The 72089-nt window shown below is 37.7% G+C and overlaps 1 protein-coding gene across 1 annotated transcript; it reads right to left on the minus strand.

Annotated features, from left to right (window-relative positions):
* Positions 1-19338: 19338 nt before the first annotated feature.
* UFM1 (ubiquitin fold modifier 1) lies at positions 19339-32748 on the minus strand. The gene is made up of 7 exons (XM_062582633.1): positions 32651-32748; positions 31523-31846; positions 31390-31446; positions 31044-31101; positions 24670-24709; positions 24230-24262; positions 19339-20608 (listed from the first exon to the last, which is right to left on the minus strand). The coding sequence occupies exons 1-7, from the start codon at positions 32746-32748 to the stop codon at positions 20541-20543; spliced, it is 678 nt and encodes a 225-aa protein (XP_062438617.1). The 3' UTR covers positions 19339-20540.
* Between the last annotated feature and the right edge of the window lie 39341 nt (positions 32749-72089).

Here is a 72089-nt window from a genome sequence, read left to right on the forward strand (position 1 = left end):
CCCTTCAGGAGTAAATAATGCAAGAACAACTATTTGTAACATCATAGACACTCTGACAGCTTGTTCCAAAAGATGTATTTTAGAGTTGAATAAAAGACAGTGGTTTTGTAATGTTTCTTGTCTTCTGATCTCAAAGTACTTTACAAAGCAAGCATAATTTCCATATTTTAAAATACCCACTTATTTTTCTCTTGCTCTTGTCCTTTGCTAATTTAACCAAAATGTTTTTCCAATTCTGATCTCCAGATCTCCCCTGATTCAGAGGTAATGAATGTATTTTCTTCTGAAGGCTAATGTTTGGGCAAATATTACAAGTGACTCTCAATATTTTTGACTAGACTCACATTAATATATATTTTCACAAAATTGTTCCAAAGAGACCTTCCTGCACTACAGTGCTTTCCCCAACTGCCACACAGCACTGCTTCCCCCATCCACAACACACTTACTGCTGTAGTTTCTACTCAATTTTCATGGCCTTACAGTTTTCCCTTTGTAATTCAGTTCTCAGGGCTGGATACAGAGCTATTCCACATCCACTAAAGACACAGAAAAATGCCTGGGGTTGCAGGGTAGGAAGAGGTGGGAGCTGGAGCAGCAGCCACAAAGAAAGGAGGAAGAAGAGGAGAGGAAGACAGAGGAGCTGTGAATAGTTGTGAATGAGATCACAGGACATACCTAGCCCACAGGCCTGTGCTATGGGTAGCTAATGCCCTTCTTTGTTTTTCAATAATTACAATATTAAGTGTACTCCTCACGGAATTTTATTCTTATTCTTTTGGTCTCCTTCAGGGAGATTCAATAGATCTGTCTTGTTTTTAATTTCTGTAGTAAAGCCTTGCAGTGACACTTCTATTATTTTAGTGATTTACTAATATTACATGTGAATATAAAGCACTCAGGTATCTCTTCTTCCTCCAGGTTTTTCAGTGATACATAATTTTACTTCTTGTCATTAAATTCTTTCAACACTACTTAAAATACTTCTCTTTCACTCGTCTCTCACATGCCCCCAAATACTACAAATATGAGCCGATAAAGAGAGAAGAGGTTTCAGCAACTTGCAGTGCTTAATGTAATCTGTAGAGGATCTTGCAATATTTTCAGCCCTTTCTGACCTGTCTGTTGCTTGACACAAAATGTTGAGCTGAGGCATGAGAGCAGCAAACACTTAATAGAAGAAACCCATGGACATAAAACACAGGATTTATAAGAACCTATAAAACCTTACATATAATCTTAGTTCAAAAATAACTTCCCTGTTTCAGGCAAATGCAAGGGAAAATACACGACTTTTAGTGTTATGCAGTACAGAGGTCAGTGTCTGTTTACAGGGCAGTTTCTTCTCTCCTTGTTTGCAGACATCTTCCCTTGTGTGCTGCTGTTCAAAACACGAAACGACCAATTGGCTCTGCCACCGAAGACCACAGGTGTTTCTTCCTAGCTAGTAGTTAAAAAATAAAAAATAAATAATAAAAAAAAGGGTAGATTTTTGGCTGAAGTACTTACTGCCCTGAGGACAGGTGCGCTGGGCAGAAGACGCAGGGTCAGGGTGGCAGCGCACCCCAAGCCGGAGGCGCCTTGAGCTGCCCTGGGCCGGTCATAGCCAGTTCCAGCCGGCTCCGGCCCGCCCTGAGCACTGGTGCGAGGCTGCAGCGCTGTGGGGGAGTGTGCGTCCCCCCAGCACATGTGTTGAAGGGAAGGTGGCAGCCATGCAGGGAGGAGAAATGGGGGAACCCTGAGGAGGGGCAGGGGAGACGCTTGGAAGGAGACATTGCTGGGGACACAGCTGGAGGGGCGTTCGTGGAAAGAGGTGCTCCACGCCAGGGGAGGTGCGCCTGCCCCTCCGAGGGGACTGTGGCCCTGGGCTGCCCACCTCGGAGCGGGGACACCCCTGAGGGTCTGTGGCCGGTGGACGAACACATGCCAGACTAGAGAAGAAGGTGTAAGAAGCAATGAGTGGCAGAAAGAAAACATCGTACACACCACCCCAACCTGCTGTGCTGCTTGTTGCCTCGCTGAAGGTGTTAGTGGGGGACTGAGTGTAACCTGCGGCCAAAACATAGGAAGCTGGAACGAGGGAGGGAGAAGGAGAGGTGTTTGACTGAAGTTGAGCCTGGGAAAGGGGGAGGAAGGCTGTCTCCCTGGCTGGTTAATTGTTTTCTTTTTTCCCTCAATACCTGATTCAGTAATAAAAAGTTTGTGTGAATTGGTAACAGATTATATTAGGTAAAATTTCCTGAGTTGAGACTGCTTTGCCCCTGAGAAGAGAATAGGTAATGAACATGAAGAATGCTCATGAAGCAGGAAAAAGAGAAAAAAAGCTGCATTGCAAAAATGTTATACTAAAAACTTGAAAATCTTTTTTTTAGCTTTCTTTTCTGAGGCAGCACAGAGTAGTATTGTCGAAAAGGCAGCAAGAACTAGTAAGGACTAGCAAGGACTGAATTCCTGACTCCAGCATAAATGAGTTCTTGCATCAACATTGTGTCAACTGTCATATCATACATTATAAACTCTGTATAATACTAGGTACTATAGTATCACATGGTATGGTTGTCTGGTATGCTCAGTAAAACAAAAACATAAATTTGATCTCAAACTTTTGAAATCATCTGAAAGGAGGGAAAATATAGTTACTTCATACTATAATATGTCTATTCTCAAACCTCTTATTAATTATAAGAACAAGTTTCATAATGAACAAGAAGAGGAAAGAGAACGTGCACCACTGATATGAGCTGTTCAGTGGACTTTAAATACAGGTGTTAAAATTGCAGGTAACATACTAAATGTCATCAGTGTTAGCCTGAGGATTGTCCAGGTTCAATACTAAATACACTAACACACTAAATACAAACTGTCTGTGGAGACAGATTAAAAAATCCAAAAGACTAAAAGCTTCCAACTATGAGTAAGATGAGAATAAACCCAAGACATTTCCCAAGGCTCAGACTTTTGCGAAGAGCAAGGAGTTGTTTGGGCAAAGTGTGGCTGGGAATTGTGGTTGTTGCTTTGAAGCATTAGACAGCTACTGAGAGAGTAAATTTTTCTCAATCTGTTGCAATGTCTAACCTTCTAAGAGGATTTACATTCCTTTTTCATTTTTCTTTGTAGAAATATATTAGGTGATGATGATGTTGCTCCTACAAATATCAGAGGAAAATAAGAAATGCAGGCATGTAGCTGAATTTTGTTTTGTGACTAGATAGCTTTCATTTCCAAAGACTATGGAAGCAGATATTAGAAGTCTGATGTTATTTCTCTAGTTTGTTGCTAAGCAGCCTGTGTGCAATAGAAAAAAAATCGATGTGAGAAATCATATTTAATTACAGTAATCAAGAAACATCCTCCATATCGGAAGGTAGTGCTCTTGACTGCAGTGTATCAAAATAGACTGCAGTGAATAGGAAGTTCTCTATTGTGTTACTGTTACATAAGCATTAACTACTAATGATTTTCCAGTTTCAACACAGAGAACACCAAAAGCAAAACCCAGAAATTACCCTTTATTTTCTCCCTAATCATACAATTAGATCATGATAGGAAATGTATAGTGGTGTGTATGACCAGCCCTATGTTTTAGGAATTACAGGCCTCATACTGGGTAAGTGTGAGAGGAGCTGTTTTGGGACTGGTGAGTTGGTGTTTGAGATCAAAATGTTTGTGTGTATGAAAGCCCCTGTACTCTTTCTTACCAAAATAAAATAAAATGAGCGATAAGCAGTAGAAGAGATTAGAAACACCTGTAGCAAGATCTAAACCAGACAAAATCTGTTAGACATTTATTCTCAAAGATGGGAAAAAACGTAGCTACAAACATCTAGTAAGAGTCTACACTTGTGTCATCTCCAGCACATGGTAACAATCTACACTGGTGTGTTCAGTCCTTTAACAATCCTGAGATTTTATCTAACTTTCAACCAACCAATTTAGCAATTTGAGTTTATCAGTTAAGACCTAACTGACCAGATAAGACATGGTCTTTCTGGTGGAAAGCAGATGGCCCTCCAAAAGTAAATTATGCTTTCTGAATTGTGATTTTCTTCTGAAAAAAGGGAAGAAGATAGTTAAAAGCTGCCCAATATAGAGACAAGGAAAATATAAAGTCATCAGAGGACATCTGAAAAAATCTGAAAAATCTGAAAATATCAAATGCATAAAACTTCTTAGCAGGCATAACATGCTTTAAGATCCTCTTCTAAGAGCTGCCTGTGGGAGATGCATACTAAGCTGTACTTACTCTAAGAGTACAACCAGTTTCCTTGATTTGGACAAGCCATGGCAGTGACAGCTGATCATCTGAGTATTGAGGCCTGTCTGCAGTATTCATTTAAGATTCTAGTCCTTCTTCCTTTCTCTGGTAATTTCTTTCAATCAGTGAAAAAAAAAATAAATGCAATTATATGACAAATCTGGCAAAGCAGTTGTATACTTGGAAGTTGCTTTTTCCAGCGAAATCAGCTGATCTAGCAGAAGATTTTATCACACCATATAAACTTGTTTTACTTATGACCTATATTCTACTGACTGAATGACTTGGTCCCTTCTGGCCTCAAGTACTATGACTTCCATAGTCATAGTAAATGGAAATTAAATGGAAGCATTCTTTATCCGCTTTTACTGCTTTGACACATTTCACAAATACACAGGTTACTGAAAAAAATAAAAACAATTATACATAATTGAAGAATACAAATCAAATGGTGGATCTTTTCAAAAGAGTAATGATTTGTACGTATTTTAGGTACTGAGTTATTCAACAATCTGACTGGCATAATAAATCTAGTTGTGTGTGGATTCATAATTAAATATTAGTACATTCTGCACTAAATAAATTCCTGCTAGGAAATAACAGAGTTATATTTACAATGAGAAAACTTAGAGCATTACATTTGGAAATACTGTATTGTTACATTAGAAATACCAAAAGTATATCGACTTAATGTCCTTACTGTTAATTAAATTACAAATCTGTAGCCTATCCTGAGAACTGAACCAAGTCGACAGAATTCTATAGCAGTATAAACTAATTAACATATGAAAACATTTTCAGTAACTAAAAAAATAATTGTAATATTTGACAGAATTTTAAATATGTAGAGTAGACTCAAGATAACGCAGATTTGGTCAGGGAGTGGTGAGAGCTGGCTGCTCCCTAAGGGAGGGGGAGCTGGAAGCGGTGGCGGCTCCAGATGGTGGCAGGGCAAGGCCTCACAACCTTGGCCCATCCCACTGTTTGCATCCCTGTGTGGGAGCAGGGCAGGCTGGGGGAAGCTGGGGACAGCCCCAGCTCTGGGCATTGGGCCCTCCCCTGAGGATGGGGACAGGAAAGGGCCAAGGCTAAGCCAGGTGGTTTCCTGTGGGTCAGGGTCGTCACGGAGCCAGTGGCAGAGCTGTGGTGGAGGGTGGAGGCTGTCGCTGCCAAGGCAGGGACTGATGGCCCTGGGTTGGGCTGAAGTGGAGTCCTGCACCTGCGCAGGTTGGGGAAGACCCCAAGTGAGGCTGGTCAGGCGCAACAGAGACCTACTAGTGCCCTCAGGGCCCTGACAGATTTAGTGATGCAAGCAAACTTAAATCACAAATGAAATTCCATTTAATGAAAGGATTGGTGATGAGTAGGGAGTAAAAGTTTGTGGGATAGGATCTGGACCTTAAAAACTATAATCCAGAAATATTAATTCCCCAAAGATTTCCCAGTCTTCTAACATTCAGGGTACAAACTTCCGCACATGCTACAGTGAAGTACAACCACTTCTGCAATGATTGGCAGCAGCATACTTACAGCATAAATACTGCACAGAAACATGGGACAAACAAAGCTGTACTGCAAAGAACTGCAACCCTCAAGCAAACTTTATTGAAGGTTTAAGAACCAGAAGGAGGTTTTAGGGTTCCATTCCTTAGAGTTTATTTTCAAAAATATTTTTTGTTTGGAAGCTTTAATCATCTTATTATATCTGCATTACATACCTACATAATTAGTAAAGATAGGACATTTCATTTGCATTAAGTTGCAATGAAAATATAACATTTGAGATTAATATAATAAGGTCAAATTATGAAATGCCAAAAGTGAGGCTGCTTACAAGACCTCTTTGTTTCTTCATGCATGTGTGTTATGAGGCAGTCTTTACATGAAGGAACACCATAGTCTTTTTTTGTTATTATTATTCTGTTTTATTTAGTGTCATTGAGTTGACTTTTTTTGTGTTTAAAAGCTTTTCAGCCTTCCTTGGGAAGCTCCCAGAATGAGGTCTAGAAAGATCTAGCTCAAAGCTCCAACTACTTGGGTTTGTCTCACCAGTTTGTTCCACAACTTTTCTCTCCCCTAGAGATTAGAAGCCTCCTTCTAAATCCCAACTTAAATTTATTCATGGAAATTTTGTAGCCATTTGTTTTTCTACCAATACTGTCTTTGAACTTTAACACCTCTTCTCCTCCCTGGTATTTTCACCTTTCACATAACGAGAAATTATATCCACTCTTAGCCTTCATTTTGCCAAAATGAACAAGCCCGGCTTTTGACATTTCATTTCATAAAACAAGTTATCTACTTCTCTTATCATTTTAATAAGTTCTCTTTACATCTGTGCCCATTCATCTTCTACAATTGCCAAAAATCACAACTGTATGTATGTGAGGTTTCTGCAGGGGCCTGTATGAGTTATTCCCTATATCTATGTAAGCTATTTTGCTTGCTACATTCCAGCTGACATTTCTTTTTTCATATGACGGTGCATGATCTTTTTTTACATGATAATTCATTTTGCTATGGACTGGTAAATGCTTGTCTTTGTAGTAGTTTATCTTTTCTACAGTGCATATATGGTACAGGAAACAGGATTTTGAAATCTTATCTTGGGTCCAGGTGCCCAGGCAGTTATTGTCATGCTCACATCTTTTATCAAACTGCGTCCTAAAACTCCCTTCTCCTCAATCCCAAGTGATTAAGCATGTCCCTTAAACTGCGTCTTTCACATGCAAATTAAGGCATTTAAAAATTAACATATTATTTCTTCAATCTGTACATCTTGTTGAATGCATAACAAACTTGCAAACAATTTTATCTAGGAGAAATGAGGCGTAAAAAAAAAATCTGTAACTCAGGCAAAAGGAGTGGGATTCAGTTTCCCTGAACTGTAAATATTTATACCTGAGCTAGTTGGTCAGGTCCACTTTGTTGACAGTGGAGAGGAATCATTCCTATGCCTCAGTTAGACACCATAAACCTTTGCCATTCTGGATCAAGTCCCATCACAAACAGAAGACTTGCTGTTTCCTTGTTTTCTCTATTTATATCTGGATTCCACTACACATCTGGGTCAGACTGATCTGGTTAGGGCAATTCCTCAGAAGGGAAGGATAATGGAGGGGTCTCATGGCCCACGTGAACACATCATTTAACATAATAATAAATATGGGAGAAAAAAAGTTTGATAGCATTGTTTATCCCCCAGACTATCACATAACAGACATACAGATAAGGCCTTGGCCACCTTGTTGCCCACAGAGGCTGCAGAGAGCTCTGTCCCGTTTTAAGAAAACTCCTTGCCACATTTAGCATTTCTGCCAGCAAAAGTCTATACTGAGCCCTGTGCTTTAAGCAGCTTCAGGAATTAACTTCTGTAAACAGGAATGTATTCTGGATTTGTAGATAGAAATCAAGTTTCCCAGCCAGCTGTAACTAATAATAACATACTGTATTAGAAAGTTTTGCCTGGTCCTTACATATACACATTTTGAAATCCAGCTTTACTAATTCTTGCTATGTCTATCTTGCTTAGAACTGTTATTTTATATAGTGCCAAAATGTACAATTTATGTTTTTAAGAGACAAATGAAGCAAGGGACATACACTGAGTTTGTAGCCATTTAAGGTATTAGCCTTCTCAGAAAGTTACAGTGTGAAGCATTCATTTAAGCTCTTACCTGCCCTCTGCTACTCAGAAAGCAGACTTAATAAATCAATAGGGTTTGATTAATGAAATTCTTTTGTTTGCTTTTTCTTAGGAACGTAATGAATGCACTTTCATCCTTTCCTGGAGTCAAAAAAAAAAAAAAAAAAATGTATAAATAAATCCTAGTATTTCCAAGGGAATAAAGTAGGTTCTTCCTCAGTTACTTTACATCTTACAATAACACGCCATACCTCAATACACATAAGTATATATACATTTTTTTTGTCATTTGAAGGATTTCATTCAGCAGAGTGACATGATTTTTTTTCTGTCATTTGATTTTAAGAAACAACTAAACTTTTAAAAAAAAGTGGTTTTCCATTCTATAAACTTTGGACTTCTTTTTGATGAAAAAAGTATGATCAAGAACAAGACAGCTCGTAAATCTTTTCTTAAAAATGTATGAGCCAACAGGAGGTGTTTATCAATGAAATAAAAACTGAATATTGCTGTAATCTTGTTGACTGATATACATATTGCAGTAGAAAATCAATTTATATTGGCAGCATAAATATACTGTTTTGTTTGGTTTTTCATCTCTGTATAAATCAAATCTATGCTTGATTTGTTGCAATCTCAGGTCCTCCTACTTTGTATTATTATTTACCTTCCATAATTACTTCTCTTGATATAACAAGTTCCTTGGGTTTCCATTACTGGCAATAGACGTTTTGCCAAAATAATCTAGCTCACATTTCTAACACAAAAATCTTTGGCTGCATTTCAGTTCAGTTCTTGAAGGAAAATATGCCAAGAAAGAGCTGAGGAAATCATACAGTGTTATCACATGCTTGGGATCAGAGAACCTTTATATCTCATTACTCTTGGGGAAGCACATATTTTTGGGGGGGTAGAGGAAGTTTTACACAGTTTGCAGACCTTTCTTTTGTTAACGGACCTGCATTAGGAATGTTTGAGATGAGAGGCATAGAGGTGGAAAAGAACCAGCTCTAAACTCTCCTTTCCTTCTCTGTCTTTCCTTAATTCATTGAAGCTGTCTTGTGAATGAGACAAGGTTGGGTCTTCTAAGTATCATAGATGGAAAGTAATTATAACTAAGCAGAAGACTTGCATATTAATTCACTCCCCTATAAGTTGGGGTACATTAGCACTTCTTAATGGCTAACAGTTTAATTGCTAGGGAGATTAGTGCAACAAATCAGTCACTCTCAGCTTGACTTAGTCAGCCACAAAGCTGAAAGTTAATACTGTCACAGTGCTTTCCACAGTGCACGGGTAACAGGAGGCTGCTTATTCAACAGACTGTGCAGTTATGCGGTCTGTTTTGTTTAACAATAGGAGACTGCTGCAAAGTGGCAGGATCAAATATAATAAACATCTAGCAATTTGTGCATGCTGGATGCAAAGCATGAGCTCTGAGAACACAAACCATGTATTAGCTCCCATAGTTTTGAAGAGAGGAGAGATTTGTGCTATGTTTGCTGTGGAATGGTGTCAGCATGCTGGATTCTGCTCCACTTATTTGAGAAAAGAGGCACTTTACTGAGCAAATTAGTAGATGGAGATACTCAGCAAGGGATAGGGCAGTATACAGTACAGGAGGGAGCAGAAGCTGGAATATCAGGAGTTCATGTACAGATGCTTTGAGATGCTGGTATGTCATCTATGTAGACTTAAGAGACATGCAAGCATTTGAAAGTTGAAGCCACTTAAATTGTCACCTTCTCTTTTTTCTAGATCAGCTTGTCTAACTGAGCTCATATTCAATATACAATCAGTCAAAAACCTTCATGAGAGCCTATCTCTCTGGAGGAGGGCAGTTCTGAGCACCTTCCATGTGAAACCCCTGAGGGTTTGAGAAGAGCTTTTTTTTTCTTTTATAACCTACATTAAGAAAAAATCCTATGTTACTTTCTTGAATAAGGAGTATTACTTAGCTGAACTAATTCTCCAGTAGGCATGCTTTTTATAATCTACTGCAGCAAGGTAGATTTTTAAATGCCTGAAACTTTCTGTTTCTCAGCCCCTGTTTATTGTGCTTCTTATCACTCTGCATGAGAACTGGTTATCAGCTGCTGTAGTTAGCAAGAAATAATAGTGTACAGTGGATTTGTAGGATAATAGGATTAAAGTATGGTTTAAAAAATACCCTAAAGATATGGACAGAAAAGAAGGCAACCAGACCAAAAAATTAAAAAGAAAGCCAAAACAAAACTAAAGAGGAAGAATGAGGGACTAAAGCAGTTTATGGCTTCCTCAAAGTCACTCAGTAGCCCAAAAGCATATTTGATAATTAAAGTGAGGTTTTCTTGAGTGTTAGTAATCTAGCCACTAGAGACAACTTCTTTCTCTCCCTCTCCACTGTCTACAGCACTTCTCATCTCTGTCATGGAAAGGCCTGATCTAAAGCTCACCCAACTCACAGAGTCTATCCTTTCACTTTTATGAGCAGTAAATTGGCTTTGCTGAATAGCTGAGTATATATACATTTTTTCTGAAAAAAGAAGGTATGCTGAATTGCAGATATGAAAAGAACCAGCACTTAGATGAACATTTGACCAGACCTCTGCTGTAAGATTAGCAGTGGCTAATCAATTACCTAAAACAATAAAATTCTGAAGAAAGCAAGCAGTACACCATTCTGGAATGGTATGGAAAGCTTTGATCTCTCACTTTCAGTTAAGCCATTTGCCAGATGCTCCAAAGGAAGCAATATTTTTTTCTCAGATTCCTTTTCCTGTATCACACAATGGCCTTTGCAACTCTGAATCTTTCAAGCAACACAGACATAATTCTCCTGAAGCAACATGGATAATATGAAAAAGCACCAAGTATTAAAGTAAAAGGACAAATTTAATGATTGAGTTGCCCAGACTGATGTATTATGTTTCCAGTACTGGAGCCCGTTTCTGCATGTCAGATTTTTTTTTCTTTTTTTTCTTTTTTTAGTGAATCTGTATTTGAAATACAAGAGACTTCTCCAGCTGTATACACTAACATTCCAGCACCTTCTTACACACCAAATTAGCCCTGGGGCAGGGGAACTGAAAAAAACAGCCATGGCATGAGCTAGACTGAGGATTAAGAAAGCAAATTCAGAACAACCCAGAAGAATGGACCACTTTAATTGTGCTAAATTAAATGACAGAAATGGAGGCTGTGGAAAGGAGTTGGCAAAAAGAAAACATAGAAAAATAGAATTCAAAGAGATGAGATGGAGCAAAGCTTGTGATAGGGGATCTGAATTGGATTCAATCAGAGGAAGAAGTAATTTTATAAAAAAGTAGATGTGCAGAGAATGTTGAAAAAAAAGAATGAAGTGTGAAGATGGCAGCATTAACTGAAGTGAAAGAAAGCCCCTCAGCAAAGAAAGATTAATATCTTTAAATATGTTGATGCAAGAAATTAATTGAATTGACAGAGCTACTTACAAGATTCCAAATGAATGTATTGCCTGAATACCTCTGACAAGAGTTTAATTAAAGCACAGTCTACATTTTTTCTTCAGCTTAGTTTTAAACAGCTTTTTAAGAAGCTGCATAGGTTTATGATAAATAATAGTGTGGCTAGCTGGGAAGCTAATAAAACCATGGAGAGAACAGGAAGCATCATCTCCTACACCTGCACTGGTCATTAAGTGCATTAAGGGAATTATTTGTTTTCCGTAAAAGCCTCCCTGAATAGAATTCTTTTTACCTGCTAGGTCCATTTAACCTAAGTTCATTGCCTAGGCTTCTCCTATACTCTAGAAATAGGTACCTACAGAACAGAGTTGGTCACATCACTTGTTCTCAGTATCTACTGGGAAGAGAAACAGAAGAAGCAGGTTTAATTTTCAGAAATTAAAACAGAGATTGGGAAAAACTTTCTAAATATAAGTGTAGTAAACACTAGAGCAGAAGACCTCTGGAGACTGCAGTATCTTTTTTACTGGTAATTTCAAAGAAGAAGATGTTCAGAGAAAAAAAGTAGTATAGATTTATTCTTGCCTTATTCTTTAAGTATTGCAGAATCAACAGTTAAGCTAGATCAATTTCTTTCAGCCCTTTAAAATTTTTAGACCTGGAAAAACTCTCCAGAAGAGCTGTGGATCTCTTTGGAAATTTCATGTGTGTCAATTGCAAATAACTCATGTAAGTCTGTTCACAACAAAAATAATTACGGAATTACTGTGTAAAAAAGTTACAATTCTTCATACTTATAGTCTTATACAAGCCATCAAATAAAATGGTACTAATGTTTTAGATAAATCAAAGTGAAGCAGAATCAGTGCATTTCAATTACAGTCTTCCCCATCCAGTTCATAAAAATATTTCGTTTTCTTTTATACTGAAATTAAAAGTTCACATTATTTAAGTACATAATCATACATATTACTGATATGATAACTATTTACTTGCCAGTTCATGGTCGTTGTTCTTTCCTCTTTAAGCAGAATTGAAGTTTCATTCCACTGTCACTTGATAATACAATTGCTTGTGTTAATTTAGCTGTTAGACTGGAACAGAAATTGTAATATAGTGCAGAAGATTTTGTATGCAGTAATTTTCCTCACTCCAGGAAATTATTAGTAAAACTAATATTTGAGCACTAAAAAGCAGGTATATGTTTTGCATTTGTCATTATCAAATGTCAAGTCATCTTCAGACAAAATGTTGTTGAGGGTTGTGAATGCTTTAAAATTATTTCCACTAACTAGATAAACCCTAAGTTAAAGCTTCTTGACAAACATCCTAGTTTTGTCATGAACACTGGAAGCTGTTACATCTTTTTCTTGTGGCCTAATTTGAGGTCATCAAGCAATGAAAATACATCACAGAGGAAATTTAATTAAACTTTGTTTTCAAGGTGATATCATAGTTCAAACTAAAAATAAAATTTACATTTAATGCATAATAAGAAAATAAATGAACAAGTGTTCTGCTTCAATAGCTGACACAGTATAAAGTAGTGAAGTTACTGTTTTGCTTCTCATTTCATTTCAGAGAGCTGAAAATAGCTGTTTTACCTTTAATAGCTTTAACTGTTTTTAGAGCAGAGTCCATGGGAGTTAACATGCCTTTTATTTTTTTCTTTCCCCAGCTTCAAGGGCTTCTCAATTTAAACTGCATTATTTTAACCATTCAGAGATGAGACAGTCTGTTCTACTTTGTTGATAAAAGATATCTATTATGGAAGAATCCCTTAAGCCACATAGATGAACATACCGAATAGTGAGAATTGAAAGAAGTGAGGAGTTTTTTAGAGGTGCCTGAAGCCCAGTCACCTCTCCAATCTGTGTTTGGAAGCAGGCCTAAAGAGTAACCACAGGGCAGTGGTCACCAATAAAAGTTTGGTGAGAACTGCTACAGGAAAAAAATGGGAAGCTGCTCACATCATGTCTAGTCTTATTTGTCCCTGTAGCACCCAGATGCTCTCATTTTAAGTTATACAGATTTTTTTTTTAATTCCTCATAAGCATTTATTGTGTCTGCAAAATTTTCTGGTATTATTAAGATCCTCCCGCATTTCGGGACAGAAGAAACTTCAAATTTGCAGGTTAATTCATAAAAGCGCGTCTGAATTTCTTTCCTCTGTAATCATTTGCAGACATTCAGATATAGCCTACAAACCTTCAGGGATCCCTGACCCTTAAGGTTGAAAATCAGTTAACTTGGATGATCTGTTTTTATGGCCATGTGGTTACAAATAAAAATGAAATCAGTAAAATTCAGACTAGCTGTTAAATGATAGATTCATGTGTTTGAGGTCAAATGGTACCAACTGTCCCTCAATCCCTGTCTAAAGCAGGTGTGTCTTGCAGACTGTTGGACTGGTTCAAAACAGAGCTAGGAAGTGAGAATAATCAGAACCTGAGCTCACATTCTGGCCTGCTCTTATTTTATGGTACAGATATATTTCTCATGAGCAGTATTCAGTCAAAAAGTGGAAATTAAATGAATCTGACATAATTAGACCATTTTGATTTCATCGTCACCCAGAATGGATAACGCTGACTATTGTGCAGTTGGCAAGACGTGCTGCGCACTTGTTCACGTACTAATAATCTTCTCCTCTGCATGGGTGGTGCTTATTGACATTGAGAGTTTGTACGATCTCTCACTATGCATGCTGGGGGTAAAGATGCCTAGTTACGGTTATTGTTAGTGAGTATTATTTGTGTCCTACTCAAGAGCTCATAGGAATGGAATAGAACCCTGTCAGCAGTTAATGGGTCTCTACCGCTAAATCGCTGCTGCTAACTAGAAATGTCAATATAAAGCTGAATTGAAACATGTTAATTTTTCAAGCAACATGGATCCTCTGACAGCATTTTATTACAGTAATGCTATTTACATTCCCTCCCCTGCCCAAGTGAGGAAAATGTCATTTAGAAAGTTTCTGCTATAAACATTGCTCCCTGCTGATTAGCTATATCCAACATTGCCTTTTTGTTTCTGACTTAAACATTAAAAATATAATTTACAAAATGTCTAATATTAACATCATAATGAAAATGCATGCTTTTGTATTGCCTTTTAACTATCAGTCTCCAAATTACTTAAGGAACTGTCACGGCTTCAGCAGAAATGTAGAGGAGAAAGATTTTCCATTACTCCTCTGCTTGGTCAAACTTTTACTGTCACTCCTGCTATAGCAGGAGGTCAAGGACTGTACTCCAGAATGCATAGGTATTTTAAGAATATGCAAGTGTGGGAAGGGTAAAAAGGGGTCAAGTAGGAAGAGCTGTGGCTGTGCCATGTCTCCACTGCCTGGGCAGACACCTAAGGCAAAGCAAAATGTAGCTCCTTCTCCACCAAGAAAAAGCTGAGAGGGAGCAAAGAAAGAATGAAGCAGGAACTAAGTTGGAAAGTGCAGCTGGACAGGTCTGATTCACATGCCTGCTCAAAGCTGGAGTAGCTTCAAAGTTACATCAGTTGCTCAGGGCCTTGTCCAAGCATGTTTTGAATATCACCAAAAATATAGACTCCATAGCCTCTCTTAGCAACCAGTTTCAGTGTCTGGACTTTCTCATGGTGAACAATTCTTCTCTTATAATTAATGAGAATTTCCCTTGCTGCAACCTGTGCCCAATGCTTTCACTATCCATCTCCAACTAACTTCTGTCTTCTTCTCCAGAACCATTCATGAGCTGTTTGAAGATAAATTTCCCCCTTTATCTGTTGCTTCAGGCTGAATAAAAACCAGCTCTCTCAGCACTTCCTCCTACATCACATGCCCCGTCCCTTAACCATCTCGTTCATCATCCACTGGACTTTCTCCAGTTTGTCAATGCTCTTGTACTATAAGCCCCCAAATCTCTGTAAACCACAAAGACCTTGCTCTTGTTGCCAACTTAGAAGCAGGGCCCTGAGTACACCCCCCCCACACACACACCTCCTGATACTTTGGTTGCCTAGGCTCATCTAGATTATTAAGATGAAGGTTCAATTTTCTACTCATCCTGAAGGTCAGCTTCCTACCTCCCATTTCCCAGGAGAATGATGAAAGCAGTAGGCTGCATGCTATCCTGAGCTGAGGGCACTCTGCATGCATACATAGGCAACTGTGAGGAAAGGTATAGTTAAAACAGAAAATGAGCAAATACAGAGCTCAGCATTTGAAGTGTGCGCTCTCTCTCTCTCTCTCTCTCGATTCATCCTGGAAAAGGTTTGTGTTCTTCTCCCTGCACCTATGATCTTTTCTTTGTTTTGGCTGCTGAACGTACAATACAGACACCATTCCTAGAACACAGAGAGGAACCCTCCTCTCCGTGGTAAGTATCCAAAGTATCAGGCTGCCAACCAGGACTTCTTCCTGAATGCCTTCCTTAATGTGCTTAAGGCAGACAGACAGCACAAAAATAATGTTCCCCCTCCTAAAGCAAAAAAATATACATTAAATTTCAAGCATGAATCTGATCTCATACATAAAATTGTCTAATTGTATAGAACCAGGCCCTCCTTCCCACTGCAACAGAAGCCTCCTCATTTCAGTAGGGTTACTCTTGTGATATGATTCTGTTATGCATATCAGAGCAGCAGGCCACGTTTCCTAGGTTATTTAATTTTGGAGCTCCCTAAAGAATTGCTGATTAAAGACTCACTAACTGATCAACAGAGTATGTCCAAAGGTTATCTCAGTAGATGGCACAGAGGGGAACCTTACTGTTCCAAAACTTACTGACCTGAAATGACCTCAGTTAGTTCAATACTGCCTAATTTTACTGAAGCTGTAGTAGCTGTAAGAACGTCTGCTTACTATATATATTCAGTGTAAGTTTGCATCATTTTAAAAAAACATAAGCCTTCACCCCCCTCCCTCCCCCCCTGTGACCCTACACCCCCCATGGATGTAACTGCAGTTGTCCCAGATAAAGTCCTGTGACAGTAACACTACTCTGCGCAGTCAGGAAGAACCATGCATTTAGGGCAAGAAGGCTGCATGGAATGCACGTTTGATAACAGTAAAGTTAATGTACATTTCTGACAGAGCTCCAAATTAGCTCTTTTGCCTCGTGTTATTCAATAAAAAGATAGATCTTCCTATCAGAAGATAGGACATTCTCTTAATTACTCCAAAGTGTTATGAACTACTTTAGAAAGCATTTCAAAATAATGCCTGATGCTTGCAAAATATCAGGAACATGCATGAATATTAATACCAAGCCATTTATAATCATCCACAAGATGCAGATGATGTGCTTCAGTTATGTATCTCCCTTGCATTTACTTTCTTTTAAGTAACACTGTAGCTTTTCAGTTAAAATTTGTGAGGCTTGTTACAGCAAATTGAACGGCCTGCATCTACTAAAAACTTGTGGCTTTTACTGAGACAGAGTGCAAGTCTGGATTTACAAGGTGACTATGTATCACAATAGGGTAAGAAAGGGGCCCCCTGCCCATTTTTTAGTTTTCATCAAACAGCGAGTCTTTATGGCATCTGAGACTTCTGAAGTTTGAGATGTTGCACCTTACAACAACAAAATGATACAAAACATCTAAGGGTCAGACAGTACTTACAGGCAGTATCTGGCATTTCTCATCAATGAAAGACACTGACAGTTCCCACCCACAGTCTCTTCATTTTCTTCATAGTAATAAACAGGAGCACAAATTGCACTTGGTCTTTGTATTAGTGGCTACATGAACACATTTCAAATTCTCTAATATGTGCTTTCCAAGAACGTTTAACCTCTTCAAGGAGATAACAGACTAATCCTATCCTCTGAAAAAAATACAGTAACAGAATCTTGGTTTCTTCTTCAGCACACGTATTCTTCTGTTTGCAAACAGAACTAATTTTAACCTGACAAAGCCTTTTGTAAAGAACAACAAGCTTTTCCCCCATTATCCAACCAAAACTGTTGAACTTAAATGTTAAAATGGGAAGCAGGGGGCGGGGGGAAGACTTCAACTAAATATGACAGCGAAAACACAGGTTTGTTTTCATGCAAACAAGTTTTCCATGTAATTTTACCTGGCATCCAGGCCAAACAAGTAGTTTGAGCAATGCTACAACATAAAATATTGAGAGGAGGGAAGAAGTGCTTGTTCCTTTTGTGAATACTACCCTCTGGCTATTTTTTTCATCAGTAGGAACAGTGGCTGAAATTCACTATTGAGTTGTAGTTAGGGGTACAGTATTTAAATCTGAACGCTATGTATTGCACATGAACTCAATTTTACTCAGCTGAAGCATGGAGCTCACCCAGTATTGCTGAAATCCAGTCTCCACAGCACCAAGATGACTGTAGGATTTAGTTTTTCTGCTGCCCTATTAAACCACTGTTTGACACTACCTGCACACTGCCCTACAAAGGGCTGCTGTGCCCCCAGCACCATCAGAATCCACTAACATTCTGCAGTCATACCGGCACAGTTCCTTCTCTTACTACAACTGCGATTTAATCGCTGGACCGGCAGAGGAAGGAGAGTTTTCACCATCAATCTAAACACAAAGAAAAAAATTTCTGAACTTTGAGGCCTGTTGTCAACAATTTTCAGTTATTAGTTAGCAACAAGAGAAGAAAACAGACCTTTAAACTCCAACATTGAATAAAGTTAGATTTTATGGCTTGGGAATACAAAGAAGGAATCAGACACTACTGACAGAAGTGCTGTCACTGCCTTTTCTAACTGTTCCGGTTCTTCCATATTACGTCATATCATTGTGCTTCCTTCCCAGAAAAATTTCTGTGATTTCTTCAAATTCTGTCAAATAATAGATTTGGCTGTCTTAGAACATTTTATAAATCAAAAGAATAATTACAGATCTTCTAAAGTTTTGGTGAGTTTTTTTTCACACCAATGGTATAGGACTCTGCAAAAATTCCTTTAATGGAAGAACTTTTTAAATATAAAAGAGCCATCAATTTGAAATGTAAAATATGGGAAAAAAACCCAAACCAAAAGAAACCCTTCAATTTGACTTCACATCTTCACCAAAGAATTGACAAAGCTGATCAGTGACAAAGCAAATCTTTCACTTAACATTAATCAGGTTCTAATCAGAGCCAAAGATAATATCAATTCCAGATAGAGTTGATTTCCATAGCATGACTTAAAATTTGGTTAGATGAAATTTGGGAGTAACAGCATTCTTTGGACAACTTACGAAGATTCCTAAGCCCTGGAAAGATTGGTCCTACACTTATATTCTTCCTGTACTACATGTCAAACACATACATAACAAAAAAAGCTTACCAGTACCAAAACAATTTACAAACATCTTACTAAGTACATTTTATCAGTGATACCAAGCTGCTTTACCGAACAGGAAAGATATGTTTCTCTCAATATGAGCTCTAAAATCTGAACCTGTAATGCACACAGAAAGTACTATAAAATTATTTATGGTTCCAAATAGGCAGTTCCTCTTCATTGTGTGTGTGTGTGTGTGTGTGTGTGTGTGTGTGCGTGTGTGTGTGTGTGTGTGTGTATACATGCATAAACTTACAACACAAAATATCAAATACTTTATGGTATCAGTGCTATTACCTAAGTGTAATAAATGTTAGTCATCATTTTAAATTATTTTACCTAGCCCTCTTCTATATAAACATCAAATTATCTCAGTTTCAAACTGTATTTAACCATGATAGTCTTTCTAAAACCATACTACTGCACCTTTAGACAAGAAACTTCCTATTCTAATATCAAGTGGTTCTTCAGGCATTCAGCCAACAATTTCAGACAATAATTAGAAGAAATTAATCTTGTTCTTTCTAATTATACTGTAGCATTAGATTAATAGAAACTATGAACTCTGCCCTTAAAAATCAGTGCCCTGTAGAATTCTGCATAATAAGAACCTTTTGGCTTGAAATGAATCTCACGTCGACTATCACATGTTGATTAAAAGGTCAAAGGACTGAGTTTAATTTATTGTCAAAAATCTAATTAAGCAATTGACAAAAGGAACAAACAGCTTCAGCTTTCTTTTTGTTCATATCATTTATTGAAGTAAAGGAAAATCCAGAATTTTACAATTAAGTTTTAGAACTGGAAAATGTTTATTCTCAAATACCACTTTCAGAGTCTTCTTCTATGTGCTTACTTTGTGCCAGCTCAAAAGGCATTTTGTACTTCTATTACATCTGCCACTATTATTTGAATATCTTTCTGGAGCATGATTATCGCACAGGACAATTATACTTGTAACAAACTCAGTAAGACAGAGAAAATGCAACAGAGTAAGATTTTGTCAAATATATTAAATTACAAAATAGTATTACTAGTTCAAGAAAAACAGTATTAATTTCTCTAATTAAAATACACCTTTGATCATTTACCTCAGGCAATTTATAAACATAGTGTATTACTTGAACACAAACATTTCAGTGAATTTTACATGGTTCCTTTGTAACACAGAGTAACAAAACAAGACTTTTACAAAGAAATAAAATTAGTTTACTGAAAAAGGAATGACATATTTGACCAATACTTATACACTCCCAAAATATGGTGCAACCCTTTTCAGCTTAGGACACTTCATTCAGGTAGATCATGTCTCAAATTTTCTGAAACTGTGTTTAATTTCACTAAGTGTCAAATGAAATTTTAACAATTACCTCTGCATTTTCCTTTATTTAAAATAATTTCAGCATCTTACAATTACTTTGAAACATCTGGCAGTTACTCATTTATTTCAGTAATAAACTCCTGAAATTTCTCTTCTATTTGAGCTAAATATTTGAACATGGGACAAACTGTTCTTCTGAATGTGGGAATATCATGGTTTAGAAAAAAAATGTTCAGCACTCAGTAAAGAGCAATTTCTTTGTAGCAAAATCATAAACATCTCTCCTTTCCACCGAGTAGGCTCAACAATACAGAATATTTTAAATCTCTTGATAGTAGTTGTGTGTCTGCCCTTCTGGTTTCAGTAACACTTTTGGAGAGGTCCATCTTTCATTCAAGAAGATAATATGGCACCAGTCCATTCTTATACTTGTCAAGAATGAGTGTATGATTTAATACATTTTAACAACGAACTGAAACCTTATCTGTATTTAAAGAAAGATCAAACCCTGGGGAGTCATTTTTGATTGCTTTAAAGGAGGTCATTTCAGTAGCTGAGTTCCAAAATAAATACAACCTGGCTGAATAGTAATGTCACTTATTCCATTAGCAGTTGTTAAGAACTCCCAACTCGATCTCTGGGGATAATCCGTAGATCTGAACCATGCTTTAGAAATACATTTCCTAAACAAATAAACAAAGAAAGTTTGTCACACCTAAGTTGGATAGGATACTATATATCAAATAAAAGCCCTTCAGAAAAAACATTACCTGAAAAGGCATACATGTTTAAAGGACAATAATATCATGAGGTCAGTGTTTAACATCTTTGTAGTAATTTCTCCAATATATCAGAAATTTATGTTCTCACAGAACTTCACCTTGTCACTTCTATATCACCAAAGAACTCTTCTTGAATTCTACGGAAAAAAGTAAGTAAGGAAAAGTACCAAACCCAACTGTAAGCAAAAATACCAGAGCCAAAATCTTATATTACAAGCTTGTAAGCTCTGGTCTTTCAAACTTTGCAGTTCTATAGCTGAATATACTTGATTTTGTTCACATGAGAATTTCAAGACCAAGAAATCAAGTTTTACCGCTCCATAATTAATTCATTCATGCATACACTCATTCTTAATTCTTTCTGTCGTTCAATTCTCATCCGCCTCTACCCTCAGAACCTCAACTGTACCTGCCTTTTAGAAAGGCTCTGCTATTGTTCAAAACATAACAGTCTTACTATGGCATGAAACATTTTTGGACTTCATTCATATTTGTCACGGTAGAGTCCTAATCGTGATAGACTTTTCAGGAAGACAAAGTATGGAAATTAGAAGTACCTAAAACCTAGAGCTCTAAAATATTTTGTGCATGTATCCAGGATTGTCATTAATGTGATGCCTTCCTTCATGTACAGTTACACTTTTTTAAATTAAATTCATACTGTTATTACATAAAGCATACTATACCGACTTCCAAAATATTAGGTTTTAATACTATCTACCTATCCTCATTCATCTTCATGCTGCCTTGAAAAAATAGAACAAACATATTTCTGTCCCAAACGATCCATTTTATGGATGCAGAGTGCATTCATAACAAAAGATTATGATATTTAACATTTGTTCGATTATTATATTGGAAAAAATTTCCCTTTTTTCGAACTTCACATTTCTGGCACATGGATCAGGACCAACATACTTACTCAACATAATGAGGATTACAAAATCCATTCAACGAGCATATCATCCTTTTTTTAGTGGCCTCCCAAGACCACATACTGAACAGGTAAATCCATCATAAAATCTGTCTCTGGCAAACCAGAGAATTAAGCTTACTAATCTAGATGAGAAGTATCTGCGTTACAACGTCCACTGTAAAATTCTAAAATTTAAAATAGGCCATAAATACATCTTATGCAGACAACAGTTCACCTCTCAATCCATTTCTATCGTTAATATCACAATGGTTTTATTAAAGTTATGGCATACCACTCCCTGAACTACTCAGGCTTTCAAATTGAAATCAATACAGGAATTAAGTGTTAAGCCTTGCTTTTTCAGCTTCCATTTTCCCTGTTTTGAAGAATCATGTAGGAAGAATGGAACTAAAGAATGAGGTACCACTTTTGCTCAGAAAGGTGGAAGAATAATGGAACAGCACAGAACTTCAACATCTGCAAGTTTTAAGATTTTATTCTTAGACTGTCTTATTTTGGGAACTTTAATTTTAAACACTTCTTGTGTATTTTAAAGTTTCACACCAAGTTTCTGGCATATCAATTAATATGGCTGAATATGATGTTGTATCTAAACATTACATTTACTTTACATTTACTTATAATCTGAGGATGGATATCTTCATCACTATAAGAAGTCCTGTGTTTGTTCCCTCTCCTCCACCCCAGTTTATGGACAACACCACACAGCAGTACCAGGGCAATGGTGCCTCCTACATTTAAAGGTTTATGTGTCTAATTTCCTCTTGCAACTAAGACTAAGATTGTGATGAAAATATTTTATACCTACATGCTTTGATTTACCTTCGACTACTACTGTTCTGTACAGTAGCGGACAACTTAACATTTATCAACACTTTGGAGAGCTAAAGCTAGTCAACTGGAGATGTGAATTCAATGAGTGTAGCTATGTAGAATAATGAACTGCTATTTGGATGCTTTCATTCAGGAGTAAAGTAGCTCTAGGTCCATATGCTTCAAAGGATTAAGCTGCAACTATCTTGGGCTCCATTATATAAAATAAGAATATACTTTTGGGAAAGAGAAGGAATTCCGTAAGTATGCTTTAACTTAAGCAAGCAACTGAATAACTGATTTGCCTAACAGTTCTTGAATAGTCATGTGAAGATGTGGCCTTACAGGTCAATCATGATCAAGTATCTAGCCTACATTATTATCATCTGTTTCGTTATTTTTTTTAATGCATTTGATCATGAGATCATGACAGGGATAGTATCACATAGGGAAACTGACTGGAGCAGTACACCTGTCAAATTGTAAAGCACGAGTCCTGAGGTGAGCTCCAGAAAGACCCTGTGGAGCAAAAGGGCAAAGACTTGCTTGATCTTGATTTACAGATGCTGCTGATGAAACCACAGATCTCAGAATTAGGTCACTACACTTAACTGGATCTTTTTACATCTTCAAGAAGTTCCAAAGGCTAGTGTCCAGCAACTGCTCTTCTTAAACATTCTACAGTTTATACCATTTATCTTACATTGCTAAACATGCTGATAATACATCACTTCCTGATTTTCTCTTTAGATCCCCCCCCCCCCCCCAAAAAAAAAGGAGAATGTCTGGATGTCTGGCAGGCACACAGGACACAAAGGAACGAGACCTGGCAGAGACTTCATGCAAACCACAGAGGAGAGGCAAGAAAGTCACCATTAACTGTTGGATCATATTTACAAGCAGGAATATTCACAGCTTTCACCAGATGACTGCGTTTGACAAACACTAAAGCCATTTTTATATAGTCTTAGTAGAAAGTTATGACCATTTTTTTTGCCAACAAGATATTCCATCCCACTATAACTCATGTCTCATCAAGTGGTTTGTGATTAGATTATCATAATAATTTCAAAATGAATTTAAAGTGTAACTTTTAAAAAACGAGTCTGTAAGTCTGGTCAACAGAAGACTGCTTCTGGACTACAAACTACTACTAGTATCATTCAAAATCTGTACTAGGTATCCACTCATTCCAGGAAACGATAGGAAAAGATTTTATATTTCTCTGTGACAGAAGCAACCTCTCATGGAGGGAACCAAATCATGCTAGGCCTCCACATGTAAGTCACTGACTCCTCATCTAGAAATTTCTTGCTGAGAAAGACAGCTACACACAACGAACACTCCTCTTTCTGAAAGTATCCCATACTTTCTGCACTAAAACTTAGTATTATTTTCTAAATCTATCTTTTCAGGACTGCTGAAGTACCAAATACTACGGGACTAGATATAGGAGAAAAAAAAGAATATGGCTAGTATTTCCTATTTTAGTAATATGTAATGCAGTATTGCTCTTTTAAAACTGCACTAAATAACTAAGCTCTGAAGATCACAAATGCCTTATTCTTTCAGAAACTGAAATAAACAAATGTTAACAATAATTGTATGGAATTAACATATTTATACACAACACTGACTGTATTTCCAATTACTGGGTAATATTTCTCCCATTTAAGAAACCAAAACTTCAAATATACAATCTGGACATCCATTCATTAATTTTAAAGAAAAATAATTGAGCTTTTTAATACTGGTCTCCATAAATAACTTACCTGCTGTTTGTGCAGGGTTTATTCCTATTCCATCTATAAAAGAATTACATTTTTTATTGGTGAGGGAAAGGGGAAAATAGAAAAAAAAAGGAAAAAACAAACATCAAGACAGTTTGTTATACTAAACTGACAGCTAAAAAATACAAGATGCTAAACAATCATCTATGTAATTACATTAGTCCTTAGAGCAGCTGTTTCCTATAATGAAAACCAGTCTCATTGAAGATACTGACAAGAAAGCTTCAGCATAGAAAACTCAAGTTATATGTTAGGACAAAAACACTTAAATTAATAATTAGTGATTTAATCCCTTGCAGAAGCAGTATAAATAATGTTGCAATAATATTAAGTTCAGTTTGCAGTCTGCAGTTTGTGAAAGAAAAGACGTTTCTGCTTTTATCAATATCTCTTAAGTGAAAATATAAAAATTATACTCTTACCATTTGTTATAATGGCACTTGTTGCTGCAGGAACTTTGAACTAAAGGAAATAAGAGTAGGACAAAATAACATAAGAGACATAATTAAAATTGAAAACATATGGGGATTATTCAAACTAATTATAATTTTAGCTGCTTTGGGTAAAAAAAATCCAATTATTTTTATTTGTTAGACAAAACATAAAATTAAGTATTCCCTGGGAACTGAAAATAACAAAAAAGAACTTCTGGGAAGTATACCTGTTATGTCACACACTGTGAACAAATTATACTTAGAAGACTAAGAATGCAGATGCCAAAATCTCCTGGAATAAAACTGAGCAACATAAAATCTTAAACCTGAAACACAAGTATATACTCATATGCATACAGAGTTCACACTTGAGTGCTCTTGACACATATATGTATTTATAAAAACAAAAGTTAATGCAAGAACATTACATGCTGGGGGGGAAAAACGTATCTGATGTAAAAACAGAATCTGCATCAAGAGATTATCTTTCATTACACAAAATAAATTCTGTGAGTACTTAATAGCATCTATTGCTATCACAAAGATCATCATAACAAGAACTTCCTATTGCCTTGACTGTGGACAGAGGGGAGTTAAACTAGAATTAGCCTGAGTTGATCTTGGATAATTCAAACAAATTCCTGGTTTTCTCCTTGGCTCTGTGTGGACCTCTCCAATTGCATCTTTCCGAGACAAATCCCAGCCAAAGTTATTGGGAAGAGTTCGCTCCAGGATCTGCTGGTGAGGCAGAGGAAGCACTAATAGGACTGCATCCCATTTGGCTCCCTCCTCAGGTTTCTGACACCAGCCTGGGCAGGTTTTGTGCCCTCAACTACCATCATGTGTCTTCATGCTATCCCTCTTCCCCATATATATCACATGCAGCAACTTTCACATTACAAGCCCTACTCAGATGGGGCTGCATTGCACACAAGTTTCAAATTATTTTGGAAGATCTGAACTGAGATGAGGAAGCCAAAACTCATTATGTCTTAGTACTAGAGGGAGCCAGACTGAGCCCGGAAAAAAAAAAAATACTGCCCTTTGTACCATAGATGGAACCAGTCAGAATAGAAGTGGAAAGCAGTGTGGGTACAAGTTAACCAATGATACTTGGTTTGAGGACCAGAGGTTGCTTCTTTGCCTCCTTTTACTTAGCACAATGAAAAAATCTCTAATGTAAGAGGCTGGTGTCTCAGCAAACAGCAAGTATCTGTGCATCCTGCTTTATGTTGCATAAGAAAAAGGAGTTAACTAAAAGAATTACTGAATGTTTCCCAGGAAGATGTGCAGAGTTCTTCCCTCTGCTAAGCACATCACTTATGCCATACTTTTCAATAACAGTCATTAACTGCTTTTCTTGTTTTCTGATTGTTCAGCTGAAGATTCTGAGATCTGACCTGCAGAAATGTTTTGCACTCACAATACTTAATGCTCATGGTAACTGTGCTTGAATATAGTACTTAATTCTTAGCATACTGGAAAACATTTTCTTTTCTAAAAGTCTCCAATCAGACATACAAAATTAGCATAAACCTTTCACTTAATCTTCCTTTGCTTTTTATCCATAGCAAGTAAATGGTGACACTCTGTCGTCTCACAGGGTAGCATGAAAACATTAATATTAGAAAAAAGATGATAATAAATTAGCTACCAGTGTCATTGTAGGCAGGGTCATGAAGAAATTTATTAAATTTGTTTTCACAGTAAGGTTTGAATAATGAACTTGATAAAATAGGGGCTCCATATATAACAGTAAAAAATAAAATTAAAAAATAGCATGCTATCTCATAATAACTAGTGCATACATACCATACGCTGAAGAAAGATAAAGCCTTCATTCTAAGATCACTAATTTTGGATTTCCTGACTTAGCAATCTTAGGAACAATCTTTTAATTTCTCCTGTTATGTAAGAAAATCTGTTAAATTCAAGGTTTGAACACTGAGGTATCATTAATGTCAATCACATTAAATTCTGTTTCCTGGAATGAGTTCATCTCCAGTTCAAAAAGTAAAGGACTAAAATACACATAAAAAGCCCCCAAACAAGCTAACAAACATCTAGTTACTTTTTAAAACAGGTTTTTAATGTAAATAGGTGATACTACCTATCTTCCATCTTATATTATCTGACAAGAAATATGACTGTAATTTCTAGAATGTTGAGTTCCTCTGCTCATTTCTTCTCCATCTCTTTTGTTATATGACAATGCATGAGAGGGATGGATCATTCAGAGCAGGACAGACATTTGAACATGAACATTTCCTCAGTAAGAGAACATATCTGATGCAGTCACACTACCTGCACATGAGAATTGTGTGCTAATCATCCAGGAAAATAATCAAATATTCAGTAGTTAAGACATTCTTATTGTTTCATATGATACTGTATTAGAAGAAGATGACACACTTATCTTAGTCCAAAATACTGGGCCAAACAGCAATAATGTTTACTAACACTCAGTTGTCTGCTACGTATTCATCACAGTGAGAAACGTCACAAGTATAATATACAAATGGAATCTACCACTGGAAATAAATACACATAATTAGGGTGCAATATAATTTACTAGTACATTCTTAACATTTTATTTTGCCTCAAATAGAGAATCCTCCTGTGCTTGCTAAGCATACATTTCCAGTGTTGAAAATACACAAGCTTTCTATAACAGGAAGTTAATGGATGCTCAAGTGGCAAAGAAATACCATATTCATCTTATAATCTCTGGCTTGCTCTGAAACCAGAATGGGTAACAGAGTAACAAATCTCAATCCCTTCCCCAAACTCACACATTTTTAAGATGCTCTTATGCTTGCTTTAAAAGGCTTACGAATCAGTAATTGAGACTACCACATAACTTACTTTCTGTAGTGCTAGGAAATATATTTGTCAATATCTACAATCAAATTATAAGGGAAGGAGGACAATATTATGCCGACAATTACACACTTAAAAAAATGATAAAAAATCTCCTACAGTAACAAATTCATTTTCTTTTGAAGCAATAAAAGCAGATAACTGCATTAAAATACATCATTTTAGCACCAGTCTATCAACAATAACATTAGAATTAAAAAAAATAGTTTTAAAAATACGTATATTTATGTATATTTATGAAGCAATAAGATTTAGCTTTATTTACTGGAAATTGATGACAATTTTAGTAATAAAAACCTCTCTTACACTAGAATTAGTATTGTGCAAATGTATACTCAGGGAATATGTACTAAACAACTCTAATAGGTAGATAAAAAGAAACAAAAACAATAGGTACCACATATCCTAAACAAAAACATTAACAATGCCACAACATACTGTGACAATTGTGAAATCTATAAATAGATGCAAGCTGAAAAGAATAGCATTTCCTATACCCTGTATTTCAATGTACATTTTTAAATACAGTCTATAAGACACACACGGAAAAGAAAGAACTCAAAGAAAGAGTTAAATATGCATTATACGAACTATCACAGTCAAGTATGTAAGTTGGGAACGGTTGAGACGGCTACAAACTTTAAAACTTCCTGAGAGCTTCCTATATCTAATCCAGTTTTCTTTCATTTCCAACTGTGCCAACTTTCAGTTGCGTACTTCCAACTTTCACGTTATGTGATAAGCTGGAGATGACAGAAAGATCTTTGTTAGGCTTTTCATGCATTTCCAAGCAAAGATTGAAGGAATACATACTGTTTTGCCAAATGAAAATATTTCAAAAAAATTTACTTAAAAAAGACCGTAACCATCCAAACCACTGTGACTGAGATATAAAATATAGTATGAACTTTCTACATCATAGCTATAGTTCTACTGTTTCAGAGAAATTTGATATTTGGACAAACTATAAGACTCTGAAAAAGAAGTCAGTAGAAATTTACTAAGGTTAAAGAGCCAAAAGCTCCCAAGATTAAATCCTACTTTGCTCTAAGAGCTCTAGATACGCAGAACACTGTTGCTGTGCTTTGCCTGAAGAACAATTAATCTTTGCCCTAAATCCAGACTACAGTTTGAATCTTTTCCTGTATGGTTTGTACAAGACATTGTGAAACTTATCTGGATCAAGATATGACAGGGTAGGTTAACGCCAAGCTATTCAGCTCAAGGAACATGGAACACATAAGAAAACAGAAATTTTCTCCTCCTTTTCAACACCAGATTCAGAGAAAATACAGGGCTTGATTTAAAAATTACATATAGTACATTCTTCTTAAGGAAGACTGAAGCTAAGGCTTTCTCCCCCTTCTATTTACAAAGCATTTTGCCCTGTCTTGTCTCAAAGAGGTAAAAAGCTTCAATAACACATCATCAATGACAACTAAAACCACCATTATAATCTTAAAAATAAAATAATTATTTATTAATTTTTATTTAGCACTAACACAAACTGATATAAAAGCCCAAATGCTCTAACACTGTTTTAGAGAGAGAGAGAGAAAGAGAGAGAGAAAAGCATTCTTCGCACTTTCTTAAAAAAAAAAAAAAACTTATTCTGTATGCATTTAAAGCAATTACACAAGTGAGCACTAACAACAGCAGGCTCTTTTCCATTCCATCACACATTCTCCATTTTTTATTTCAAGCATCCAAAAAACATCTACACTTGTTCTATTAAAATGGGCTGATCCACAGTCCTCTGAGGTCCCATGGCTGCACAAAATATTTATGTCAACTAAAGGAATATTTTGTTAAATGTGACTATTTTAATAATCTCTCTCTAAATCCACTTCACAGAGAACATAGTATTGACTGTAATGTTGCTGTTTTATAAGTAGGTGATGTTAACAGGTTTGACAGCAACTCTCCACCAGGAGAAGCATTTCCTCATCTCTGGTATCAGTCCCATCCTAGTCTTCCTTGTTCCCTCATATCACCCACTAACATCCAGTGTCTAAAATATGAATCCAGATTAGAAAAAAAATGTGTGAAGATTAACCCATCAGGAAAAAATGTCTGATTTTTAACTCACAATTTCTCCAAACTGGGTCTCTATGTGGCACCATACATTCTTATGCTGGGTATGTACAAAAGGATGACAAAATGGAAGAAAGCAAGTCACTTTTGGAGGGTATGACACCTTACAGCAGCTTAAGCTCCTTGCAGACTATGGTATTAAACTGAGTCCCACGCAGAGAATGAAGTAAATGCAACAGACTGATAAAAGGGAAAGATTTCAGAAAGGAATCTTTCATTAATGATCCAGTTTGAACAACATGATGTGCAATTCCATCCAATTCAACTCCCCATGTGGGAGATGACCAGTCTGTAACAGCAAATGCAAACCCCAATTGCACTGGAAACACACTTCAAAATTTACTGGACTCTTCAGTCCAAGTCTCCACATACAGGTTTTGGGGGCACAGCTTCATTAGTCCAGATCATTAAAAAAAAAAACCAAAAAGGGTCAAAACTCACAGTAAAAAAAAAAAAAAAAAAAACAACTAAACTAGCAAATGTCTTTTAAAGGTATATACTATTCCGTTCAAGAAAAGTTACAACAGACAACCAGTCCACAGCTTCCCCTCAACATAAGAGCTTTTGCTACATACTGCTATAAAACTAAAAGTATATGGAAACTCAAGACACCTTATCCATTATCTTTCCTAGTTAAAGACGTATTTTAAAAAAAGACTCTCAGTTAAAACTTTTTGCTAAGCAGATCATAAAAACAATTGTGGTTTTGAGCAATTTTACTATTTATCCCAGATAAACATCTCTTAACCTTTGCACATTTAACCTGAAACAAAGAGGATATGCCTCTTCAAGCATAATTTACAGGCAATTTATAGACCTAATTTTGGATTTCAGATTCCACATGAAAGACTAAAAACAGAGAAACTAAGAATACAGTATCGAAATCTTTTGATAAGTCTCATTTTGAGCCCAGCTCAAGGGCCTAATATCAATGCCTTCTATAATCAGAAACGATATGCTTTCTACAATCAGAGACTACTAGAACTGTATGTGAGAAGAATGTAAAAATTTTGAGTCACTTCTAGAAATATTCTGACTATCCTATAAAAGTTATTTAGAGGATTAAATGCTCAGTGTTTTACTTGTTTGTGATCACTATCAGATTTTTGTGCTGCTGGCATAAAACTGTTTAAGTTAACTACAAGGAAAAACTGAAAGTCTGTCTGTATCTGCTGTTAACATATACAAAATTGAGCAAGAACGACAGGATTTTGGATTCTGGAAGATTTGGCAGGTCCACACAAGTATCAGTAATACTCCTGGCCACACACATCTAACAACGGCAGAACTGTGTATTTTATGCTGAATTAGTCATTGTACTTTCCAAGTAAAAAGTCATTGTTTTCAGAAATCCTGAAAGAGTTAAAAAAAAAAAAATCTCTGCTTACTTCTTCTGCAGCAAACTTCAAGACAGCTGTGAAAGGTGTACTTTCAGGCACACTCAACCTGAAATGACAATTTAAGCAAATGCAGATCACACGACTTCCAAAATAAACTACAAACTACTTCAAACAACAACGTAACACCGTATTTCACTTCACACAGAGGAAGAAAAACGCCTTCTCCGCTCACGGGGAAGCACGGTGGAGATAACCGTAACAAGAGCGGCCACAGCCCACAGGGCTCGGGAGCTACCGCCTGTTTTCCCGAACACCCCGCAGCTGGCGCGGCCCGGCCCGGCCCGGCGCGGCCCAGGGGAGCGGGCTTCCCCGCGGCGCTGCCCGCCACACTCACACTTTGTAGGGCAGCCGCGGGTCCGAGGTGAGCGTCACTTTGAAGGTAACCTTCGACCTGGGGAAAGAGAGCACAGGGTGAGAGGCGCCGCGGGGCGGGGAAGGAGCAGGGCCGCCGCGGCCTCGTCACTCACATGATCCCTCCGGACCGGACCGCACCGGACCGGGCCTGGCCGAGCCGCCGCCGCCGCCGCCGCCGCTCCCACCGACACGTCACCCCCGGCAGCCGCGCGACGGGGCCTTCGCTCCGCTCCGCGCCTCCTGGGCTGCCCGCGATGCGCCTGAGCGAAGCGGAAAACGAGAAAAAGCTCTCCCGACCACTGTGGGGCAGAGAGAGAAGGCTCCTTATCTCAGCGCCATAGGGACGCGGGGAGAGGGGAGACCGAGGCGGAGAGGAGGTGCTTCGGTGGACAGGGATAAGATTGCTAACAAGGCCCTTGCGGACGCCACTCCGCAGGCTGCAGCGGCGAGGAGGCAGGGCCCAGACGCGGGACGTCGCGGTGTGACGTCAGCGACCCCGAAGGGAAGCGGGTGGGGCCGGGTGGGGTGGTGGCGGCGGGCCGCGCTGTGGGGCGGGGGGAGCCGTTAAACGGGGCGGAATCGCGTCTCGTGTCAATAAACGTGAACAAGGGAATGCTGAGTTTGATTAAGATTTATGTGTGCACGTTCGTGTGTGTGCGTGTGTGCGCGTATAAATATTTAAAAAGGTATGTATTTGAACATATATGTATATCTGCGTGTAACGTAGGGAGGATTCGTCGCTGGAGCTACTTACTTGGGGTTGGGTTTGCCACTCACAAAACCGCACCAAAATGTCCCGGAGGTGCTTGTTAAAGCTCCACGCAGAAACACAAGAAACCGCAGAAGCAAATAAATCAGCAGCTACAAAGCATTTAAAATTGTTCATGTGTTCCGTGGTATGGGACTTGGGAGAAGAGGGCTGGGGGCTGAAGTTCTGTTCAGATATTTTTGGATAGTGATGGGTACTTTAATGGGAGAAAAATAATTTCCAATTTTGCTTGGCTCTGGTGTTTGACAAACTAATTTCTTTTGAAGAATAAATAAGATTGCACAGAAATGAAGAAGGAGTAGCAAGCAATGAAGTCCTTTTTTTTTTTCTTTTTTCTTTTTTAAGACTTGTTTGTCTGTAATGACCAAATGACCAAATGTTAATGACCAAATTTTCAGTTGTTAGTATTATGAGCATTGCTATCTGGAAAAATACTTGGCCAGACTGCTTTCATTTTTCTTCCAGCCTCTACTTTCTGCAGGGAAGACAGCTTTCACTGTGGACTGAGCTGCTTGTTGTCACTTCCCACTTGCCAGACTGATCATGGCAAGTATTTCGGCATGTCCACATCGCTTGAAGCCTCATTAGGGAATAAAGTAGTAGAAGAAATACAGTAGAAGAGACAATTGATACACTGGAGTCACTAATTTATTATCTAAGGACTAGCTCAATGCTTACCTATGAAATGCAGTTTTTCACCCCTGTTTTGCTCTCATTTGAACATACAGCTTAATCAAGAACAAGCAGGAGAAACTCACTAACAATGTAGAATCACAGAATCAGAGAATCCATAAGGTTGGAAGGAACTTCTGGAGATCATCTAGTCCAACCTGCCTGCTTAGCAGGGTCACCTAGAGCATGGTAGACAGGGTTGCATCCAGGCAGGCTTTGAATATCTCCAGAGAAGGAGACTCCACAACCTCTCTGAGCAACCTGTGCCAGTGCTCCGTCACTCTCACAGGGAAGAAATTTCCCCTCACGGTCAGGCGGAACTTCCTGTGCTTCAATTTGTGCCCATTGCCCCTTGTCCTGTCACATGGGACAACTGAAAAGAGTTTGTCCCTGTCCCCTTGACACCCTCCCTTCAGGTACTTGTACACATTGATAAGATCCCCCCTCAGGCTTCTCTTCCCCAGGCTGAAGAGGCCCAACTATCGCAGCCGTTCCTCATAAGGCAGGTGCTTCAGCCCTCTGATCATCTTTGTAGCCCTACGCTGGACTCTCTCCAGTAGTTCCATGTTTTTCATGACCTCTCCAGCAGGTCAGCCCCCAGCTTGTACTGGTGTCTAGGATTATTTTTCCCTAGGTGCAGGACCGTGCACTTGCCCTTGTTGAACCTCAGGAGGTTCCTCTCGGCCCAACTCTCCAGCCTGTCCAGGTCTCTCTGAATGGCAGCACAGCCCTCTGGTGTATCAGCCACTCCTCCCAGCTTGGGATCATCAGCAAACTTGCTGGAACTTGTATGAACTTGTATGATGACATTAATATTTCCCAGTGTCTCCTGTATTTACTTTTATTTAATCAAATTTATCTTTGACAACTGTATTAAATTGGTGATGAATTCTCATTTTGTAATCCATTAGTGATCTAAGAACTTTCTCATCCCCCTGCTTCTGAGAGAGCGTACTTTAAGTTAAAAATAATTTAGTCATTTCTGAATGCATAACCTTGCATTTGTAAAGCTAAATGTCATCCCATTTGTATTCTTGCCTTCTTCAAAATCAGGTAGTTATGTTTGTGTGATATTATTATATCTTGGGTTTATAAAACTCTGTCATCTGCAGCTTTCATTAATGCATAGCTGTTTCATGTGCCAAGATCATTAATGCAAATGAGGAATAAAAGATAACCTGGTAGAACTTCATTACTTGCCTTTCAGTCTAAGAACTTTCCCTCTGAACCCATGAACCCAAAGCTCTGTGTTGAAGTTGGACTGATTTTATTACCCAAGTTTACATGCTTAAAGACATTTTGAATATATGTGTACCGTAATGCTGCTAGGAACAACCTATATCCAGGCTGTGGTAGTGCTGCCTTCCGGCCATGTAGTCCTGTCTTCTGCTATGCATAGAAACCAGCACTTCCATGACCAGCTGGAGAGTCAATTCAGGGAATTCCTGATCTGTCAGAAAAAATAATTTTTCCATTTAGATATTTTCATTTATTTAGCTTTCTGAGCCAGCACATTGAAGGACATAAGGAAGCACATCTGGTTAGCAGTACTATTGCACTCCACCTTAAATCAGCTTAATACGGAGCAGGCATCAAGAGTGGGATGTTATCCTGATTTGCTTGAAATTTCAGAGGGCCTTGGAGATTAGGTTCAGGATTTAAAGTGTTTACATAGAAATAAAACATGTCTGGTGCTGGAAATTTGTAATTTCACCACACTGTCTAAATTTTAGAAGGCTAACAGAGTTATTTTTATGAGAATTTACACTGAATAAAGAAGGCAAAATGTGTATGATTTTTCTCTGTCAGCTGGGAGAGTTGATGACACTTGCTCTCCCATCTGGTAACAAATCAGGGATGGATTAGAGGTGACTGTTTTTCGCAGAAATTCTCTTCAACTCCAGAAATATCCACTTCCAACAAAGCCTCCCCTTTTTCCTCTCCATGAGTGAAACCAGAGAAGAGGCTAGGGTTCTTTATTCAATTTGTATTCCCTACAGCTCTTATTTACCCACACTTAAATATGTTGTGTGATAGCAATGAGACATTGCTTTGGCTTTTCTAGCAGCATAGATGACAAAGGGAATGACAATTTGAGCAATTAAAACAAATGGGAACTTTGGCAATTTGTAAATACATTAGTAAAATGGAAAGCTCTTAAGTCAGAAAATATGTAAAAAATCAGGAAATAAAATATATCCCTCAATGCTAAGATGTGACTGTGTGGAGCTGAAATGCCTCTGATAACACTTTAGGGTAATCTTTGTAGTCATAAATAGCATTGCAGGAGAGGTAAGTGTTGCAATGCAGAGAGGCTGTTCTTCTCACATACCTGTAATGTATAGGTAGCCACCTACCTGGACCTAGTTTCATTGTGTTGAAAGGAGCAATAAACAGCACAGTAGGAAAGGACATAGTGTTTAAAAAGTACAACAGTTTTTCCTTAATGAAGTCTGTTTAACTTCCTAAGCAGTATGATGACAGGCTTTTTCATACTGAAGGGGGAAATTGTTCTAGAAAGAGAAGAAACTGTTTCTTCAAATAAGGTGGAACATGTAAAATTACAGAGAGGGGCAGTTTTCCTGATTGTTTTCCTGGATAGTTATAGGTTGACATCCTGTACAGAGATAACAGATAATAGGTACTTGTGGTCTGAATCCAAATTCTTAATTAAAAATGTTTGAGTTGTCATAATTACCATAATTATTTTACTTACATAAAAAGCAGGAGGAAAAATAGTATAGTTGATAGTATTTTCTACCCATTTTCAAAGGAGCAAAAGATAATGTAAAGTACAATTCACTGGAGAGATGTGTTTGAAGCAGTTTTTTTCAAGTCTATTCTTTCCTTCTGCCTCTTTTCCTATCATCTTTTATTTAGTCTCTGTTAGATACCATGTACTGTTGAGTATTAAATTAAAGCAGCCCTGTGATACAGCTTGCAGGACTGGGAATCAGCACACTCTCCATTCATCCAGCCACAAGTAAACATGGCCACAGTTCAAAATCTGGTTGTAAAAATTAAGCTGCAATGTTTTGATTAAAAAAAATTCCCATGTTTCTGAAGCTCACAGTATCACAGAATCAGTAAGGTTGGAAGGGACCTCTGGAGATCATCTAGTCCAACCCCCCTGCTCAAGCAGGGTCACCTAGAGCATGTTAGACAGGGTTGTGTCCAGGCAGGCCTTGAAGATCTCCAGAGAAGGAGACTCCATAACCTCTCTGGGCAACCTGGTCCAGTGCTCCGTCACTCTCACAGGGAAGAAATTCCCCCTCACAGTCAGGCGGAACTTCCTGTGCTTCAATTTCTGCCCATTGCCTCTTGTCCTGTCACACGGGACAACTGAAAAGAGTTTGTCCCCATCCTCTTGACACCCTCCCTTCAGGTACTTGTACACATGGATAAGATCCCCCCTCAGGCTTCTCTTCCCCAGGCTGAAGAGGCCCAGCTCTCGCAGCTGTTCCTCATAGGGCAGGTGCTCCAGCCCTCTGAGCATCTTTGTAGCCCTACGCTGGACTCTCTCCAGTAGCTCCATGTCTCTGTTGTCCTGGGGAGCCCAGAACTGGACACAGCACTCGAGATGAGACCTCCCCAGGCCTGAGTAGAGGGGCAGGATCACCTCCCTCCACCTGCTGGCAACACTCTTCCTAATGCACCCCAGGATACCGTTGGCCTTCTTGGCTACAAGGGCACATTGCTGGCTCATGGTCAACTTGTTTTCCAAGTATGTCTAAGATAAATTGGCTTTGAACCCTTACATGTGTTTCTAAAATTGATGAGTGCATGTGCCAATTAAGGAACAGAATCTTTTATGCTACAAAACAAGTGCCTGTGTGGAGGAAGATTGCCATACACGTATCTGCCCTAAGAACGTTATGTATTTCTACTGAAAGTTTAAAAAATGCAATGCAGTATCTCTTCCATGCAGAAAATACCCTTAGTGTTGTCAGCTTGTGACTAAATGAGGAACATTTAACTTCCAGGAATCTTTACTGAAACAGAACTGAGTTAAGCCTTTAAGCACCTACTCAGAAAATTAAATCTTGGCAGTTAGGAAACTTTTCTTCTATGATCACAAACAATGAATTAAACAAATAAGCATTGAAAGACAAAGCCTTACAGGAAGGAGAGAGTAGGACAAGGGAAACACAGTGTTTTGCCTACCAACTACTTCCCTACTAAGTGTGTGGATAATAGTCCCATTCTGTCTGCTTTCAGTGAGGCTGTGGTATCACCAGATGGGCTGAGCAATTCTAACCACCATGAGGAAAAGAGAAATCCTATTTTTCTCCTCACATCTGCCCCATTCTCTGTTTCTAGCCTCCTGCCTGCAGTTCAGTTTGCACTGGCCCTCTTGCTCCCTGGATCCACCGTGAAGCAATTCAAATTACAAAAAAGATGGGGGCATTTTCCTGCTGGCTCAGAGCACTGAATCAGCTCAGTAAAAGGTCTGATGCATGCTAGGGCTGATGTGGCGGAGGAAGTGGGATGGCTCTGGTTGGCAGCTGGAGAAGGCAACAAGATCTTCCCATTTTGTCAGTAGTGAAACACAAATAGCTTTTCCTCTTGAAATTACTGCCTACAGTCAGAGGACTAAGATCTTCTATTAACTCTCCTTTGGCTCAGTGGGGCAATGTGTTTCTTAGCTCTCCTGCCTGCTCCAGGCCAAGCTGATTCGTGGTAACGCTGACCTGTGGCTTCTCCCAGCAGACAGATACATTTTTCTGAGCTACAGACTCCTGCTAAGTCATCTTTGCTAGCTGGCTTCTGCTATCCCTTGGTCTGCTGGAGCTTTGTGTAGGAAGTTCAGCCCTTCTGAAAGAAAACAATAGTATAATTGCATTGTTTCCTGCCTTGTAACAATTGCATGATGCAGTTTGGGGCATTTTTCCCACAGAATGTAGAAAACCTGACTTTGTGCCCTTTTCTCCTCTTTGCCAACATTTATGTATTCCAAGGCTACAAGCTGTGGGTAGGATGGTTGCTAGGCAAGGAAGACTGCTCAATTTGAGTACATCAGGTGTAATTGGGTTGCCATGAATTTTCACCACAAAATCACAGATTCTATGTTTCCTCAATCTTTTTAACAGAAATAGCAAGCTAACTTACAACATAAATTTAGCCCCTTTAAGCTAGCCTGTTGGTGTCTACCATTGACACCACCAGCATGTTTCTTTAAACAGAGTGTTTCTACCTTCATGGACTTGCAACTTGAGACAAAAGCAGTTTTCTGTTAGGTACCAAGTCAGTGGTCAGTGACTTTCTGTAAAAAGGCATCTATTGAATACAGGCATACATAGGGTTTTTGAGAGGAGTTGTTAAGCCAAAGAGACGATTATAGCACTTTAGAAATGCAAGAGTTTAATGTTGTGTAATTTTAGTAATTATACAATTTAATACACTTTCATAACTTTTCTTAAAAAATTAATAATTTAAAACCTACTAGAGTTGTCTCATGTATCATAAATATTTTACAAAAACAGTCTGTCAAAATGAGAAATTCATACAAGGATGTCATATTAGTCATACAGAAGATCATAATTTAGGTCTCTAAACTTCAGAAGTTTCATTCTATATGCGTATTAGGTAGTATAAGTAACTGTATACCAACCTAGGAATTGGTCTTCTGAAGCATCAGCCCTGAATGTATTTGTCACCTATAGATAGTGTGCCTTCTTCCATGTATGAAGGTTTGCTTGTTTTTTAAGTTGCTGTGAAAAACTTGATTACTAAAGAATCTTAAGTCAAAAAGATAACAAGCATTTAGCAGGAAAAACAGCTGGAAGAAGTAAAATTGGGCAGTCTTTCTTCTTGTATCTGATTTTTTTAAGGAATGGCATTTAAGTAATAGATGGACAACATCATTATATGAAGGTACTCTGTCTTATTTTCCAGAATGTATATGAAATCACTTTTATGTTGCATAATTTTCCCGGTTAATATTTTCCAGTAGTCCATTAATCTTACCTGCAATTTGATTTATAAATCTTTTGTTGTGATGAGAATTACGACAGCTTATGTCATATTTTGTTTTTATATGCAGGAAACTTATTTTTAAAGCAATTTCCATAGAATCATAGCTTTAATAATAATGTTTTAAATATACACTAAGAAACAAAATTCCTTCTTTCAGTTTGAAGGAGTCTAATGCATTTTTGTTCATCAGATCTGGCGGACTCCCAGCCCCCTGGTGACAAAGAGAAGGCATATTGGGGAAGATCTGGTTTTAAAGAAAAGATGATCAGATCAGCAGATTTAACCTTTTTCCACAATTGTTAACTATGATATAAAAATCCTTTTTGCTTGTATATGCAGCAAACACAGTCAACTAGAGTTTTATAGAATATTTTATTGACTCTATTTTGGTGAATTGTTAAAGGGTTGTATTTTGATCAGCTGCAGTTACCAGTCTCAAGTAACCTGTACTTTTATTATTTGCCTGTTGTAAGCAGCAAATTCTGTGATATAAACATGCTTTTTGAGATGGCTTCATCTAATTTTGCAGATTATTTTATGCAATAAGCTTTCCTGTGTGTTGATTTCCTTGCATCTGTTATGAAGCTATGCAGTTCTATAGCTTATTTATATTGCAAGATGATTCAGAGAGTTGAACAATATGCATAGATGTATTGCAGACTCCTGTAGTGAAATAGGAATGTACAAAGGCATAAATTCAGGCTAAGAATGTTACTATTGTAGTATCTTTCTCTTCTGAAGAACATTAATACAATTCCAGCTAAGGTACTTTTCTAATGCTGGCTGACCAGGGTAACCTTCTTATGTTCTCTTTCACATCTTAAACAGACCATGTGTAGAATGAAATCATAGCTAAGTCCATGAGAATTCAGGGAGGGACCAAAATTTCATCCTTCACTTACAGCCATCATAAAGTACCCAGCAAGAGCCCTGATTCAGCTCTACTGCAACTTAATTATTCATAAAATGTCTACTCTATTAGGTTTTTTTATGAAGGGATACATTTTTTACTATAAATAGATTATTCTACTGACTTCATAGTTAATATTTAAGTAATATAAATGCACAGATACTTAAGTGAAGCAAGAAATAAAGCCAAATTACATTTCCATTTTAAATGTAGGGACTGGCAAAGAGAAGGAGACTATCTAATAAGAAATTAATTTCAGGTCTGGAAGCTGTGATTCCAACAGACTGAGTATGAGATGTCGGTTGTGATATCCCTCACAGTTCTCTAAACAAGGTCATTTTGTGTATATTTTCTTTATTCAGTCATTTGTTATGAAGATAACTCTCGTACTTTTCCTTCTCTCCTTTTTGTTCTCTTTGATGTCAAGCCCAGAAAAGGGTTTATATAGTCTGCAAGTATTACTGCAGGGGAACAGTTTTCACTGACAGGGAAGTGAAGTTACACAGAGCACTAGTTTAGTGTTTGAAGGGAGATTTACTGAGATGGCAGAAGGTAGTGCATCTCTGTGGAAATGAAAGAGAAGTGAGAACCTACGTTGTGTTTATGAGATCTGGAGTTCTAAATTGCTAAATTGCTTTGTTTGGCAAAAAGAGGAAAATGACCTTTAGTTTTCTTCATCTAGAACAGGCCTTTCTAACCTGTTATAGTTCAGGACACCAGACTTCAAATTCTGAGTCTGTTTATCAGGCTTTGCTTTCTAATTTCTTTGTATACAAAGCCAAGAATTTCTCTGCATGTAGCTTTCCTGTGGGCTTCTTAACGGATCAGAGGTTTAATTGGAATGTTCTGACCTAGGAAACATGCCTCCTTGTTCGGTGCTTTCTATAACACAATGCTGATTTCATCTGAATATTTAAGATGCCTGTATATTACACATAGTGAGAAACTTCTTGTTTCTGGACCATTATCCATAGAGCAAAATTAGTTATTGTAAGTAGAAAATTATATTGGCACAAAAATCCTTAAGCTTTAAAGTGCAACACTGTTAGAAGTAATCAAGAAAAAAGACAGAAAACATAAAATAACTGTTAAATAACAGATGAATACTTGAGCTGCATTGTGCCAAGTGAGTTTTTGAATAATATATAATCCCTTTTGGTAACTTTTAATTTGCCTTCTGCTGCAGTTTTTTATAAGGCATATTATCTGGTGAAGATATCTTTCTACCATCTCTTATATGCTACAATTTACCAAGACTTAAGAAAATACATGAAGACTTTTATATCTTCTAATTTGCAATAAATTTTGATTACAGATGCAACACTAGTGACAGAAGGGACAGGATTCAACTGACCAAATGTTGGTGCCAACATTGTAAATATATAAGCTAGTTCCCTTGGGCTCCCTTTATAGCTAATATAAAGAAGGTATTTCTAGTGCCTGATTCATCTCTGCCTAAAGGAGATCAGAACTATTTCCTAAAAGTGCTTGTTTCTTTCCAAATTAGAGACCTGGATGACTGACTATTATTATTGACATACTATTTGTAGAACAACAAAGTTTAGTGAGATGGATTCCACCCTATGGTCATGTCTGTAGGCTGTCCTTAATCATCACCATCCTGTCCGAGTCCCTAGCCCGCCATTGTGGCCAAGAAGGCCAATGGTCTCCTGCGGTACATTGGGAAGAGTGTTGCCAACAGGTCGAAGGAGGTGATCCTGCCCCTCTACTCAGCCCTGGGGAGGCCTCATCTCGAGTACTGTGTCCAGTTCTGGGCTCCCCAGTCCAAGAGAGACATGGAGCTCCTGGAGAGAGTCCAGCGTAGGGCTACAAAGATGATCAGAGGGCTGGAGCACCTGCCCTATGAGGAACGGCTGTGAGAGCTGGGCCTCTTCAGCGTGGGGAAGAGAAGCCTGAGGGGGGATCTTATCAGTGTGTACAAGTACCTGAAGGGAGGGTGTCAAGGGGATGGGGACAGACTCTTTTCAGTTGCCCCATGTGATGGGACAAGAGGGAATAGGCACAAACTGAAGCACAGGAAGTTCTGCCTGACCGTGAGTGGGAATTTTTCCCTGTGAGAATGAGGGAGCACTGGCACAGGTTTCCCAGAGAGGTTGTGGAGTCTCCTTCTCTGGAGATCTTCAAGGCCCACCTGGATGCAACCTTGTCTACGATGCTCTAGGTGACCGTACTTGAGCATGGGTGTTGGACTAGATGATCTCCGGAGGTCTCTTCCAACCTTACAGATTCTCTGATTCTATCATTCATCTCATATAATTTTAGGTACTCAGCTGAACTCAACTTGGTTTTCTGTGGTTCTCTCATTGGGAGAGACAAGTAACTTCTATCTTTAGTGCAAAAATATCTTCATTAACAGTCATTCGCTGCATGAAAAGCAAATCAGATAAAGAGGCAGTCCCATTAGGTGTGGAAGAACAAGAAAGTGCGAATAGGGTTCCAGCTGATAAATACAGTGTTTGGATAAATACAGTGATTCCATTTACAAAATCAGCAAAAGAATAAATACATTTCACATCTCAGGAATAACATCAACTGAGGCTAGAGTTGTGCCTTCAAAAAGAATATGAGTGATTTCATCTATAAAAAACTTCCAGAATTAAACTTTCAAAGTTTTCTTGTTACAAAAAGAGAAAAAGCAATGGTTCCTTCAGCTATGTGTCCTTTGTGCCCTGCAACCTGGAGTCCCCATCACACAGATCATCTCACCCAATGGAGTGAGCTTGGGCTATTATCCCTTTAACTTTTAACAGATATTTCTCTTTTTCTGAAAGCTTAATTGAATCTTTTTTTTTCCCCTTCAGAATTGCTTTGGGAACACTCCCAAAGAGAAAGAAATCCAGATTATGCATATTAAAATGTCAGAGTGATATACAGAGAATACAAAATGGTGTAATAAATGGTAGCATAGGATTGAGTAAAGGAAATGAAATGGAAAAAAGACAGAACAATGGACTAAATTGATTGGAAAGAAGACGTCAGTGCAGTGTTTCAAAAGAAATGATCTGTGTAAGAAAGTGATGACAGAAAAAGGAAGTACAAAAAAGGTTGGAAAATAGTGAAGAAAAATTGTGGGAAATACTTGTCTCCTGCCTATGTGGAAGGAACTGAAGAGATAAAACTACCAGGATTGTTAATGAAATAGTGAGTTAGCTGAAACTGCATACTAAGGGAAAATGGAAGAAAACAGAATGGAGAAGAAAGAGGTAAAATCAAACACAACATTAACTTGGAAAATCTACCCACGACTCAAGTGATTAAAAACAAAAAATTCCAAATTTTCCATTTTTTTCTCATTTCATTCTTATTTACATGAGTACTGTCTTCACTTGGACATTCTTCTCTTTTATTGTTGTAGCCATGCAATGAATTTCTGGTACTACTGTATTCATTTTTTTCCTTCCTGTTCTATATCAAATTAAGGGGTTTTATTCTGTGCAATTCTAGCACTGTTTACATTTTCTCATTGCTTTCTAGTCTCTTGTGCTGATCTGTACCTTATTTGCACTGTATTTCTGCATACTTTTTCCTCTTATCTCTCTGTCTTCCCCATGGTGCACTCCCTGTATCCATGTACATAGTTTGCATTTCACAAATTAGCACATCAGTGCTAATTCTCTCCTTCCATCTGTTTTTCCTTAATATATGAAAGCCAAGTGTTTCAGAAATTACTGCTACAGGATTTTTGTGCAACCTCAGATGTAAATTTAAAGATCTAAATTGTGCTGTCTGTTCTAGGTAGTAAGCTCGTGGGCCTGGTATGTTTTCTCATATGCAGCGATCAGTGATATAGTTTCAGTCAGTGTGTTCTGAATGAATCACTTGTATGGAAGAAGAAATATAAAGACTGTTTAAAAAAGGATTAGTGTGTTTCCTCTGTAATGTAGCACATTCAGTCAACTATAAAAAGGGCAGATTTCCCAGTAGAGAAAAGCTACTATAAAAATGTAGAAATACCACACAGAAGAAACAGAATGAATACATTACATAATTGAATGTATCATATTAACATGATTCCTTATTTTTATGTAGTACACAATGGAGCAGGCTGGTTTTGCATGCTTTTTTAAAGAAATACAATAATCAATCTGATATTTCCAGATTTATGTATTTTAAGATGGTGTCAGAAATTAAAGTAGTAATGTAACATTCAGTATGAAATAATGATGAATGTGTATACACAAATTATATGAGAATTAGATTCTTAAAATTAAGCATTCAAAAGCGAGTAGATTCCAAAATCATGATTGCACAAGGAAAATAACAATTAAAGAAAATCTTCTCACAAATAAATTAGTTTGATAGACTTTCTGTACAATACCTTCTAAGCTGTACTCTTTTTCTATCACAAATAATATTATCATCTTCAATAAAGCTATTGTGGGAATACTTCTGTAAAGAAATAAATTTTGTTAGCAAAAGGAAGTACCATCTATTCAAATGGTCCTACAACATGGAATTTTTTAGTAGATTATGGCTAGGGAAAGAGAGAAAGTCTTTTTGGGAAAAATATTTTCCAGCATAGGGGATTGTTGTTTCAGATGATTTTAGGGGAGTTAGGAAACTTATTTTTTAGTTACAAGTCTTCATCTTTTAAGGGAGAATGTCTGAGAGGCATTGGTAAAGCTTAGATTTTTGAGCAGAATTCATAGCTAGTAAGTGGTGTCTATGCCGTATTCTACAGAATCAGATTAGCCAAAAAAGTCAAGATTGGGTGTACTGCATTTGCTGTGAATTTCCTATTGTTATCTTGCAAAATGTACACTGAATTAAAGTATGAGATAGAACATGCTATACAGGTAAAGCTCCTATTTACTTCTTGAGTAGAAAAAAGTGTTGAAACTAATGTTCTGAAATAGAACTTTCCCTGATTGTGTTTGTTCAGTTACTTTTTACAGAATACAAAAGCTTTCCTGTCTGCTATTGATATTTTGACAGACTGAACTGGTCTATTCCATTTCAGAGAGATTCTTGTTAACCCTCTTTCAAAACCCATGGGGGTCTGTTTTATCAAGTGATCTATCAGCACTGCAGAAGCTGGTTTCTAAGACACCCATTTGATTTCTTGCGTCAATTATTCTGTGTTAAAGCTGCTTATGTGGTTTTCAGAACATGAAGGTTATAGCAAAGAGGCAATCTTGCAGTTTTCTGGCATGCTGAAGCTTTGTATGTTAGTTACAGTACTCTTTATGGAATCATATAATGGCTGAGGCTGGCAGGCACCTCTAGAGATTGTCTGGTCCAACCCCCCTGCTCAAGGAGAATCACCTAGAGCAGGTTGCACAGGAACATGCCTAATCAGGTTTTCATTACCTCCAAGGCTGGAGGCCCCACAACCTCTCTGGGCAACCTGATGCAGTGTTCAACCACTCTCAGAGTAAAAAAGATTTTTTCTTAATTTTAAATGTAATTTGTTGTATTTGAATTTGTGCCCATTTCTTTCCTGTCCTGTCTCTGGACAAGACTGAGAAGAGTCTGGAGTGTCTTCTTTACACCTTCCACCCCCATCATGTATTTATACACACTCCTTCTGCAGCCTTCTCTCCTCCAGACTGAACGTTTCTAACTCTCTCAGCTTCTGCATATGTCAAATGCTCCAATCCTTCAGTCGTCTTTGTGGCCCTTTGCTGGATTTGCTCTAGTATGTCCATGTCTCTCTTGTACTGGGGAGCCTAGCACTGGACACAGTTCTCCAGATGTGGCCTCACCAATGCTGAGCAGAGGAGAAGGATCACCTCCTTCGACATACTGCCAATGCTTTTCCTAATGCAACCCAGGAAGGTTTTGGACCTGACCACAAGGGCACATTGTGGGCTCATAGTCAACTTGCTCTCCCCTAGGAACCCCATGTCTTTCTCTGCCAAGCTGCTCTCTGCCTGGTCAGCCTGTACTGGTGTTTGGGGTTATTCCTTCCTAGATGCAGGATTCTGCATTTCTGGTTGTTAAACTTAATGAAATTCCTCTCTGTCCATTTCTCCAGCCTGTCGAGGACCTTCTGAATGGTAGCACAGCTCTCCAGTGTGTCAGCCACTCTTCTCAGTTTTGTATCATCTACAAACTTGCTGAGGGTGCACTCTGTCCCATCTTTACTTACAAAAACCAGGAAACAGATACACTAAATGATTTAGGACTGTAAATTATCTATTTGGGATTTTCTCTGACTCTGTGCATAGTACTTTCTGTAACATAGTGCAGTTCCTTAGGCACAGACCCACAGAATGGAATAGCTTGGAAGGGACCTCTGGAGATCATCTGGTCTGTCTTCTTCTTTCCTACTCAAGGTAGGGCCAACTTAGGTCAGATTGCTTGGGGCCCTGTCCATGCTAGGGAACAGTGAGAGCAGGGCTACTCTGCAAGGGAAGGTGAGCCTGGAGCTGAGGGTGGCAGCTAGACAGGTAGGGCAATGACCCACAGACAGAGGCCGAAGTCCCCAGTCCCCAGCAGGAGGAGCAGAGAAGGTGCAGTGATATTAACCAGGGCCAGCTGTCCATCTTGATCACCAGACAAATCCATGGTGATGGCGCGGGTCCAAGATCAAGCTGGAAAGACAATGCATGGATCAAGGCTGGTGGCAGCAAGGTACAAGGGCTAAAGACCGCATTGGCCCCTGACCGAAGGGCCAGGGCCTTTTAGGGCCTGAACCCAAATGCAACTCCCAAGTCCAGAGGAGGCCCTGGATTAGGCATCTCATGGCTCTTCCTTACGTAGTTATTTCCCAGCAGCCTAACTCAAGGTTATAGTGACATGGAGTCAAAGCTGGCTTTGAGCACCCACAGCCGAACCCTGAGAGGGAGAAGAGGCTGCAGTGCCTGCTGCTGTGCTCAGGGCCCTGACAATCCAGTCGAGTTTTGAATCTTTTGAAGGGTGGAGATTTCCTACAACCTTTCTGGGAAAACTATTCCAGTATTTTACACCAGTTTCCCTTGTTGCAACTTGTGTCTGTTCCTCCTTGTTACCTGCACACCTCCAAAAAGAGTCTAGCTCTGTCTTTTCTAAACTCTCTTCTTAGATAGTCAAAAGCATTAAGAAAACCCAACCCCACCCGTACACCCTTAGCCTTTTCTTCTTATGACTTATGACATCCATCTCCCAGCTTTTCATGGTATGTTCTTTAATCCAGCTCCCTAATAGTTTTGGTAGCCCAGAACTGGACTTGCCAAGTTCATTGAAGTCTTTTTTATATTAGGGGCCCTGAGAGGGGTCACAATACTCAGGATGCAGTCTCAGGTGCTGAACAAAGGGGAAGACTCACTTCTCTTAACTTGATGGCCTGATTCTTACTCATGCAGCCCAACCATGCATTTGGCCTTCATTGGTTAACTTGTTTTCCACCAGGACCTCCTAGTTGTGTTCTGCACAGATGCTGTCTTTCTAGTTAGCCCCCAGCCTATCATGTTGACTGGTATTAGTACTCTCTAGGTGCAGGACATTGCATTTGCCTCTGTTGAACTTTCTAGTTGGCCCTTTTCTCCAGCATGTTGAGGTCCTTCTGAATAGCAGACCTGAACTTGAGCATACTGAGTTTGGTATTATCAACAGGCTTCATGATGATGCCATTCTGTCTCATCATTCAGGATGTTAATAAAGATGTTAAATACTGTCTTTCCCAGTAGTGACCCCAAGGAACACCACTGCCTGGTCCTGGCTGGACTTCACAGAGCAGTCTTTTGAGTGCAGTAGTCCAGCTAATTTTCAATCTAACTTACAGTCCACCTGTTGAAATCATATCACCAGTTTGGTTATAGAATACTATACTGACCATACTGAAGGCTTTCCTAAAGACAGAGTAAATGACATCCACTGCTTTCCCTTCATCTACATGGCTGATCATCTCATCATAGAAAGCTATCAGGTTGATCAGGTGTAGCTCAGCATCAGTAAATCCATACTCGTTGTTCTAAGTCACCTTCATGTCCATCATGTGTCTGGATATATATTTCGGGAAGATTCACTCCATAATTTTCCCAAGGACTGAGATGAGGCCGAATGATCTGTAGTTCTCAGATCCTTCTTACCCTGCTTGAAGATGACCGTGTTGTTTCTGTTTTACCATTCATCAGGAAATCCCATAATTGCCACAGCCTTTCAAAGACATTAGAGTTAACCTTGCAAAGACACTGTCCTGCTCCCTCAGAACCACCTTTGTTTCAGAAGTTGTTCAAGAAGAAGAATTTTCACCTTCTAAACTGTGCATTGTCATATATATTTATCTCCCTCTCTCTGCACGTGTCTCTGTATATAGAAAGAAAAGATAAATGTATATGCTAACATGTATGTAGTGAGAAATTTCAAGCCATTTGTAAGAGAATTTAGATTTTCAAGCAAATGTTACTACAGGAGAATATAGTTCAGATTCATGAATTCTTTGAAGTCAGAGGGCATTTTGCTATTTTGCTTCAATGGATCCAGGATTTCACTCACAGGATTTATGACTTTATTAAATTTGGAATATAACCTTCTTATGAATCAGGTGTAGAAATTTCTTTGAATCTTGATTTTAACTTTCAGAGAGAAAAATTAAATATAAATCAGAAGTGGAAGAAACAGACTGAAAAATTAGAGCATTCTCAGCTTCCTCTCTAAACTGTTAAAAATGGAGTTTGACTTTCATGAAAATACATTTCCATTTTTTGATTGACATCAGATCTTTAAACTTAGTATTGGGTCAATGTTTTTCCGTACATGCACTTCCATATGTATGAATTCTGTACCTAGGATCACCTTTCGGACAAGCATGTGTATTTTTTATGTAATCGTAAGGAGCAGGGGAGGGGCTGACGAAAAGAGATTATGACTGTGAAAGTGCAGCCTCTTCTGAGGTTTAGCTCAGTTGGTGAGAGTGTGGTGCTCACAATACCAAGGTTGTGAGTTCAATCCCTGTATGGGCTACTTGTTTGAGGGTTGGACTAGATGATCTCCAGAGGTCCCTTCCAACCTTACCGATTCTGTGATACTCTATTCTATGATACTGAGAGAAGTGTAGTGGTTGCATATGTTTTATTTGGTTAGACTTATGCAATCAGAAGTGTACCAAGAGAAGGTAGAATGATATGCACACACTGAAGAATATAAATATTTAAGCTCTAAAAGAGTTCTTTTAAGAGGGACACAGAATCAGCCATATTAAGTCATTTTTTTTCTGCTGAAGTCTACACCTAAACATGGTGTCTCACTGGAGACAGAAATTGCAGTTAATATGTCCAGCATATGCAATAACATTCAGCACATTAGAATAGGGAGTCAAATGAGATATGAATGTCCTCACTGTCTCAGTATAATGAAGATCACTGGGGTAGACAGTGGAAGATCGAGCAAATTGGTGGAAAGACTAATGAAGGGAGGTACAGTTTTCTCACTAGTCTGTAATGCGAGTCGACAGAACCAAAGTCAGTTGCAGGAGGGGAAATTTCATTTAGTTAATATTCCGGCTAGAAGCCACTAAGTTTCCACAAAAAGAAAAACATTTTCTAAATATAGACTTCACTAGTCACATTTATTGAACTGTAAGACATGCTTCCACAAAACCTCAAAAAAATAAAGGATTAGTTTTGATCTGCATGAAATAGGAAATTCATCTAAAAAGACATTGAAATTATTATGCTTGAGCAACTGTGCTTTTCCACCAGCCTATTTAACAGAAACTGAAAATGAACACATCTCACTTTTAATATTTGCAAATTGTTTGGGGAGCAAGTCACTCTTGCTGCTGATAACAGTTCAGTTAGGGTTTATTTTTTTTTTTAGCTTCAATTTTGAAACATTCAGAACCAGTTTGCTGTGCTTGTTCAAATCATGCTCATATTAATGCTTGACTGATCAAACCAAGGGATTTTTTCACCCTTTTCCCCAATAAGACCAAAGTTAATAGCAGTGGTGTGACTTTCTCATTATTTTTTCCCTTTTCAGGAAGCAGTAGCTCCTGCTTTATTACCTAGCATGAGGAACTAGGCAAGGAGAGTGAGACAAAGGGCTTTTGTGTGCTTTTAGTGTGGTGTAGTATGGCATGTGCATCTCATGGCTGCATGTTTGCATGGACTTTCTTTTTAGATCTCAGCTATATCTGATTGTTCAGTCTGATACCTCAGCTGAAGATCCTGCTTGGAAAACAAAGTTTCTTAAGTACAGTATATCTTATTGAAGTGTCTCCTAGCTTATTCCAGAGACTCCAAGAATTCCTCTGAATGATTCATCATACACACTTCTGGCTGTAGAAAGGCTGCAAAACCCACTGACGTCTCTGTTTTTGCTAGGTTGTCCTTTGTTCATGTAATCACTGTAGGACAATAAAAGGATTCAGTTTCCTAAAAATAGGTTGCCTGCTGCCCTTTTGTTGATCTGAGCCAACTACACGTGGCTGGTAAATGAAACAGAATATACAGAGACTTGCATCCTTCTTGCATGGCAGTGGGAGACAAGGCAGGATACCCAGGAGCAGCTAAAATGACTCTAACTGCCCACATTAGGCATCTGAATCCTGCATCTAGAGGTTAGTCTGCTGGATCACTCTCTAGGCTCTAGCATGGTGTCCACTGAGTACAGCAGGAACCAAGCCACTTCAATTTACATGGTCACTACCTCAGACTGAATCCCACTCTGGTTTTCCAGACTCCCATTATGTGGTCAACAGGGAAAAGAGGGCTTTTCTAGTGTAAGATTATCTGTGCTATTTTAAATGTTTACCTGAAGATAAATCACATCCTCAAAATTTCTTATTTCTTTTTACCCTCTATAAAGGGTAAAGCATGAAGATGTCTGTCTGGTATCTGTATATTCCTTTCTGTTTATATTCATTGGCTGGGCAGTACGGCTTAACAGTGAAGACTGGTTTTGGCATAGAAAATACTGAACACTGCTGTCAAATTCTCCTTGCATGATCCATCAAATTAATGGGCTTCCAAAAAATGAACAATAGAGTATGTCGTCATCTACTTGCATATGTTTTGTAGATTTAAAGACATTCCAAATATTTTTAGTTAATGACTTGTTGTTATTACTTATTTTACCTCAATTATTGCTGCTTTACACATTGCATTTCCAGTCTCTCTCTCCAATCATGTTTTGTGTGTATTGGTTTTCCTTGACTGTTACTGATATTATGCAATACAATAATACAGTAAATGTGGATGATTCAGTAAAGTAGCCCTTCCATCTAGCAAAAACGGACTGAAATAGAAGTAGTTGAGAAGAATGGAAATTGAAAATTGGAAAGTGTTTGTGCAAACATCAAACATTAAGAACAAAATTCTTTACTGTTAAATCTCAAGACTAGAGAATTATGTATGAAATACCTGTATCTGAAAACTAAGTTCACCTTAGTGGTCTAGAAGGTAGTGAGAGGAGTCCATCTCCCTGCTTTTCTTTTCCCTCAGGGAGCAATATTAAATTTCCGGATGTAACTAACTAATCCAGATCTATTTCAGATTTGTAACTCCCTTCATGTGTGAGGGGATGCTGATGTATATCTAACTGCTATAGTTTTTATCCAGTTTAGTAGTCTCTACCTGAAGTAAAAGCTTTTCTTTCTTTTTTATTGTTAGTAAAGACTTTTCTCCATGTGGAAAGCCTGAGAAGGATAGTCTTTCTTTTTAACTTGATTTTAGATGAAACCAAATTGACTTAATCACCCTGCAGATAATCTAACCACATGGAAAAGTAATTAAAATAGGTATGTACCTAGTGATATGAATTTTACTCACAGCTTTTGATTTAGTACCTTCTCCAGTAGTCAAAGGAGCAGAACATCAGTATAAAACCTTCCCACATGAAAAAGAAACACTGTGTTAGGAAAGACATCCTACTTTGTTAGGAATGGAGAATAAATAAGAATGAAGAAGACACAGAATTTTGTTTGGGCCTAATTCGTTTTCATAAACCATTTCCGGAACCAGTCTTTATTCACTTACCAATATCTGCTTACTAGATCATTTTAGCCAATATATGTTTAAACACTCAGACCAGTTAAATCAGTTAGCAATTGCATACCAATTTTGTGGCAGAATTCTACTTGGATGCTGTGTATTTTTTTTCCTTGAAGTTTCTAATGGAAAATAGTGTCTTACCTAAATAAAATCATGACAAAACAGTCTTGCTATGCATAATACCCTGTGTGCCATGGGAATGGAAAAGATACCTCTGGAACTTTGTGCAGGAGTGAAAAATGACATAGCACAATTATTCATTTAAAAAAGCCTACAAAGCAAATACGCTGAATGTTATAAAAATGTAATCAGGCTTTTTGTTCTAAGCTGTAGTGGTGACCATTATAATAAAGGAGCTGTCTTTCTACCTTATTATTCTGTGGATGGAGTCCTCTAGTTGGGCATTGTTTCGCTGGCAGATTTCCTCAGGACTCACTGACATTGGCAAGAATATGATATAATTTTTCTATAATGGCAAAGGAACAGAGCTATTAGATTGTTGGAGCCATACACACAGTTTATTTTACTTTTGACATCCAAAGTAGCTAAGAACCTAACTTTAAAGATCGAAACTAAAATTCTGATTTACAATGAGATTGAAAGCCATATATGTAAAATGCTCTAATGGTCTCTGCTGTGAGTAGTGACAAAGTGGTCTTCACAGGGAAACCAGACACCACTAATGTGATTGGAAGTGTCAGAGATGCAAATTCCATTTTGTTACAAACAAAAAAGCAAAGATAAGTTGAATGCAGGTGGAAAAAGCATATCCAAAAAAATGTTTAGGTACGACTCTTACAGTCCTCCTTGTATTGACAAATATACAAATATTGACAAATATCTCTTATCTTGTACAATCTACAAATAACAGGCAGTCCTTTTTTTCTGTGTCCCAACTTTTTGGAAAGCTGGGTATGGACAATCCAGGTAAGATGCAGGGAAGAATCTAGAGCTTCATGTTACTAATAAATAAAATCATGGTGATCAGAACTGTCTCTTCTTCCATTGCATCTTGCATTGTAAGAGAGAGAAGAACATTTTGAGTGTTCAGAGAAAGATTTAAGATGAGAATATTTTCCAAAAACCTGTTGTTTCTTTTACCAATGTATGGTATCTCTACAATTTCTGTCCCACTTCATCCCGCTAGGACTCTTCACAGTCGTGGGCTACTTCCTTTGCATCTCATTGCTTGGCCTTTGAGAAATCCAATAATAGCTCATATTCTTCCTTTGCCTGTAGAAAGTTAAATATCAGTGACTTTCTTCATTGACAATTTCTTGATCAAGAAGTGTCAAAATACAAGGCAAAATAAGACATTTCAGTGTAAAGATACTCAATAATCCTTTTTTTGTGATATTTCCTTGACCTGGGGAATATTGAATGTAGGAGGAGGAGGGAAGTTCTGCCTGAATATGAGGAAGAATTTCTTTCCTGTGAGCATGACGGAGCACTGGCACAGGTTGCCCAGGGAGGTTGTGGAGTCTCCTTCTCTGGAGATCTTCAAAGCCCACTGGGATGCAACCCTGCCTAGCACGTTCTAGGTGACCGTGCTTGAGCAAGGGGGTTGGACTAGATGATCTCCAGAGATCCCTTCCAACCTTACGCATTCTGCATTTCTGTGATTCTGTGAAATTGAGGTATGGTAGTGGAGTACATGAAGTTCAACAGAAAGAGCTTAGTTTTGCTAAAATCATTTTTTTTTCCTCGTAGTCATTCTTAACAAATCACCTACAGCATGGAATTGACATTAACACCATAACCACTCATGATGAATCAGAAAAATTTTGTGATCTGAGACTTAGATTTACTCTAAAAGTCTGAGACTAGCAATCCTGAAAATAGTAGCTTTGTATGACTTCTTCTTTTTTTTTTTTTTAATCCAGAGTAGTTGACAGATGAATTTGAAAAAAAATCCTTTCATTCACCTTTTTGATCCAGTTTGACCTAAAAAAAATAAATCATGGATTTGTCATGTGACCAAATATCAGCCATCTTGTGGCTGGAGCCATCACATTATTTGATGTGAAGACAAATGGAGAAATTACATGCAGTTTTAGCCAGACATATGCAATACTGTCTAAAACATAAATTTCTGTAGCCTCCAGATACTGCAAGTTCAGTGACTCTGCAGATTATGTTCAAACAGTTAAGCATGTCCCTTGCTGAACTACTTAAACTTGGCATTGTCCAACTAATTAGTTCTGATGAGGACCTCCAGGCTCTGTTCTAATGTATTAAAAGTAAGAAAAAAACATTCCCAGCCTTTCTCCCGTAGTTTTATTTTAACCTAGATGCTTTAATCATACCTAAATCTAGAGAAAACATCAGGCTATGTGGCAAATCATTATTTGCAGAGCTTTTTTTTTTTTTTTTTTTTTTTTTTTTTAAAAAAAAAAAAGTACAAAGTGTTGCAAAGTACAGAGATTTCTTGCTCATTTCTGATTTCTTTATTCCCATTTGGCAATGCTGAAAATGTTAGGTTAAATGAAAAGCCTATATTTTTGTACAGTTTATTTTTTTGCAAGTTATTTTTGTAACGGAAATATGAGCTCCTTTACACCCACAGCAACACATTTATTTGTATAAATATATTGATGTGACTGAATATAATGCATACTAATTCATTTAACTACATTTAAATTCTTCAAGCCTCTTTAAGAGGTGCAAGCCTCTTAAAATACTTGTTGAAATATAAGTGAAAGAAGTTCAGAGGTCACTCAGATTAGAAATGTTATTTATTCATCATCTTAGTAGCAATCAACAGGGTTGGAAGCTGAGAACAAAAGTATTTTATTACAGTGATGAAACTAATGACCTAATTCATTTCAATGATACCATACTTGAAGTTATATGTAGTATTCTACATTTTACATCTAGTTGTGCTAGCCAATATGAATTCCATCATTTTCAATAACTGTTTTTGTATGTGGAAGGTAAAGTTGTTACTAGAACATACACCGGTTGCAAAGTTTCATACTGCTATTACATCTTTGTTTCCTTAATTTCACAAATATTGATGAAACAGATATTTGCAGATGGAATATATCCTGAATGATCAATTATAATACAAATTATGGTGTTGCTGCAGTGTGGAGAGTGTACATAAACTGGGCATTTCCACAGTGCCATGTGACTGGAATTTCTGTCACAACTGCTTTCTCTGAATTATTTTATTTTCACAAATTATTTTTGCTTCGAAAGTCACATTACTAGGAGGATTGAGCATAAAGTAGCTACTTTACAGGCTCAACATGTGCCCTGCGCTCTAATCATGAATTTCATTTCTTTGTTTTTCATTTTTCTGTGGCAACATTGGTAATGAAGATACTGAGGAGTATAATATACCTACAATTAAATTTTTGCAATTAAATTCAGAAATTAAGATTTTAAGGCAATTTTTACTTGTCTGTTGAACAATTATCATCTGAATATCACTGAGTATAACAAACAAAAAATCTTAATTTCTTTTTATAGTTTTTAAAATAATATTCTTAGGTAAACACTGGTCTTCTCATACATTTTTCATTCATTTGGTGATTTTGCTGCTGGAAAACTGTTTTCAGATTGGCTGCTTTTACAAAAGTATTACAAAAAAAATTCTTAGATTTATCTTTCTATGCACAGGAGCTCCTTTTTTATTAGTCTCCTACTAATTTCATCTCTTGAAAATCTTCTCTTGTATTAAAAAGGTAAGATACAAATTTAGCTAGTCCTCTTCCATAGTAAGTATATCAACTCTAAGATTTGTTTTCAGATTTGTTTTCCCCATTCTATTTCTTCTCCCTCTCTTCTGAGTTTCAAATTTTTAGCTGTGTTTCTCATCACAAAGATACATCATTGAATATCACCGTCAAGTATTTCCTCTTTTATCTGGACATGCACTCATTAATCATGTTCAAGTATCTCAATATAAAAAGTGCCTCATTCTTTCATTCTTGAAATCCTGCAACAACTATTATTTAGAACATTTCTTAGAAATTTGAAGTGGGATCATTTAACCCATTTTATAGCAGGGGAAAAGGAGAAGTATTAGGTCTGTATGATCAATAAGATAGCTAGCATGTTGAAGGGAGTGATCATTCCTCTTCATTCAATGTGTATGAGATGACATTTGAATATTTTGCTTTTGAGCTTCCTGGTACAAGAAATATATTGACATACAGGAATGAGTCCAGTAGATGACTGCCCAAATAGTTAGGGCTGGAGCACGTGATTACAAGGAGAGGCTGAAAGAGCTGGATTTGTTCAGCCTTTAGAAGAGAAGGTGAAAGGGAGACCTTAACTGCTCCCTACAGCTACCTAAAGGGAAGGTGAAGGGAAGATGGAGCCAGACTTCTTGGAAGAGCAGAGCTACAAGACAAGAGGCAATAGCCACAAGTTTGTAACAAAGCAAGTTTTGATCAGATTTTAGAAAAAGAATATCTTACTATGAGGGTGATCAAACACTGGCACAGGCTATCCAGAGTTTTTAGAGGAATCTCCATCCTTAGAGATGCTGAAAACTCCACAGAGCAAAGCCCGCAGCTCTGAGAGCTAGATGACCCTACTTTGGCATTCCAGGGGTCCCTTCCAGTTTAAGTTGCTTTCTGAAGTGACTTGTCCAAGGCTGAGCTAAAGCTGTAAGCCTTTCTCTCCAGGCTTATATGTTGCTTTTTTCTTCCTTTTCTCTTCTCTCTCTCTCTCTCTTTTTTTTTTTTTTTTAGTAGAGTGGAGTCATAATAATGTACCAAAAATTCTGCATAACTGCTGACCTTCTTCTAGCTGAAATTCCAGCTTTTAATCTCCATTGTTAAAGGTCTCCAAGGTATTATCCTGTTTATATCCTAGGTTGTGTCAAGAATTAATGTGGTCTACTAGATTTATCCCACGTTCAATTCATCTGAAAATATTAAATGTGCCTTCTCAAAGGGGCCAGGAGCTTTCTCTTTTCCAAAGAGAAAGCATTTGATAAAATGAATCAAACTCTCTTAAAATGTTTAGGTAGGGGAAAAAATCCAAACATGAGTGGAATAGTTTTTATTTATTGCAAATATACAAGTAATTATAAAGAAATGGCTGTAGAGAGACCCACAGAGTACTATGACTCTACTTTTGCCACTGGTGTCAATGACACAGGGAAATAGCTATGATACTAATGGAGTAAGACTCTTTTCTATATGACTAATACGGAATAGCACAATACCACAATATTTGTTTCTGAGAGATGGACAGCCTTTTCTAGAAATTAAGAAAATCTAACAGCTCTGAGTGAAAATAAGAACAGTTAGGCTCATTGTGATAAATTCAAGATGTTGCCTATAATAACAAGATAGCACAGAGTATATTATGCAGACTGGAATTACAGCTGAGTGGCAGAAGGGAATGAAGGTCCCGGAGATTAGAGTAAATGAGGAACAAAATAAAATTGCCTGTATACCAAAGGGATTCTTAATTTCTGTTTGGTTCCCTGGAAACTACTGCAGTTAAGAATAGGCTGAGGGAATACAACTTGAATGTATACGTTCCAGACATGCATATCTTAGCAACCATGGTTCTTAGGGGAGAAACATTAGACTAGATCAAAGGAGGTGACTTCTGAACATTTAAAAGACTTTTTTATGATAGAAGATTTAAATCACTTATTTCAAGCAGCCAGACCATAGTGGGAAATTTTTAGAAGGGCCAAATCAGTGTTTTATTAAAATGCCATCTCCTAAAACATGCTGCTGAAGGTAAGCTGGGCGGACCTGTTAACAGCTGAGGAAATGTATCCAAAGGCATATTTCTAGGCAGAGCAAGTTCCATCACTTGCCTGCTCAACTTGTTGGGCTGCTAGGAACTGGGAAGACATTTATCTCCTCTGAGTATGATCTGTGGGGAATATTGCTTGAATAATAGATATTGGAGTTGTCTATCTCAGTGGAAGTGAGAATTTATATGATAGCTAATTCTAAGGATATGAAGAATGACCAAATCCAGAATAACTGTTTAGAAGTTGTTGTTTATAGGGCAATAAAGATTGCATATAAGTGCAGTCATTTTATATATGAAGCCTAGTTGTATTTGTTTTCTTGAAGATCACTATATAAAAAGCCATTCAAGCTTTACCATGGACATTCCTTACTTTATGTGAATAAAGAACAGGGGAGTGATCAAGTTTCCAGATAGCAGAGGGAAAATGGTCCTATGTTCAGACTATAACTGGGATTTTAGCAGACTTTTCTATAACAATTCTGCATATTGAAAGATCCTTCCAGATTGCCTGTTACACTATGAACCATAAGCAGAAAGCTCATAGATATGTATGGGTCATATTAACATGTTAAATTAAATTATATAATTTCATAGAAGAGTGTTCCTTCAGATTGGTATCTGCATCTCATTTACAGAATTCATAGTTCTAATGCATTTTTAGTTCCTCTCACTTTTTAAAATGATTAAATTATGGAAGAAGATGAAGTGTTCATATTTCTTTTGAATATGTCCATTCTTTCAGTGAAATTTGGGTAAACTCCTTAGTTTATACAGCTCTGCTTTAGCCCCAGCTCTTCTTCTTGTTGGACTTTTTCACAGGAAAGCTTTTATTGCTAGCCATCATTGTCAAAACAGTCTCTTTCGCAACTGTTAAGATTATGCAAATTTAACAAGACAATAAGTCTTTAAGATTTACAGTGCTTTTGTGATCAGGCTTTGAAAATAATTTTGCCGTCTAATTTCTTTCTAACTGAGTCATTATTTGTTTTTTACAGACATGTATGGACTCCCCAACTATCTTTTTGCATGAGCGATTCAAAGTCCAGCTTTTCTGCTGCTGTTAAGCATGCTGATAGTATGACTTTGAATACTCACCATCCAAAGTAAGTAATAGTAGAGAGCATTTTAGTAGGCTGTTTTTGGTAGTTGGTTCAAATTCTACTGTATGTACAGATATCTGGACTTTAAACTTTTGAACTGCAGTTCATTTCTTTGCAAGAGATGGGTGGGATGGAGTGAGGGGGCAGCCAAAAAGGATTTGAGATTTGATAAGATCATTTCAGATCTGTCCAGAATTTGCTTTCTTGAATCTCATGAAGATGCTGTTTGCAGTCTTTTATAAGTGCCCATCTCCCACATTCCAGTGTATTAGCTTCCTTTTCAAGGGGTTTGTTGAAATCATTCTGACATGCCATTGTCCACAAAACTGTGATGTCTTTCATAATAAAATTAGCTCTTTGTGTTATTGTTGGCCCTTCTAGCTCACTGGTTTTGCAGTGGGGCAATACTTTAGGGCAAATAATCTGGCGGATCCCAAGAAGGAGGTCAATGCCTGGATAATATTACATTTCGGATGCTCTTCTGTCACAATAGTTTTGCCCTTTTCAGGTCTGATCGCAGGTCCCAAATACAAGACAGCTCTTTGACAGTTTACATTTAGAAGGGAGTGTGTTAGGATATGTTCAGGCAGTTTCTTCATTAGGTGATTCTTATGTTCCTCCATTACTAAGAAGAATAAATTACCTAAGAAAGCAGTTGCCTTACTGGGAAGCATTTTAGTGATGACCAATTTTAACTGCGTTTTCAGATTTTCAGATTCCTTAGATAGCCTTTTTTAAAGACTATGTATTATGTCTAGTATATATCTTTATCTGCATCCCCAAAAAAGAACTCTCAGGAACATTGAGGTTGCAGCGACTTGCACAACTTGTACAGTAATTATAAAATATTGTATAGCTGCTTTGGAACTGCTTTCCCTCTGCTGTAGCTCAGGTAGCTGACTTGGGGAGGCTGTATACATTTGGCCAGGTGCATTAGCCCTCCAGAGAAGGATCTGTGTGTCTTTTTCTGTAGTTTTCTGGCTCTTAAATACTGTACTTTCCCTCCTCAGTTTCCCCAGAATTTCTCCTAACTTGCAAAAGGTTTGTTTTTTTACCACATCTTCTGTAAGAAAAATCAACAAATGGAAGAAATGAAGATTTATTCTTTTGCATTTTCGTACTTCTGGGGGAGGCTTTAAATTATTATTATTTATCTTTTTAGCTTCAAAGGCCACAAAAGGGCTCCAAATCTTTTTAGGCTTCTGCATACACTGAACGTGGTGATACAGAATCAGGCAAGGAAAGGGTAGCAGCCCTATGTGGGATGTGGGAGAAGGACAACAACTCTGATGGATAGACTGGCCTGTTTCACAGTTAGAGCCACAGCTGTTTTCAACAGGATAGAGCTCTAAATGCATTAGCAAGCCATTTGGTTCAGAGAGAATAAAAGATGTGAAGAAATTGAAAGAAAAAAAACACACCCCCTTCTTTCACATTTGAACACATTGGATTTTCAGTTTAATCCATTAACCTACACAGCCTTTCATTAGAGTCCTTGGGAGACTGGAATATTTTTGGCAATGTACTTTAATGAAAATTACAAGTTAAAAAAACCCCAAACTAGCTTCTCCCCAGAAATTGAGAGGTTCATAGTGAAATTCAGATCCTTTCTCTGAACATACCAAGAAGTATGTCAAATGACAGGCAAATCAGATACTTTTCACTGCATATTTATGTAGATTTTGCGAAGAAATAAAAAGCACCAATAACTGTACTTAATAGTCAGTATATAAGTCATATACAAGAGTCTTTTAAATGTGTGTATTTAGAATAAAAAAGCTTATATGGTGGGACAAAATTACAGTTTGAGTTTGGAAGGTAACTGGAAAAAATCTTAGGATTAAACACTGTATTTGAACCAGTAAAGATAATTCTGGTTCACCACTGAGCTATTCTGTTTGTTTCTTTGCTGTTATCTGAGATGTGATACAAAAACTTACTGGTCGTTCTAGCTGACATGATAGCTCATTATTTTCCAATCTCAGCCTGAGTCACTGCTATGATGCTATCATTTGTCTTAGTGTCTTTTAAAGGACCTACAAGATGCGCATTTTATTTCCTCAGTTATTTTTCTTAATTCCTGTCCAAAGATTTGCTTATTGGTAAACATATGACAAGCAATACTATTAATATATTTTGAATACATTTTGAAATTCAAGTTTCTGTCCCAATGGCTCTGAGCAAATCCTGTTTGGAAAGTGAAGAATAAACTTTTCTGAATTTTTTTACTGGACTATTTTTTTAATGTGATTAGATCCCTTAAAATTAGGAAATTACAGAAGAAATCTCTGTTTCTATTTCCCTGGATTAATCAGCGCAAACAAAGGAAAAAGCGCAATAATCCTGCTGATATTTTTTCCAAACAATGTCTTTCAGATACTTGTTTGGAAGACCATACAGTTCACTTGGAGAAAGTACTTCAAAATTTTGGAGCAGGTAAAACTAGACACATTTTCAATTTTATATGTAATAGATGAGATTTTGCCTCTGCTGAGATCATTCTAATCTCTCCTGTGGAACCTGAATTTTCATACTGTAAATCCTTTTTGATGTAGCATTGAGATCTTGTATTGATTAATCTGTAAAGAATTGATATTCAACTTTTTCCAGCAGATTTTGTTTGAGGACTACTCAGACAATGAGGAGAAGCTATATAGATGTAATAAAAGACATCTAATAGCTAATCTACTACCATAATTACGATTTTAAAATATCGTGTTCAAAGGGTTAAGTTTTCTGGAAAGCGCTTTTTACTAACTAGATTAACAGATTTTTCTCTGTGCCCATTTGTTAAGAATGACATCTTTTAGGTGTTTCAGCTCTGAAATGTGTTTGCGCAGCATTTAAAGAAATTTATGGTGACAATAGGCTAGGAAGAAGATTCAGACAAATATATGGCATTTTTTCTCATCCACTATTTGCTGTAGCTAATAGAATTATTCAAGTGTATTAGCAGCAAATCTACTTGTGGTAGTATTTTTTCCTTCTTTCTAATAGCTATTTCTATAACTTCCAACAGTTCTTTACGAGTTCAGAATTTCCAATATCAGCTGCTGGAAATGAAAATTTCATTGATTTTCCACAAGGTGGCATATAAGAATCAGACTGACTGCATTTTAATTAATAAAATTAATAAAATACACTTTGTATAATATGTCAAATACATATGCATACTCAATGAAGAAAGAGTACATTTACAGGACAGTAGACTATGATTGGCTATTTCAATAAATACAGTATATCAAGGTAGTGTTCTAGCACTAGCTAAATGATAGAGGCGACTTCTATGATAATTTACATAATAACTAACCAAAATAAAATCTAACATAAGCACCTCACAGTTACTTGTGTCATGAAATGAGATTAAAACCTCTTCTGTGGCATTTTCCACTTTCTTTAGGAGAAATTATTCATTCATGCTTACATTTTATGACAGATAGATAAAGATCAGTATCTTTTTCCTTAATGTAAATACAGCATTTTAAAAGCAAAGGTTTTTTTAAAAAAACTTCATATTATCTTTCAATTTGTGAGTTTACAAGTTACGATTTATTTAACTCATTAAAATCATCCTAGTCACTGAACAAAATTTCTGTTCCTAACAACTTCCTACTCAAACCAAGAAATAATTCTAACCTAAGTCATCATCTAAATGCAAACTAGTCATGATTTCTGTACGTCTAAGAACGTTTTGCCAATGCTTGTTTTTCTCCAGTGCTGCAGATGTCCACATTTTCTGAATTTCTTAGTACTACAGTAAATCAAAGGAATAAAATCTATTAACAAAAATAAGTTGCTATTGTAGTGTTTTTTTCATCTCATTTAGAAGTAGAATGGACAAGAAATCTGTGAAACTCTTCTTGTAACAGATTTTCAACCAAAGAAATTCTTGGCGTACAAGAATCTGGGCACTGATCTGAACTGAGCAATCTCCTGCAACTTTAATGAGATTCATCTTGAGCTCTGGGCTCTGTCACCCTGAAAAAGTTATTTTGAATCTATCCAAGATATAAATCCAAGAACAAGTTTTCTCTTTTCTGTTTTGTGTTATTTTCACCACTTCATCTTCCCATTCCCAAACAAACAAACAAAAAAAAATGTTGGAGAAAACTGTTGAAAACAAAATCCTTTCTGGATCAGTGAAACAAGGCAAGGAGATACAGTACAAGCAGTTTCAGCAAGCACTCTCTAGGTAGGGAGGCCACCTTAAAACTTCCTATCCCGGATGCTGGCATTTTGCAACTGCTTTTTGTGACCCCATGTGGCTGTTTGACCTGCTGTTGAAGGCAGAAATGATTGCTGAGGACTTCTCCAGTCTTGTTTTATGCCAAGGAAAGCATTTCAGGGAACTATTCCAGCCAGATACGTGAAGTTTTCATAAAGAGTATATTAGTCAACTTTATAGACATTTCTCTCTCTTGTTTTGAGCAACAAAGCAATCCTCGACCCTGCTGAGCGAGGAGGTTGGACTAGATGATCTGCAGAGGTCCCTTCCAACCTTACTGATTCTATGATTCCATGATATGGTGATCAATACAATGAATAATAAGCTGTAGGCCCAGATGAATAATATCAAGAAAGAAAATGGCATTTTAAGCAGACTGCAGTCACTGTATACAAGACATCTAATCTTCCATTCATTCTGCAGTAGATCTCTGCTTTTCACTGTGAGTGTGGAATATAATATAGTAATAGATAGCAGTGTCCTCAGGTCCATATCAAAAGTCATAAAGGTATTTCTTGCCATATTCTAGGAAAATTTCTCTGAAAAATATTGTGTAAGTCTTATCATTACCATTTATTACCACATAAGATTGTTTTCTCATGCATGGTGGAAGAACAACTGGTATCATCATTTTAAGTGAGCAGGAAACATCTATAACCGCATCTATGCCTACTATGGCTCAGCACAGTCTGTGCAACAGATTACAATAAAGATAAATGGCAGCATGCCCTTTGCAACTAGATTCTAAATTTAGAGTCATTATCATCAGTAAAAGAGATACCACCCCAGGCACTCCTACCTTCTCCTTCCCTCAAGCACTGAGCCTGAAGCGCTTTGGAAATATTCTTAACCCAGGAGAACTTTTAACACTGAAATGTTGAAATTGATCGTTAATCTGTTTGAAACTGATCACCTCTGAAACTGATCATCACTGAAATTAAATCTTAATCAATTAAAATAATTAGAAAGCAACAGAAGTGTCTCTGTTCTTGAGGTCCTAAAGGAAAAGATCTTCCAAGTCTGCTGCTGATATTTTCCCTACTTTTGATGCAGCAAAAAATAACACTGGAAATTACTACACGATGCCATTTTTTGAAATGAACCTTTCATCAAAGGTAGAATAGATGATACAGAAGAAGCAATTAAGAACTATGATGAGTTCTGGCATCAGGCACAGAGTCCTAGGTGTACATGCAGCAGCAATGAAGAGTATCTTGAATACAGCAGTTAGTGATCTGATAGTGATCTGTAGATACCTTACTCCTTACCCAAGGAAATGTCATTGACAGCTGAAGGACACTTAGCAGGATTGGTCGAAGAAGGCTAATTTTAGCCCGCAGATGGCTAGTGCTTGCCTCCTTTCCATAAAATGTCTCCCTTAACCTGTGACATAGAATTCGAGCATCAGTTGAACTCTTTTCCCTTAAAACAACTGCTGCTCCAGCTTCCCCCAAAATGTGCCCACTTTAACTTCTGATGGTAAGGAGTCACTGGATTTCATGAGCTTACAGAAGACTTCATTTGATTTTCTTCTGAGCAACCAACTTGTTCATTAGCTGTCTCAAGATGTTTGAAACTTGAAAAAGAAAACAAAAAACTTTTAAAACATTGCATAGATTAACAACTAGAATCTCACTATTGCCTTATAGATGATCAAAAAGATGAATGGGAGTAGGAAGTCTTCTCTTCCTTACACCAGTGTAACGGCTAATTACAAGCCTCATCGTTTTGATTCTCAAGTGTAAAGACTCAAAAGTGCCAAGTATTACAGAGCATTACATGTCGTTTGGCAGAGGCTGTGGTTTTAACACCTTTTTTCCTCCCTTTCTCTATATGTGACAGACCCAAGCGAATGCAGCAGGGCTGAGTGATGTTGCAAAACATGAAAAGCTCGTATTCCTGAGCTCTTTCTTTCTCCTCAGTATGCCAGAGACTGTAGGTCCAGTAGGACCTTCCTTGAAATGCTTTTGGTACCATAGCCATATACTCTTCTTGAAGCAAAGGATGAGTGAAAGATTTTCATAGAATCATAGAATCAGTAAGGTTGGAAGGGACCTCTGGAGATCATCTAGTCCAACACCCATGCTCAGCAGGGTCACCTAGAGCATGGTAGACAGGGTTGCATCCAGGTGGACCTTGAAGATCTCCAGAGAAGGAGACTCCGCAACCTCTCTGGGCAACCTGGTCCAGTGCTCCGTTACTCTCACAGGGAAGAAATTCCCCCTCACATTCAGGCGGAACTTCCTGTGCTTCAATTTCTGCCCATTGCCTCTTGTCCTGTCACATGGGACAACTGAAAAGAGTTTGTCCCCGTCCCCTTGACACCCTCCCTTCAGGTACTTGTACACATTGATAAGATCCCCCCTCAGGCTTCTCTTCCCCAGGCTGAAGAGGCCCAGCTCTCGCAGCTGTTCCTCATAGGGCAGGTGCTCCAGCCCTCGGATCATCTTCATAGCCCTACGCTGGACTCTCTCCAGTAGCTCCAGGTCTCTCTCTTTTGTGTCATACATACTTTTCTATTGCTGTTGCTAAAACTATTTCAAACAGTTGGATAGTGTACAAAGCAGCTAGCTATCGCTATTTGAAATTGTAAATATCAGTGTATTTCAGTAATTAAACCAGCCATTCAAACTTGTTAGGCTTCTTGGAGTATTGTTCTTCATATCCTTTATAACTATATCAACACTGTTTTTCAATCTTATTTAAGAATTTCCATCTACTTAGTGATAATCCTAATGACATTCCAACAATAATTAGGCTACTAAATGTGAAAGTGTGTAAGACTAGATAATATAATTCTGAATATCAAAATCTTTTGAGTTGCTCAAAATCTTTTGAATAACATTCATCTAATACCATGAAAATATATGAATTAATATTATCCAGTAATAGCACTGCAAATAAAATTGAAGATTACTATTTAATTAGTTGTTTGTAGTTAAATAAAAGTACAGCTTGTGAAGAAAATTTAGCTGACAAAAATGTAAGTGACTAAAAAAGAAGTTTCAATTTTCTGTCTCTGTGGAAAAGAAAAATTCTTTGTTCTTAATATCAGGCATCGTTTAGTAGATATATAGTAGCTATGTAAACAAGATGATTATTCTCTGCCTCAATATTGCTACCGGCATGGCCCAAAGCAGGCTGAATATCCTTGACATATTCTCCTGTGTTTAATCATCAAACAATTTCAGTTGTCCCATGTGACAGGACAAGAGGCAATGGGCACAAATTGAAGCACAAGAAGTTCCACCTGAACGTGAGGGGGAATTTCTCCACTATGAGAGTGACAGAGCACTGGCACAGGTTGCCCGGAGAGGTGGTGGAGTCTCCTTCTCTGGAGATCTTCAAGGCCCGCCTGGATGCAGCCCTGTCTAACATGCTCTAGGTGACTGTGCTTGAGCAAGGGTGTTGGACTAGATGATCTCCAGAGGTCCCTTCCAACCTTACTGATTCTGTGATTCTGTGATTCTGTGATGAAGAGAATTCCTCAAAGTCTTTAGGACCCATAGACCATTGATTATCTGGCACTTGTCTTTGGTAAGTTTGTCATTTCTTTCCAGGCCAAAGTGAAATCTCTTTACACTGCACTGTGCAAACCCAAAACAGATGCTTCATCAGATGATGTTGCAACTTTCTGGTCTATATTGTCTGCTGGACAAAGCTCTCAAGAGTATCAATGCTCTGAGGCTATGCAACTTCAGTGGTTTTCATCCTGTGTAAATGTAGATGTTATGTCTGAACTAGGGTTCCTCTTAGTCAAAGGAAAAAAAATAAGCATTTCTAGGACATAAATCACAAGATCTAGTTTAAGTGTCTATCTTAGGATGAGAAAAATTCCCTAGAAATGCCTGTTTCTGTCCACTTACAAAGATGTCTTGCTAAGTAGTTCAGCTGTGAAGTCCTGTTCCAGATACCTAGAAGCAGTTGAGATGAATTTGTCTTCTGAAATCTGCACAATACAATGAACCAGATATCATCTTGATCTTAGTTTCATTGAAATTCTATTTTCCTGAGTCTTTACCTCATTCTTTTACTATGTCTGTACTTTGCGTTCTGTATACCATATGAGTCTTGACTCCCTGACACTGCTTATATCCTCCAAGATGTTCAGCTTCTTTGTCAGAGGTCCTCTAGGAATTGTCATCCCTCTACAGGAATCTTTGAAGCATTTTCTTCCCTCTGACCGTTAAAGGTCATGCTCACCTCAAAGAAGTAGTCATTTGAGAGAAGCAGTGATACGTGATAATATCTTTTTCTTTATAAATCCCCCAATTATTGGAGATGAAGAGGCTATTGACTGCACAGGTGTCCTTGGACACTGTCTGCGGATGTTAGTCTTGAATTCAGACAAGTCATAAAATTGTAGTCACTGTTAGTGAGATGCCGGTTGTGACAGTGTTAACTTTTGAAATGAATCTGCATTCACTTTGCTGGGCAGTTCCAGGCAGATTCATTGCCTGGCTTGCTGCTAAGCAAGGAACATGGCAAAAGGTGGCTCTTGCTGTAAAATGCCCAGCTGTAAATTGTTACAGGTGTTTACAGCATAATTTTTCAAAATACATGATTTGAGAATCTGTTGTATGATCCATGTAGTTGAAGACAGGAGTACAGCTTATTACCAGTTCTAAATAGAGATCTGAAAAAATTGGAATTGGTGATATGTTTGGGTTTACCAGTACCCCAGTATCAAACTGGTAGATGCAGGAGATACTGGCATAGCTCTCACAAGTAAATTGCATCTTTTGCATTATATGATCTCAACATTTTTAAAGGAGAAGCAGTCATCGAATTATATATATTCACACTGAGTCACTAAGCACTGTGTCAGAGAATTTCTAAGCTAGACACTTTTGATCATTTCTGTGCTCAAATGTTGTTTCTCAGCATTTCTATTCTTTGGCTGAAAGCTTTGAAAATAAATCAATCATAAAAGCATTGGAATGGCTTATTTCTCAGTCACAATTACTGTATATAGGCAATGTATTTATTCTGAGCTTAACAAAAACTTCAGTTATGACTAATATATTTTGTTCATTAGTGCTGAACGTAGCAGTGTAATATTATTTTTCTCTAATGTAACATATTAAAACTAAACTGTTTTCTGTGCCTTCCATCTCAGATAATGCCGAATATCTTCCCACAAAGACAAAGAGTCTTAAAGAGCATCTTTTAGAAATTCCATCATTGCAAAAGAAGATGTTATTTGTACTGGGGTAATTACATTTCTTAAAAGCTTTTCCATTCCAGCAGCAATTAGGAATATTGTGGCTTTTTTCCACTGTCTTGTAACACTTACACAGAAGGTGGTTTGTCTTTTTAATGCTTTCTGCTGTAGATATTGTGTACTCATGATTACATTCCTGAATGATTAAATTCTAAGAATTATCTAGACTACCACTGAATACTTGAAAACTTACATAATAATGTATTTGTTGCAGTGTGGAGAGTGTCATAAATGGTATGTCTCATTTCCCTAGCATTTGTACATTTCAAAGCTTAAATTTCTAGTTTATGGACATTGTAAAATCCATTTTTGCAAATAAACAAAGGGCTATTATGTATATATATATATATGTGTGTGTGTGTGTTTCCAGGCTCAATAGTTTAGAAACTGAGTCTACCAGGGAACCAGTTGAAAATCAGTCAGAGCCAGGACACGCAGAATGGAGTACCTTGTACAGATGTCATTGCTATTTGCAAGTGGAGTCTTCTCTGATCTATGCATCTTCAGTGCCAGGTAAGAACTGACCATGTTTGTCACATGGTCACATTTCACTTCTGTGCAGTGAAATTTCATCCCTACATATCCTTCGCCTTGAGCAAAGATGAGGGCAAAATACCATCTACTTACGCTACTGACATATTTTCACAGCTGGTGCCTCTGCAGGTGATGTTGATAGGGCTGAGAGGGTGAAGAGGATCTTTGGAGTGGCACAGCATAGTGGTAGCAGTTGGAGGGGCTTTCACCTGCCCTACGATATCTTCGGAGCTGTACTCCACACAAAATGAGGATATCAGCTAAAGAACCCTATGTGGGGTGACCCAAGGGAGTATTGCAACCTTGGATACTCACTTTTTTGTATGCAGCCTTTCCCTGCCCGTGGTACATGAGCAGCACAGGAAGGCTGAAGACACAGAGACTGTGCAGATGGCAAGTGACCAATTTTACCATCTGAATTTTGGCTTAGCATCTCAGAAGAGCCAGCTGTTATCAGTGAGGAGCTGGATAGTATAAGTGCAAGTACTTACCTTCAAATATCCATTTTAGATACTACTGCAGGCAATAGAGAAAGCTGAACTGCCTGCCCTGGAAAATGGACCATTGGAGCACTGGTATATATGCAAGCATTGTACATGCCATGAGCCCTGAGTTCTTAGAGTGAAGCTTTGTGGAAAACTGTCCTGAATGACAGTGTTGGAAGGATGATGATCATCAAAACTCATCAGATTGGTGTTCATCATGGAGATGCAAGCCCAGATATACTGTTACGTTATGTATTTACATCTGTTGTAAAGCCTATGAAACAGCCATAGCAAGATTATGTATTTTAAGGATACATTTACTCAGTAATATCCATTTGTGAGGATACATGTTTGTGCGTCCATAACCTTTCTGTCTCCCAGATCTCTCGGTTCGTATCTGGGCTATAGCGGTATGTTCTAGGAGCAGATCTAAGTAATAACCTGTGATGTCTGGACCAAGCACTACTAGCACCAGGAGCAGAGCTTTGGATGTGCAAATTTGCTGTAACAGTGATACCTCTAACTTTCAAGAGCAGAGAGAGCCTATGCACTCTAGTAACTGTGATGCTTTGTAGATCAGTGGTGCATATTTACAAGCCCTTATGATACTGCAGGAGATGAAAGGCATCTAGAACAGTTGTCCCTGTCCAGTAAGTCAGCTGTGTTTGAGAAAAGGATAAAATCTTATGATGTGATCATTCAGGTAAGCAACAATGAAGGGTTTGTAGGAGAATGAAATGCAGCAGCTGGAGACTATTCTTGATTTTTAGCAGCAATCCTTCCAGAATGTGAGAGGGACTTAAGGAGGACAAGATGTAAGAATATGTTAAGATTAAGATATTCCTAGGGAATCTGTAGAGGTTTCTTTGGACAGGATTAAGCAGTCAGACTGATGGAGAAATGATGGGGAGATGTGAGGCAGCCATACCTCCTTCTCCATAATACCTCCAGTTATAACACAAGTTATACTTTACATTAGTGTTATCAGAGCATGAACGTGGGTTTGCACATCTTCTGTCTTTTTGTAGCTGTACATTATTTTTTTATTAGTTTTCACCCATATATTTAAGTAGGCCACTAGTCATTATATATTTATGCTGTGTCAGTACAGAATAAATAACTACTATATCTCAGTGATGGAACTGTATGCTTCAAATACTCTAGAGTTATATATGAAAGTACTTAATTACTTGGAGAAGTAAATTATCCATGTCTAATTGAAATGTCAAACTGTCCTGGATAAAATGGATCACATTTCTCATTGATCTAATTTCTTGAAATAAACTGCTATTTTTAAAGGCATAATTCCTGTCTATTTTTACTGTCTGTGTGTGTACATACCTGCTTGGCCCTTCCTGAAAGGCAGGTCCAGAGTTTGGTGAGTCTTATTGAGTCATACTGAGCCCTGATCAGAATGGTAGGCTGAAGCCTTAATCCATTGGCTGTTCACACTGTTAAAAACCTGAACCCAGGTTCAAATATCCTCTCAGTTAGACCTGTATACTTGGAAACATCTCTGTGAGCTGAGCTTGTGACTTGAGCCTTAGATAGGCTAGGTGAGCCTATTGGGGTCTGACACATAAAGTAATCTCCTATGTGATAACCTAAAGCTAGTTTACATAATGAACCCATGTTTTGGTGTCCTTAAGGCTGTTTTGACTGTGAATTTTCTCAGCTCTCCTGCTAAGCATTTTTAAAGGCAATACCTATTTCTCAGCCTCCTCTGCACTCACCTACCACCTCACAAGCTGTCAAATGCTTACTCAAGTGCTAAAAAATAAATAAAAAAGACATAAAAAGTTAAACTTAGAGTGATTGGTTTTTACCTGTGCTTCCCTAAAAGTTAGAATGTTTATCCATCTATATTATTCAGTGAAATAAAAGATACTACTTTTCCCTACAAACCATATACTTACTTAAGAGCAACATCTCTAGAGAGTTTTATTGGAAATGTTAACAGGAAGCTTCATATTAGCAGTAACATTGTTACTCATGGCTATGAAACAGGTCATAAATATTAATACTTAGCTGAATACTCTCCAAGACTAGTTAGAACATTTGCTAGTTGCCCTTATCCTGCTCACTCCTATTGGTAGGGCTGTCCCCATGATGGCTGTTCGAACTCCCAGAGCTGTCTGTCTATGAACGTAGCATGTAGCTGAACAGCACAAACTGGCAAAACAAATGAACAACACCTCTAAATTTCATTTTCCTCTCTGTTGACTGAAAATGAAGCCTCTTGTTAGTGGAAGCCAAGATATAAATGCATACATAAGAAACATCTAAAATTAGGTGAGGTGAATCCCACCCAACCAAACTGTGGCTGTGTCATCTCTTAAGTTTCTCTTAGTGGCAGGTAAAAAGGCACAGAGTTTCCCTGAAAGCAAAGGCCATTTCAGGTAACATGCTATACAGCTATATAGCAGTCAACAGGAGAGTCAAGAGCAACTCCTTATAATAAAAACAGAGTATGTGTGTAAAAACAGAGGATTCATTGCTCATTCCTTTACATGCCTGGTCATGCAGTTCTCCAATAAGTCCTGAAGTCGTATCTCATCTGAACAGCTTGTTCTTGTCAGAAGTCCTTGACATTCTGCTGCCAGTTTTGTTGTTCATAATATTGCATCTATAAACTAGCATTTTGTGTTCTTCAGCTTTTAAAAACAGTCAGTTGCAAGATGCATCACCTCCTAGTAAGCGGCAGCTCTAGATTTCCTCATATTTAATCATGATAAACTCTTTTCATACTAATCTAGAATAATATGTAATTTCATGGACTTTTCCACAGTGCACATCAATTTATTTCAAAAGGCAGAGGAAGCTTTTGATCCTGTCTGAGAATTAATTAGGTATTGAACAAAAAAGAAGCAAGGAAGAAATGTTTTAACTCTCATTTTTACTCTGCAAACAGGAGAATTTCCCATAAAGAAAAATAAGCGTATGTGGTGAATACATAGAGCCAGAAAATTCTAACCCAATAGATGTGATGAGAAACATAGAGCTATAGCACAAATGGAGAGTGGGGGAACTCAGTGAAAGCAAGACTGGGATTGGATTTGCTGCAACAAAGGTTTTAATGCTAAATTACACATTTGCTTAGCAATACCATAGTCATC

Source organism: Rhea pennata, chromosome 1 (assembly GCF_028389875.1).
Source record: "Rhea pennata isolate bPtePen1 chromosome 1, bPtePen1.pri, whole genome shotgun sequence".
Lineage (NCBI taxonomy): Eukaryota > Metazoa > Chordata > Aves > Rheiformes > Rheidae > Rhea > Rhea pennata.

What these genes read in the sequence shown, in the direction of transcription:
- UFM1 (XM_062582633.1), bottom strand. Translation starts at nt 32,748, where the DNA reads ATGTGGACATGCCGAAATACTTGCCATGATCAGTCTGGCAAGTGGGAA. An exon ending in AGCTGTCTTCCCTGCAGAAA is followed by an intron (nt 31,847 to 32,650) that starts GTAGAGGCTGGA and finishes TCGCCGCTGCAG; the next exon opens with CCTGCGGAGTGGCGTCCGCA. An exon ending in CCGCGGCTGCCCTACAAAGT is followed by an intron (nt 31,102 to 31,389) that starts GTGAGTGTGGCG and finishes TTGTCATTTCAG; the next exon opens with GTTGAGTGTGCCTGAAAGTA.